Below are 72,089 nucleotides of genomic sequence, written 5' to 3' on the forward strand. Positions count from 1 at the left end.
TTCTGTTGGATCCCCACCGAAACAAGAAAAATAGTCACCCACGCACTGGTCACAAGCTGACTGGATTACGGAAACACCCTTTACGCCGGAACCACAGCCAAACTACAGAAAAGACTCCAACACATCCAAAACGGCTCAGCCAGACTAGACATCCCTCACCAAGATCACATTTCCGGTCACCTGAAAGACCTCCACTGGCTCCCCGTCAATAAGAGAATAACGTTCCGTCTCCTCACCCACGCACACAAAGCCCTCTACGACCTAGGACCCGAATGCCTCAACACGCGCCTGTCCTTTTACACCCCCACCCGACAACTACGGTCATCCAATCAAGCCCTAGCCGCAATTCCGCGCATCCATAGATCCACCATGCGGGGTAGATCCTTCTCCTTCCTAGCGGTCAAGACTTGGAATTCTCTCCCCACCCACCTCCGCCTTACACAGAACTACCTCTCCTTCAGAAAGGAACTAAAAACTTGGATATTCGATAAGTAGAGTACCCCCCTCCCTCAAGCGCCTTGAGACCCTCTGGGTGAGTAGTGCGCTATACACATTTTTGAACTTGAACTTAAACTCAGTAGACTGGCTACGTCTGCGACACCCATGAGCTTGGGCCTAGGTTGGTGGGGTTGGCCCGCTGGTGCTGAGGTGCTGCTCTCAGCTTGGTTCCCAGACAACGCTGCTGCAGGCGTAATTATTTTGGTCCCCAAATAGACATTGGTCGGCACACCAGTCTTGGTTAGTGCCACTTCCTTTTTTTGTTCCTTCTTCTTCTCACCGGCAACTTTCTTGGTACCGGAGGACCTGGTACCTTTCTTTGGGGCCATCTTCTTCAGATGTCAGACAGGACACAGGTGCACAAGTTGCAGAGATATCTGTGGTCACACATGGACGTGATGTGGTGCGCAGCAGGACTTCTGTCTGGCAGATGTGATCGCACCTCCTCCTCTGTCTTTTGTGCACCTAAAAGCAAATAAGCCAGGAGAAAAACATCAGTGAAATGTTGCATTTGTTGTTGTGGTTCAATTACTACTAGTAAAAACAAACAAATAAAAGATATAGTCCAGCCATTTGTGAGACTTTGTCAACAGGGGCTATGGTATACTACTGTGTACACACTACACTCTCAGGAAGAATAGGAAAGAGAATAAGAACAACAACCAAAATACAAATGTAATGGAAGTGGTGTGGACGCTGTTTAGCATTAAATTATTTGACCATCACATCATTCAGGAAGCTGCTGCTGGCAAAAGGGATGGAAGCAATACGCCAATAGGAAAACCATGCAGGCCTAGATGGCAAAAGCAGCACACTAATAACTCCCACCACAAAAGGCCACCAGCCACATGCACACTCACACATCACAAGCAACAAGCAGGAGGCCTGGGAAACACAATGAAATGACAAAAGGCCTATAAAAGCCAGGCAAAGGATGCATGCTAACCCACACTGCTTTGCCTTTTTAATGCAATAAAATGCAAAAACGAAAATACACAGGCCAAAACAAGATCTGCAGGGTGCATGCACACCAACACACCAGACACACACAACAAAGGCATTTCTTTAAGACACCCAAAAACAGAAATACCCCCCCAAAACACATTTTCCAACTCAATCCATGCCCTAAATGATGCTTGAAATACATTCAACACACACCTAAGGAACAGTTGCTTCATCATGCACCCACCCATGACTAGCTCTGGGTCTAATGACTACTACCCACAGCAATAAAAAATAAAAAAGAATGATAAGTACCAACATTGTAGTTGCAGCAACTGCAATGCCCCCAATCAAACTGACACAACACCAACTTACTTGTAAAATGTCAAATTTAAAAGTCCTCAAATCCAATGATAATGATACAGCAGACACAAAGAGTGATCCTTCCAGCGCAAAATCCAAAGGCAGAATGAACAGGGGATGGACAAAGCACTGGGAGGAGCCTGCCGGTCAGGAACAGGAAGTTGGAGATTCTGTGGCACTTCCTCCCTCTCCCCCATTTTAAAAAAGGACTCATTGCACAAAAAAGGACAGCCAAATGTCAATCTGAGGAGGTTTTTTTCATCCAAATCATCATTTACCGAAGGTTTTATGCGGCTAGAGATAATATTCTTCTCCAGATCGAAAATTTTACGTGTTCGAGTTCGCGAGCTTCACAACACTTCCGCTGGATGTCGATGGCACGTCCAAAATGACGTGTTCGCGTTCTCACGCTCTCTGTCGCGTTGGATATTGACGTGTTTGTGACCTCACGCTCTCTCCCGCGGTGGAGAATGACGTGTTCGAGATCTCATACTCTCGCAGGTGTCTGATGGCGAGACAAATTACGTGATCGCGGTCGTGAACTATTGCGAGATAGCGCGACCGGCTACCAACATCTCGTGGAGCACGTGAATGGATCGTAAATGGATCGGATGATCTCAGCCATGCCCCCACGCCTAAAGACTCGGTGAGAAACCTGGGAGTGCGCTGGGATAATCATCTCAGTTTCAACGCCCAGGTTCAAACAGTAGCAGCATCCTGTTTTGCTAAGATCAAGACAATTAGACGGCTCATCAACTATCTGCCGATGGACTGCCGTAAGACTGTGGTACAAGCCCTGATAATATCTCACCTGGACTACGCCAACGCACTATATCTTGGCATCACAGCAGGCCTATGCCACAAGTTACAGACTGTCCAGAATGCTGCTGCTCGGCTGGTGGAGAGAATTCCTGCCAGACATCACATCTCCCCACACCTCCGTAAACTCCACTGGCTCCCCATTTCCAAGAGATGTATTTTTAAGGCCATGACCCTGGCTTTCCGGGCCTCCAAGGGCAAAGGCTCGGCCCATCTGAAAAGCACTCTGAGACCGTATGTCAACACCAGGACATTACGCTCAAATTCCCTACTTCTGCTGGAAACCCCTAGATTTAAACGTACTCGCGCCGGAGGGAAAACATTCGAGGTCTGTGCCACTCGGTGTTGGAATAACCTCCCGGTTGCATTACGAGCCTGTCAATCCGAATTAGCATTCCGAAAGTCCCTGAAAACACATCTCTTCCCCATATAATGCCCCATTGGTGCCTAGCCTCTAAGTTCCATGATTTATCAGCGCCGGGACGCCCCGTTGGGGCAGCTGTTGCGCTTTACAAAATACACAAATAATAAATAAAACTCGTGGGCGAATGCGGGGATCCCGGTAAGGCGATTGCGCACGCGAGAACGTATTTTCAAAGCGCGAACATGAAAAAAATCACCGCTGCGCTGCGGATCGCGGAAATTATGGCATTTCCACGCTCTACGCGGAACGCTAAAATGTCAAAATATCACAATTTCCATGAGCGGAACGGAATTTGATGCCCACCCCTACATGTTAGAAACACGCAACAGACAGTACTGGAAACAGGGGATATAATCCCCATTTTTTATTTATCATCTCTGGATCTAGACATACATAGCATTAATCTTCTCTCTAAAGGTTTATGCTATGTCCCTCATACATATGTGAACACATTTGAATTATATCAGGATATTATTTCATTTTTTAGAAAAATCAGATTAAAATGTTTTTTTCGCTCAGGATGTAGATTCTGATACTCATTTTACGGTTAGAAAACAGTTAGCCCTCACGTCCACTTTCACTCCCTCCTTAGACCAATTAGGACCCGAGGTAGCCGCCTTTGAAATAGTGGTTCTACAACGTTTAGAACAAGCCCTCCATTTTATTCCTAAACCTGTAAACAATTTAAACAGAGATGAATTTGCAGCATTAAACTCTTTAAGTTATCATAAAACTTTGACAATAAAAAGCTGTGATAAAGGAGGTGGTATAGTGGTCATCAATACTGATGACTATGAGCACAAAATTAACTACTATGTTAAATGATAAAACTTTTTATTCTAAGATAACATCAAATCCTTTAGCTAAAGTATCGAGAAAGATTCAGGCATTAACTCATCAGGCTTTAATTGCAGGAGATATCACGACAAAAGAATATGATTTTTTAAACCATAATAAACGAAAAACCGCATGTATTTATGGGATGCCCAAAATAACTAAGAACACAAAAGATCCTCCCTATAGACCAATAGTGTCTACTATTGGTACCATTACTGAACCATTGTCCAAATTTATTGATCATCAACTACGTCCATACATTGTTAGGATCCCTTCCTATATAAAAGATGCAAGGGAAATGATCAATAAAGTTGAGAATATGAAGTTTAATCCTCAGAATGATATTTTAGTGACTCTAGATATAGAGTCACTATATAGTAACATTCCGCAGAAAGAAGCAATGGAAGCAACGGATTGGTTTATTGATGAATTTGATATACCCTGCCCTAAATCATTTATTCTTGCATGTCTTGACATGGTATTAACCAAAGAACATTGTTGAATTTGGACAGCATATGTTTTGTCAAATCAAATGTGTAAGTATGGGGGCGTCAGTCGCACCTTCCATAGCAAATATCTATATGGCAGACTTTGAGAAGAAATCTATAGATAATGAAATCGCTCCTTTTTTTGAGCCGGTCTCCCATTGGTCCAGATATATAGACAGCATCTTTTTTTATCTGGACCAATGGGGAAGATTCACTATCTGAATTCCTCGAGAGGCTTAATGTAACAGACCAAAATGTAAGATTTACAACTCATAAAAGCACCAAGGAGGTGGAATTTCTTGACATCATGATAAGACATCAGCAGGGTATCTTGGAAGTAGATCTTTTCATCAAGCCAACAGCGAGGAACACCTTGTTACATTTTAGTAGTTTTCATCCCGGCTACCAGAAACAAAGCATTCCATTCTCTCAATTTCTGAGAGTACGAAGAAATTGTAGTAATAGAAAGGATTTCGATAAACAAGCTGTAATTATGAGAAAAGATTTTTTACATAGAGGTTATCCCCATGGGCTGGTGAGGGATTCCTATTAACGAGCCAGATTTTTAGATCTTGACCATCTGTTGAGATCTAATGCACAAAATGAAAACACTCAGTTAGTTTGTGTGACTAGACGTTCTACTGTAGATACCAAAGTAAAGCAAATTATAAATGCAAATTGGCATAGTTTAAATAGTAATCCGGAACAAGGACAGAAACTTACAAAACCTTTGTTCGCCCATTGGCGAAATAAGAATATTAAAGTTCTGATTGTCCACTCACGTTTTGAAAACATGTCAAATGGCCAATCCTTTGTCCAGCAATACATTGATGGCAATATGCTGATTAAAGGAACAACCAAATGCTCTTCGTGTAAATCATGTGAGATGATAATAGAGGGCGAAATTTTTGTACATAACTGCTTGACTATTAAAGCGACACAAATGTGAAACTGTTAAACCCAAAATACAGTATATTTTATTCTCTGCCCATGCCAATCAGCTATGTGGGAGAAACTTCTGGAGCCATTCAGACTAGGATCACCGAGCATCGGTCGGCTATTAGGACAGCAAAACTCAATGCACCTTTAGTGAAGCATTTTATTGAAACGAACCATAAGCCGGAAGATATCCGGTGGAGAATTTTAGAGAAAATCAGGACTCCTGAGAATAAGTGTGGCCTTCAAATATGCAAAAAACATGAAGTTTTTTGGATTTTTTCTTTGAATACTTTCAAGAATGGATTGAATAGTGAAATACCCTGGGAGAATGCTATAATTTAACTTTCTGGATTTATCTTATTGACTATTCTCGTTATTGAAGCAGATGTTTTCATCGGTTATGGACCGAGATTATAACAATCGTAAATCTCTATATATAGACATTAATGTATGTCATTAGTCCATTTTAGCCTATATATACTGTTAGTGAGGTTAACACGATGTAATTAATCACCTCATTTGTTTGAGGTATTTGATTAGCGCTATTAGTGATCGTTTAAAAAAAATCTTTTTGAGAACTTATAGTCTAGTCTTTGATAATAATTATCTTCATCATATTGTATAGATAATAATTTACTATATAATATTATAAAATAAGATGTAGTTGTTCTTATGAATAAAGTTTGGTGAAGATCAAAAAAAAATCACGATTGAACAAACTGATATTTTGGAAATAGTTCTCTTTCTACTTCACCTAATTCCCATTGTTGCAGGGATTCGGGAGTGTCAAGAATAGAACTAAATCTCAGTATCTTTGGTAAAATTATTTTTTGACAACTCATGTTTGATCTAGGGATTTCATCAAAGACTGTTAAATATTAAGAAACGCTCCGGCTTGTTTTTATTTTTAATATTACTGCGCTCGTATTTTTGCGTGATGGATCATAGAGTATTTAACGCAGTAGAACGATGAAGATGGTTGATATTTTGCCCCGTGACGCACGACGCCGGTTGCCCTTTTTCAGCCCGGCTTTATCGAGTAGGCATCATCTGCATCAGGTAATCCTGTAAATAATATTACATTATTCCATAGAGAATTAAGTTTGGTTTTTATATTGAGTTTTTATTCATTTCCTTCTATTGAAGCCGCTCATCTGATTACATCCTTCAGTTTAATATACCGTTTTGTAAACGTGAGCTTGGATACACGGATTGCTATCATGTAAATCTTTGGCTATCGTGTGTGTATGTTTTTCCTGCGTTCATGGGCAGCCATTATAATTCTTATCAGACCTCTTCTTCTTTTTTGCTAGATTCTAGAATTTGGTTATTTTTTATGTGAAACCAAAGGAAGGCTTTACCTATATCTGGCCGTATCGTCGGTCATCGCATTATAGCTCTGCACAAATACAAGATTATCAGGTACATACCTAAGTTGTTCATTGTGTTTGTTGTTTATCGCTCTTTTGTATTATTCTAGCGTATGTTACAGATTTATTATTCTAGCGTAACTATCGCTATGTCACCATTTGGACATAACAAGTGTATCTAACATTATATCAAACCACATGACTAACATAGAATACGGTTTCTGTTACAGATCAAGTATTACGTCTAGTCAGATAATTGGTACAGGCCTGCAGTTTAGAGAACCGTCTTTTCTTTAAATCTTAAGAGTAAGTCTGTTCAGATAATAGTTCCATTCACTTTGCATTCTAATAGAATTATTACTGACCATCAATATCAATATATAAGGAGCAATAACAAGATGGCCGCCTGGTAGGAGCTCCTGTGAAGAGCTCCCAGTGCTGTGGATCCCATACCGGGCTTTATCCCTGTTAGCACCCACCAGCTCGTCGGAACGAAAGCAGAAAAAGTAACTGGAGTAAAAGTAACTGGATTGCCCGGGCGGCCAGCTGACCTGATTCATGGAGGTTGGAGCCTGAAGCTGCGGGAGCCTGCTGAGCCGCCACTGGACACTCGCCTTCATGCACCCTCATCGCGCCGCCGAGACCGAGACTGAGCGGTACCACAAGCAACCGATTGCCCAGATTGCCCACAGACCTGATTGAAGGAGGCTGGAGCCTGAGGATCCGGGAGCCTGCTGAGCCGGCACTCTTTGTCGGTGACTGAGCCACGCAACCTGCCACCGGATCCGTGTCTTCAGATACCCCCATCACGGCGCCATGGCTGAGCCGGCACCGCGGATTGTCCTGCGTTCGGCCCGCACCACGGCAGAGGATTCACGGCGGCACCGGGGGCTGAGTGAGGCCCCACCCCCCCCGCCCGCTCCACGGCAGAGACGCGGGCTGCTGCACTGGCTGCTGCGACCAGCGGAGAATAGCAGAGGAGCAGATCCGCCGGCTCCACAGCAGTGAGTCACGGCGGCATCGGAGGGCAGAGAGAGCCCCCCCCGCCCGCTCCACGGCAGAGACGAGTGCTGCTGTTACGGTTGCTGCGACCAGCCCACATCATGCCGCGGCCATGACAACGGACCCCCCCCCTCCCGCTAGCTCTGCAGCAGTTGTGTGGCACCGCTGCTCAGAGGAGTGAGAGCTGAAGCTAACGGGACCGGGAGGGACCAGGAGAGGCGTCGGATCAGTGGAGGCTGGAGGTGACAGCGACATCTGAGGACTGAGAGAGGCCCCCATCCAGACCTGTACACGCTTTGATTAAGGACTACAACTGCAAAACGTTGCTGGCAAACTCAACATGCTCACGCTGCAGCTTACGCATAAGGTATTTATTTCACCCCACCCCCCTGCTCACATTTTCTAAGCTATCTCCTTTGTTCAAAATGGCTGGGGCCATAAAACTGTAGCAATAAATCCCCCTCATGCCTCTGATGTCCACGAGGCTCCCAGCTCAACTCCTCCACACAAGACTACCAGAAGTAGAGATAAGCCTCCTTCCCATCATGCTATGAACAGTGCTTGCTCTAATGGAAAGTGAAACTGCCCTTCCCTGTGCTCAAAGTAATAGCAGCAGACAGAGGACTAATTCCCCTATCTCCCATATCGGTTCGGCCATCTTAGACTGTCTATCCTTGGCGACCATCATGGACTAGTCATTCCTCAGGACTGAGTGCCTGCCTTTCTACAGTGGTATTATATGTTACTATACTATATGTTATTATATTATATGCTTACAGTGGTATTTTATTTACGACCATCATGGACTAGTCATTCCTCAGGACTGAGTGTCTGCCTTTCTACAGCGGTATTACATGTTACTATACTATATGTTATTATATTATATGTTTACAGTGGTATTTTATTTACAGGGGCATTATATTCCTAGTTGGATCTTGCACATCTCACTCTTTCCTCACCTGTAATGCACAGTTACCTCATATATTTACATCATATGTTTATACGCCAGCCGAAGATAGGGTGTCTGCCTTTTACAGTGGTATTATATGTCTATATTCCTAATTGTATCCTGCACATTCCACTTTTTCTTCACCTGTATGCACCGATTGCTACCTCATATTTGGCTGCTCACTAAGGTCACTTTTGGTCTCATATGTCTATATTCCTAATTGTATCCTGCACATTCCACTTTTTCTTCACCTGTATGCACCGACTGCTACCTCATATATTTTTGGCTGCTCACTAGGGGGACTTTATGTCTCATTTAATTTCTGGTTGCAACTGTATTTTGGCTATTGACTCATGTACCTCATTTGTTATTGACTACTCACTATTTGACTACTATTTGACTACTCGGTATTTTGGCTACGGACTCATGTACCTCATTTATTATTGACTACTCACTATGTTATACAACATATAACTTCTGCTGCAGCTCTATTTTGTTACTGATCCATGTACCTCATCGATTTTTGACCACTCTTTTTTGGACTAATCACTATTGTCACTTTTGATTCAGGCATTTTACGGTCTGCATCGGTAATTCATGCTAGTATATCGTCAGTATTATAACTACATTGTACTCTGTACACGTTTACAACCGACACCGACTTCACTTTTTACTCCTGTAACGCACCGACTAATTGCTCACATAGACCCGTTACATTTATGTAACCTGCTCCCATTCCTAGTTTTATTCCTGTATGCACCAACTATTACCTCATATACTTTGGTTGCTCACTAGTGTCATTGTTGTTCCATGCAACTGGTTTTTAGTGTAGGCGCCTGTATTGTGCTCCCATATATCATTATTGTGCACCCTACATCTGTGCAACTCGCACCCACCACACTACAACCGTCGATTACTGGGCGCCCGCCCACACCTACCTATTCTGTCATCCCAACATGGAGCTCATCGGCAAGCACACATCTAGAATCAACTACCCACCCACACTCACCAAAAAAGCCGCTAAACGCTTTAAACACAACTTACTGAGGTCTCACCCTGATACTCCCTTTGCAGACACCTACTTCTCACCGGTCAATGGTGCCGTAAACACTGATATGATCTTTCACACCACACGCAGAGCCCAATGGAGAAAAACGTTCCTCTCTTTGCTCACCGTCTCCAACTCCAGGAAATCCGCTCATGGCCGAACACTCTCCATCACTCCATCCCAACTCTTCTCGGGCAGAACCACCATCACTATCTATAACAACGGGATTGTCCTAATCCAATCCACAGACAGGAACCTGGAACTACTAGACAACCTGTTCCCCACTTTCATACAGCACCTCTCCAATCCGCGGACCCCCATTCATAGCACTCTCAGTCCGATCACCCTTGACTCCACAGCCCACAACAATAACCATTCCATCCTAGCCCAGCCCCAAAACGACATGCACCTCTCCTCCACCCCCGGCACCGTCGTCATCCACCCATCTACCTCAGCCACCTCACACTCATCAATCACAGACTTAGAACACTCCCCCAAACTCACCAGCCGCAACCCCTCCCCCCCACCAACACCCTGACCATACCACTCCCATTCCTTTCACCCTTGACACCACAGCCCCCAACCACAACGCCTCTAACCCAGCTCAGCCACAAAACGAGGCGCACCTCTCCTCTACCACCAGCACCTTAGTCATGCACCCATCTACTGTTGCTACCCCGCACCCCTCAGTCACAGGCATAGATCTGTCCCCCACATACACCAGCCGTACCCCCTCCCCCAGTACACCAGCCCACACTCCCATTCTTTTCACCCATGACACCACAGCTCCCACCCACAATCTGCCTAACCTAGTTCAGCACCAGATCGACACGCACACAGACAAACCCCACCCTTTATCCCCCCCATTCTCAGTCCCCACTTCCACCCATTGAATAAGCACACAGAACAAGCCGCCTCTTTCAACTCAACTCCGCCTCATCAAAAAAGAACCATATACAACATTTCACCCCCCATTCTCACCCCCCACTACCCTACATGCGCCCCCATCACCACTAACACACGCCCATCCTCCACCATGCACCCTCCGCCTACCACCAATACCCTCTTCCATACCACCAACCTCCCCCTAGGTCATCCGCCCCAACCCTCCCACCCCCACCGCCAGCACACATCCCACACCAGACTACGTTATGGCCTCCCTCCTCCAGCTCAAAGAAGACATTCACATCATCAAACAACTACTCTGCACGCATGCCAGTCACTCCTCACCCACCACCCTCCTCAAGCTCAAAGAAGACATTCACATCATTAAACAATTACTCGGCACACACTCCACCAGCACCACCCATCACAACAGGACCTCCACCCGGTCGGCTGTCGCTCCCACTCAACGACCTCAATCCCTGTTCGCAATCGTGAAAACCGTCCCCATCGCTCCTGCAACCCACTATCAGACCTCAACACAGTCACCCTCCTCCGCTCCTACGACCCAGCTCCCCATAGCAACTTACCCACCACCCTCCGCGCCATTCCAACAATCCATCCAAATCCCCTTAGACCCCCCACTCTAAACAATAGAATTTCTATCCTTAGTAATCTGAGAAAAGTCCCCCTCTCCCTAGAACCCCCTTCCACCCTCGACACACCCCGTCTCAAATGCACCCTCATCAACTGCAGATCGGCCTCTAGGCACTCCTCCACAATCGCTGACCTCATCTTAACACTGGACCTTGACCTAATCATCATGACTGAAACCTGGCTAACTGAATCCTCTACACCTATAATGGACATACTGGTTCCCCCCAACTACCACATCACTAGACTAGACAGGGTTGGTCAAAAAGGTGGTGGAATCGCATGTATACACAGGAGTAACCTCTCTGTCCTGAAAGTAACCTCTTCCTCCCTACCCTCCCCAGCCTCCTGTGAATACATCTGCCTCGATATTATCAGGGGGGGCAAACCGATATGCTTTCTTCACGGCATTTACCACCCACCAGGGGACAACCTTACCTTCTCGCAACAAATCATGGATTTGATCACAACCAATTCCGGGCGACAACTCACACAAATATACCTTGGTGACTTCAACCTCTACTGGAATGATCATAATGACGCGGTGGTAAATAGTCTTAAAAATTTCCCCGACGCCCTGGACCTCACCCAAATATGCAACAGCCCGACACACGAGAAAGGCTCTATCCTCGACCTTATCATCTCCAAAGAGGACTCTATCCAACTCGAATCTATCCAACCCTGTGACTGGTCAGATCATCATATTGTCACATTCTTCATCAATGAAAAAGTCAAATTTAACCCGGCTCAATCCATCAAGTCCAAAGTCTGGAAAAGAGACCTGAAAAAACTCGACTCAAATTCTCTACCCCCCAACAGCTGCAACCTTCTACTTCCTCCTACCGGCACTACGGATGTCCAATCCTTGACGGATCACTATCTCAACGCTATGACCTCTATAGTTAATGAAGCTGCACCCTTGCAGCTAAAAAGAGCCTCCACAAAAATGTCCAAACCTTGGTACGACGGGAGTCTCAATGACGATAGACGGGCCATGCGAATGGCAGAGCGCACCTGGAGATCAGCCCCCTCCGCACTGCATTTAAAAACGCTGAAGAAATAGAGAAATGCCTACTTCAGGAAAATAAAACGCTCAAAATCAGACTTTTTCAGCCGTCAGCTCGACCAAGCCAAAAATCGTCCGAGAAAGCTGTTTGAGCTAATCAGAACCCAGTCCAAGGAACAACCTCAACCACTCAGCACTTTGGGCGAAGCACCCACCTGTGAAGACTTCGCCTCTTTCTTTACCCAAAAAACCGACAACATAAGGAACGATCTCCTCATTGACGTAAGTCTTTACCCCAAACTCCACTGCACAGCTCCCACTGAACCAAAAAACAATGCTACATGGTCATCCTTTGTCACCTATTCGGAAGAAGAAATTGGTAGACTGCTCAGCACTGTGAAACCAGCCAATCACCTCTCGGACCCCCTTCCTGCCAACGCTGTCAAAGACCTTACCCCGTCGCTCCTCCCACTCTGGACTAAAATCATCAACAGTTCTCTTCAACAAGGGACCATCCCCGACTCCCTCAAAGTTGGACAAGTCACTCCTCTACTAAAGAAACCTTCAGCCGACCCCTCGGATCTAAATAATTACCGTCCCATTACCAATATTCTGACTCTTGCCAAACTGTTGGAAAAATGCACACAAATACAATTGACTAAACACATCAATCAGTTTGATCTACTCAACCCTCATCAATCAGGCTTCAGAGCAGACCACAGTACAGAAACGGCTATGACTCACATAATTGACGACGCCCTCCAAATCCTAGATCAAAACGATACCTGCCTCCTCATCCTTCTTGATCTCTCTTCTGCATTCGACACCGTCAAACATGAGAATCTACTCGATCTATTAAAGACAAGAATGGGTCTATCTGGAACTGTGCTCAAGTGGTTCACGTCCTTTCTACACAACAGATCGCAGAAATTCAAGAGTAACAACTTGATGTCTTCGCCAATACCTGTATCGCTAGGCGTCCCACAAGGATCCTCCCTATCCCCTACTTTGTTTAACCTAGTTATGGAGCCGCTCACCACCTTGCTACAAGCATCCAATGTTCACTTCCACATGTACGCCGATGACACCCAACTTTATCTCAAACTACAATCACCCAAAGACATTATGCTATTGAATTCAACGATCAGAAGCACCCAATCATGGCTGGCCGCTAATCATCTCAAACTCAATGCCCTTAAAACAGAGTTCCTCCTGATCTCACCTCCCGCGAAAATCACTACCGCTCAAATTTGGCTTAAACACCTAACGGCACTCAATGTTCATCCTACCATCGTGGACTCAGCAAAATCTTTAGGCATAACACTCAACACCAACCTCAACATGCAGGAACACATCAACAAAGCAACTAAGGGTGCGAACTACCAGATCAATACCTTAAGGAAACTCAAACCCTTCCTTCCAGCCAAAGATTTCCATACTGCGGTACAAGCACTAGTCATCCCTCGTATAGACTACGGCAGCATCGCCCTCTGAGGTCTCCCCCTAGCTACTACGGCACCCATAAGAGCTTCTCTAAACGCCGCAGCGAGACTCATCACTGGATCAAAAAACATTCACACATTTCCCCTGATCTGAAATCCCTGAACTGGCTGCCTTTTGAAGCCAGAATACATCTGAAAATCGCCTGCATGACGCACAAGGCTGTCCACCTGAGCTCACCTGGATACCTTGCTCAGAAGCTGACGATTTCTGGAGGCTCCAGAAACACTAGAGGCACAAACAATCTCTTGCTAAAGCCCCAAAGATTTTGCAAGGAAAAAACATATAAGCGCTCCTTCTCAGGAATGGCACCTAGGATCTGGAACTCACTCCCCCCTGAAACCAGGCTCTTCTCCTCCACCATACTTTTTAAGAAAGAAGTAAAAGCTATCCTCATGGCTAAATACACTTGAATTATTACTTGGTATGATATTTACAGTCGCTGTACCATTCAGTTCTGCTGATTTTTTTTCTTTCTTTTTTTGCATTTTTGTATGACTCGTATTATTGACCTTCCTGACTGTTTACACTATTACTTATTTGTACTTGTATCATTATTGATGTATCTGTCTGATCTGACTATGCTGTTGAGTCCGACTATGCTCCCACATGTACCTTCCCCACCCCAATTGTTATGTACTCACATGCTATTACCTTCGTCTGTAAAGTGCTCTGATATCTGCAAAGATCTTGTTCGCGCTATATAAAACTTTCAAAATAAAAAATAAATAAAAATAAAATATCAGATTTAGTGGCCTAGTACAACCTAATTGAATGCCTAACCTAGAGCATGGAATTATGTTACAGATTCAATATCAGGAATTATCAACGAATCAAGTTCAGTCCTTCAACATAGAGAACTGTCCTTTCTGCAAATCTTTTAAGTTAATCTGGGCAGGATAGTAGCAATGCACTATGAAAGAATCATTCACGTTTTCTTAAATATCTATGCTTTCTCTCTATATTTCTCTGAACTATATGAGGTTCTTTATGTGATAACTTAAAGTCAGATATGAGCACTTAGATGATATTGTATATTAATGTATGGCTATGTGGTTCTATATGTATATGGAGATTCATACAAGTTGTTACCAGCACCCACCACTCCTTGTGGGCTGGCGTACACTCACCCCACACACATCCAGCACAGGCGTCACTGTACTAATGACCCTACCAATAAAGGGGCCAGGAGCATGTGCCCGTAGCCAGTTCAACAAACTATCTGTGTGTGTCCATGTGGTCATAAACGGAGAGGTGTGGCGCCGCGGCCAGGGTGACTGACTCCGGAATCTGGGGATCACGGTTCGATCCCGGGGCCAGCGGCAGATTAGCCCAGCACCATGTGACTCTGGGCAATAGCTTGCTTAATCTTCCCGACGCCCCCCAGTGCCTAGAGACCCTAATGGGTGATGGTTCGCACTTTAATAATAATAATAATAATAATAAATCCACATTTGTAAAGCGCACAATCACCCGTAAGGGTCTCCAGGCGCTGGGGGCCTTCGGGAACATTAAGCAAGCTATTGCCCAGAGTCACATGGTGCTGGGCCAACCTGCCGCCGGAGCCGGGGATCGAACGGTGATCTAGCTGCTTACAAATGTGGATTATTATAATGTATGCATGAGGGCCCCGGGCCCTATATTACATTGTGCTGTGTACAACGGACGCAACCATGTCACCGCCAGCAGTGGGTAAGCAGTGGGTAAGACCTTGGACATGTAGCTTTGTCGTCATTCACTCAATACATAAGAAGAGTGGACTGGGCCGTCGTACGGAGGTCCAGCGATGGGTGTGTGAATGATAATTCCGGGGCTCTGGGCGTGGTTCATTACAGGAATTGTGCAAATGCATGTGTCTCTGTTTCAGTGTGAGTCTCCTTTGTGGGGTGCAGGTGGTCCCTGATTGGACTTAGACACCCACTTATGTGATCTAGTTCGGCTTCCGTGAGCTCTGACCACACCCGCACCAGTTCCGGCATCTCCTTTTGGCATTCTGACACCTGGCATTGGAATGCGATGTGTGCCTCAGTGAAGTGTTGGGAGCCAGCCGTGATGGTGGTTGCTTCCTGCTGTGTGGTCTGTTCAGGGGCTGAGGTCTACTCTATGTAGCTTGGCTGCCCTGCTCCTAGGGGTGGATTGCCCAAGATGTCCATGAGCTGTTGTAGGGCGTCGGTGTGGAAGATGTGGTGGTCCTCTCCAGCATCACTGATGTGTTGTTTGGTCTGCTCTGCTGGAGGTGTTGTTGGTCCCTCTGCAATGTGAAAGGGGGGATGCATGTTGACATTGTGTTGACATGTATGTTGGCGCATTGTTCTTGTTTGCATGCAGACTGTATGACAATGTAGATTGTGACTGTTTGGGAGGTGTTGAATATTTGATGCGGGACAGTGGACATTTGGATTACATGACTGATGTGAGATTGTACATGTACATTTCAATCTCACAGTTTCCTGCTATGTTAGATGTGATTGGCCTGTTTCTAAGCATGTGCGGACCCAGTTGTGTCCTCTGTTCTGCAGTGTTGTTGTTGCACTTTGTACCACATTGTCATCGGATGTGCTGTGATTGCTATGTGTGTGTGCTGCAGTGTGCCACGGGGATCAGGGACATGATCCTGGGTCATTGTGGGTGTGCAGTGTGCTACACATCGTGGTGCATGTATGCCATTGTACCCATCTCCCCCCGTCCCTCCAGTCTCTTGTCGTTACTCACCCTGTTGATGTTGTGTCAGGTCCTATCGAGCTGTGTCCATACTCCCAACTCCTTGCACCTTCTCCACACTGATGACTGTGGCCTCCATTTCCTCCAGCTCCTCCTGTGGCGCAGGACTCCAACCTCCAGTCGCCATTGCTGCCTTCCTGTTGTCAGGGGGTTTCTGCTTGGTTTGGCTGTTCACATCATGCCCACGCCTCTTGGCCTACCCCATTGACCTCCTCTACACTCTGACTGCATTCACGTTTGTCAAATTGGCATTCAGTTGATGGTAGTGGTCTGTCACCTACGTGACGCTGATCTGGTTTTCCTGCAGACTGCACCCCGTCTTCCTCTTCCTCTTCTCCTTGCCCTTTCCCGACCCGAGGTCCCTTGCTTGTGGTCTGTGGGGCTTGTGGGGTTCGCATTGGCCTCTGCACTCGGTCCCGGTGCATCCATGGTGCTACGCAGTTAGATTTGGTTTTGGTGTGTTTTATTTGTTGCTTTTATAGTGCCTTTTCCCGCATGACGCGTGTGAATTGCAGGCCTGTCGCTGGTTTTCGCTACTTTTGTATTGCGATTGGCCTCATCACAAGTTTTTTTGCGTTCCTGTTTCGCATTTTTGCAGTGCTGCGTTGACTTTATCGCGGACATTTGACCTGTTATCGTGGCCTATCACATGGTACAGCAGTGTTGTGAATACAACGTTAACACGCCGTTATTTTCTGGTGATAGACTGCGATGTGAACGGTTGTGTTAAACTAATTTTTAGATGTTTATCAAACATTCTTGGGAATATCCCTCTGTGTACCTTAACTTTATTAATTTGAAATGCAGTCAAGTGAAAAGTCGTCAAATAACTTTATTCAGGTGTGAAATCCCCTATGAAAGTACACATCTACACATAAAAATGGCAAATATGAATAAAAATACAGTGAGCACAACTTAAGGCAACATGACGAGTAATCTCACACAGTACAATACAGCACAAAAAGACACATACATATGCGGCCATGTCAGATAAAAGTGATGATATATTACTCAAAGTCCATTGTGCTTTGTGACCACACAACAGCTCTCAAAAAGGGGCCTATATAATAACATGACACGCCATCAATCAATTACTATGAAAAAAGGAAAAGCTTGAGAGGAATTCCAAGATTTCATAACAGGAATTCAAAATTGTTTAGAGTATTTCTTAAAGAAATCACAAAAAAGGTAAAACGCAGCATTGTTTGCCCGGATTTACCATCACAGGTGCAGGGTCTGGTACTAAGATTCTTCTGAAAGCCCAACGGAAAGCACAGTAGGTACTTAACTCTGTCGGCCCTAAAGCAGAACAACAAACAGTGGGCCTCATTTATGAGAAGTGACGCATCGCTGCGTGAAAGCAGCGATGAGTCACTTCTCAGTGCGCCCTCCTTGTGACATGATTGATGCGTCATATTTACTGTATGATGCGTCATGTCGCAAGGAGTTACAGAAACGTCAGTATTTCTGACAAATCTGTATGGCGCAAAAGTGACGCATTGCTGGAGTGTGTCACAAAAGTTAACTAACTCCAGCAATGTGTCCTTTCACATGGGGCAAGCCCCATATGAAATGGCCTGCATCAGTCTGATGCCTGTTGTGAGGCAGGCGTAAGATATTGGCACATTTGCACCCTAGAAGTGGAGCAGTGAAATCTGGTAGATTTCCATGCGTCACTTCTACAAGGCTTACATACGTGGGAAGGCCCACCCTGCATACATTATACCTGATGCAGGTATAATGTAGCGCAGGGGTTTAATAAGTGATGCATCTGCTTAGATGCATCACTTTGTAATTAGGGTGCAACAGAAGGCACCTTTTACGCCGCCAATGTGTCACAAAAAGTGATGCAACGGAAGCACAAAACTGTCACAAGGCCTCATAAATAAGGCCCTGTATTCCCAGCATCCACGTGCACTGAACAGATATTTAGTCAATGGGCTATTTAGGCTCGGGCTCAGGTAGACTGCTAAGTTTTTGCACACTGACTCTGAGGGAGTGGGCTTGGTTATGTAGTAACAATTGCACATACTTTTTATTTACATTAGTACTGCAACCTGCATAAAAAAAAACATGGGATAGCCCAATATTTTAAAAAATATCCTGCACGTATGCCATCCATGGGATGGTAAGGCCTTTATCGCATGCGAGGCAGTCATCAGTGAAATCTCTAGTCTGAGCCTCCCCTGTTTGCCCAATAGAAAACCACGACAGGGGAGGACGTGCTGTTATGCGATCACCCACAGGGCCGTCTTAACAACTTTATAAAACCCCCAGACAAAGCAGTGCACTGGTCCCTGCCAACACAACCATTCACAGGAATAAAAATGTAAATTATCGATAAGATAACCGTATATTTATTGGTACCTAAAACAAAATCAGTGATTTGACATTAAAAAAAGGGGCCCCAGTGCTTGTGGGGCCATCGGGCAACATGCCCATGCATTAAGACTGCACTGGTCACCCACATAATCCAAGCCCAACTCGTCATGACAAATAAAATGAAAAGAGGACATAGGAACAGAAAGGGATTTCTTTGAAAAAATGATTTTGCTCCACCTGAATGGCTTCGGAAGTTGCAATGCCTCATATCTCAGCCCTGTATGTTGCTACGAGGACACACTGAGTTGTATACATCTGCAATAATGGAATAAGCCACCCCACTGGTACTGAGGCAAACTGAAGAGGGAGCCAACTGCCCTGGATAGCTTCAGCCTACGCTGTGTAATATTAGGTGCCCAGGAGCCGCCTGCATCAAATGTAAACCCTAGCTAGGAAAAAGTGATTGTGCTTTACAAGCAATTTTGGCTAACGGTGAGGGTAGAAAACCGAATACGCTTCGGGACATAGGCCATAATATATATTTTTGCTAAATTAGTTTGTAATTTGAGGGGGGCCATGGATTGAACAAATGAGTGCATCATCTAATTAGGCGTGCTGAAGTGCGGACAGGTGGGCATGGCGGCTATGGCTGGTGGTCCCCGTAGTACTGCCCGGATCACTGGCGTACCTGTGTTGCAAGACACAGATGCTGCTTTTAGCGCGAACTAGGCATGCTGAAGTGTGGGGGTGGCAGTTCTTGCCTCTATGGCTGATGGAGGTCGTAGTCCTGCCCGGATCGCTGGTTTCCCCAATAAAATGAAATGTAGTCTTAAGTCTTTAGGAATCTGATACGCCATCCTCACACTATTAAAATGTATTTACTTCAGAAACGAGAAAGATTTATGTAAACGTGGGTACTACTGTTTTCACATTTGCAATTAAAATGTAGTGCACAGCTACATTCATGTTCATGTATTTCAAATTATATTGCATTTACTTAATGTGCAACCTGAGTCTAATTTTGAATTTATGCACTGACATCTTTCATGTGTTTGTAGCTGTATGTGCACATATGAACACGTATTGAATGTGCACCATCAAGTCTTGTTTCACGTTGACTTAAGTTGGCCTGTATTTCTTTCTGTATAAAATGCTGATTTTTCATGTCTGCTTGTGCATCTTTTTCTTGCAGGTACGTTCACATGGTTTGTTAGTTTGAGAATAGCTGGCACACTTTGGGGCATATTACCAACAACTAGCGATAATTTTTGTCTCTAACTTGTTTAGAGACAAAAATTATCGCCGCACATCGGCGATTTTTATCGCACATAAACCTTGGTATTACCAAGGTTTAACGCAAATGCGGTAAAAATCGCCGCAAAGCATGAATATCGCTGAAAAGTCAGCGATATTCATGCATTAGCGAGCTAATGCTCTTAGCCATGTTATCCACCTCCCATTGGATAACATGGCTAAGAACTGCTCAGAGCAGGTGTTAGCTTTTGGAGATATTCCCGCTTAGCGCGAATATCTCCAAAAGTTGGTAATAGGAGATAGCGATGTTAGAGACTGTTTTCAGTCGCTAACATCTTGGCACGCCCACTTTGCATGTCATTAGTGATAAATATCACTGACATGCAAAGTGGGGCCCAAGATGGTCGCTATCTCCTACTAGCTGTCGCTAACTGGTGTTAGTGACAGCTAGGTAATAAGGAGATAATTTTATCTCCGCTTTCTTGGCATTTAAAGCCAAAAAAGCAGAGATAAACCCCCTTGATAATATGCCCCTAGATTAGTGATAGGAAGTCTGAGATGAGGACCTTGACAAGAATATGGAGAGCCAGAGTGTTAACTGACAATCCCTATTCAGTAATGTATCAAGAGTTGGAGGGTACCCAAGGGCGATATGGTTCACAGGTCTGGTCTGGGAGAATTTGCCAATTTTGTAGCTCACAACGTGAGAACGGAAAGGAATATTTGTTCCGTATTAACTGGTGGTATCACAGGTTGATTGTGACTCTATTCCTTTGTACTTTGAGAGGTACAGACCTTTATGCTTCCACTTTGACTCTTTGCTGATTGCGACTTAGGCTAACACTTATTTCCCTATCCTTAGAAGACTCTTGATCAAGCTTCTGCTATGATGACACCTTCCTGCATTTTTCTCTTTTTCTGCATTTTCCCAACATTTGTGACTCTTTTAGACTTAAACAGCCTCGATGGTTCAGACTCTAAATTAGATGACTTTAGAAATTATTATTAATGTTTAAGAAAGAGGATTGGAGACTATTCTCTATGCATCAAATCCTATTGTTAATCGTTATGTGTTGCTGTGACTGAACTTCTTGCTTGTCTCATACTGATGTGCCTGAACTTCTTTAGGAGGTTTGGCTGTTCTACTGTTATCCTGTATCTTTACAGCATGGTCTTGGGATTAATTTACATAAACTTGACTGTTAACCTCTTCGGTGTTTCTGACGTCACGGTGGGCGTGTGCGTCGGATGGCTGGGGGCTGTCCCATTTGAGCACTCGTAGGATTCACCAGCACAGCGGAGAAATGTGCGCTGCAGCGAAGCAGTTAACTTGACTAAGCTAACTCACTCTACCTCTCAGTCGACAAAGAAAGATCCATTGTCAGCCACGGCTCGCACAGGCAAATTCTGTGAGGCGGTGAGGCGGGGCGGGGGCGGGGTGTGGGTAGTGGAGCACTTTCCTTGCGCTCGTCGCATCGCTAAAGTCTGCGATTCAGCGAGTGCAAGGAAAGTGCTTTTATTTATTTACATAGTTAGTTTCCGAAGTGCCATTGTATGTCAGACTCCACTACCCCCCACCCCGCCCGCCCCTACCCCGCCCCACCGCCTGCAGCATTTACTTGTGTGAGCCACGGATGTCCATCGTATAATCAATGGTAAGAGATTGGCCAGGTGCTGGATCAACAGTATGTAAAACACAAGGAGCTTCTTGAAACGTGCAAACATCTGCAAAATGTAATCCAAGCCCCTGTCTGTACATTACACAATGCAAACCATGCTGCATAGTGTGTGTTTGTGTGTTGTTTTGTGTAGTGGTGACATCAGGGTCTTGCCAGACAGCTAAGACTGTAGCAAAACAGCTCACCCTGTCTCTATCCAGACCCTTAAAAACGGTTTCCTTCCATGCAATGTGATGGGTTGCCATCATATGCACCTGATCTCCTTCATCACAGATTCAATAGGTCCATGGTCTTTCTGAGGTATCTTGCTGGAAGGGGAAGAAAATCAATACACGTGCATCCTTGAGTGAGTTAAGGTGATCTCAGATATTCTGACAAGAAAGATAAGGTGCCAATGCAGAATCGGGGACAGTGTTGAACCTCAGGACTAGAAAAGGCAATGTGTCCCTACATGACACCCGACACAAATAAATCCAATAGCATTTCATAATATAAGCTCTCTGGACTCAGGAATAAAATGCAAACCATGAAGGATTATTAAAAATTATTCAAGAGCATTACATAAAGCGAAAATAATAGTTATTAAAAATGTATATCAAACCAATATAGAGAATTAGCCTAAGCTCAATGAAATGCAGCAATAAAAACATGAAGTCAAGGCAAAAATATTCTAAGTTCAAATTATAACAGGGTTCTGATTATAAAGTCGGGGTGTCAGAAGAGTGACTCACCTAAGTGTGTCTCGGCCGCGTAGCTATTGGACAAATTATTCCAGTCACTTTTGTGATGTAACGTCACATGAATCAGAATGACTCTGGTGAATGTAGCTAGAACGAGTACAACTGAGCCAACCCCAAGCTGTGAGCAGCATGGACTGTGTGCTTCCAGCTCTGCTCAGACAGTTAAAATTATTATACTGCAGCTCTCTGGTGCTTGCCAGCTGAAGAGGCGCTCTAATGCATGACTTTGCATTTTAGTGCGGTGATGCGGAACACCAAAGGCGGCTTCTTTATTAGAACTTTGGGGGGGCGTTGCCCTCCTAGTTTTACCCCCCAGATCCGGACTTCAATGTGAATGCAGTTTAATTTTTATTGCTGGCTGCGGGGCTGCACTTTCTTTTTTGCCACAATATGCACAAGGTTTCTTGGTGTTGAGTGGGTGGGGCTTAAAAATACAATATAGGCTCACCTTGACACACTCACACTTCAAAGTGCGCATGTCAGGTTGGCCGACCTTTCTGCGACCAGCCGACATGCACACTAGAGTCTGACCACCATCATTGACTATTTGTTCATAGTGATGGGAGGAGGGTGGGCAGATGCAGTTTACTGCACTCAGAATGAGCTCAGGGTTCACTTGCCCAATTAAATCATGGTGCTGCTCTCAGCAAGGGAGCAGCATCTGGACTGGCCAGGACCTGTAGCACTAAATGGCAATTGGACAAGGAGTCTGCGGCTGCAGCTCTTCGCTCGCTGAGAGTGGGACATAGCTTTTTTTTGTTGCTTTCATTTTATCTGTGCATAAACAGCATGTAAGGAAGCAGAGTGGTCAGTCGGTACAGAGTAGCAGTGGCTTAACAGAGGCAGCACTTGGAGGCAGCTGAGCATCCCTAGAAGCAGAACCAGAGCCAGATAGAGCCCCAGGGACATGGCTGTAAAGGTAAGCACTGACCACAGGCCTTCCTTCCCTTGAAGTCATGATCTCTCTCAGGAAGGAACCCGGGCACACAGACGGAAAGTGTGCTGGACACCAGCCATTGGATCTGTAGGGGAGAATTTAGCCAGTGCCACTGCTGTGAAACGAGCGTGTAAATTAAGTACATGGGTGAGAAAATTTGAGTTGAACATATTATGGGGCAGATTTTGTGGTATGTTGTTATTGTTCGAAGTTGGCATGGGCGCTCTCGCGCACATGTCAACTTGGAATAATATCAGTGGTGTTGTTTTGAATGGGTCGCGTGTGAGTTGAGTGGTTGCTGTATTGCCGCGTGCGGGTTGTATGCATTTGAAGGTGCCGCTTGTGTGTGTGTTGCAAATTATATGTATTCAAATGTACCCCGTGTGTGTGCAGGGAGCGAGCTGGCGGCTGAGAGCAGCCGCAAGCGATGTTGAGTTTTGAATAGGCAGCCGGCAATATAGGGAGCTGGGGAGAACGGTTGATTCATTCGTTTGTTACCTGATCTTCTGCTTGGATGTACAATAAAGGCGTCTTTGAAGCCGCCAACATTTCTTCTTCATTTTTGTATGCATTTATCATAAGAAGGCACTTTTCAACACTGGCGACGATCGGGCAAGCACCCATACGAGAGAAAACATTGTTTTGGACTATTCCTTTTACTATTTCGGCAAGTTTGTTTTCTTAAAGCCTATTGGTCCCTTCCTGAACAACTGTGGATATTATTGGATGAGCAACATCCATTCCTGGAGATTATATTAAATTGAACTCGACTGTAAGTGGCTGGAATTCACTGGTTTCATGAAGGCTTTTCTTCTTTTCATTGGAAAATACTGTGATTGGCTGTTGGAATCAGTTGTACTTGAGGAAGCATTTCACAATGTGGAATGAAAAATTGTCTAGCAAACGCGACAAAGAATTTTCAATTTTATTAAGGACACGGAGGCGAGGATTATGCTTCTCTTCACTTTACTGACAAAAAACAGCAGCCAATAAAAACTTTAAACTGGCATGAACCCAGAAGGACAACCCCCTCCAACAGTCTGCACCAATCACTAACAAGTCCAATATATAACTGTCCATGTTTATCCATACGACCTCCTCTTTCTTTGCGAATACACCATCAGTCCAACGAGACCGGAGGCCAACGTGGCAACTATCGCATCCATCGTCGAGGAAGTCACCTCCTGTACCACGTCCCACAGTTCCAGATCATAGGCTGTTCATCTCATGTCTGCTTGTGCTGATCTCCTGAAACAAGAATATAAGTCGTAATGGCCATTCCCAAACTTGGAAATACAACAAGCCATAACATTCATTCGGGTGGGTACAATATATCACAAAACCATACAATAATGCATGAGAATACAGTTCTGCAAGCCCGGGTGGGATAATCCTCGCCTCCGTGTCCTTAATAGAATTGAAAATTCTTTGTCGCGTTTGCTAGACAATTTTTCATTCTATGTCAGTCCACGGAGGCTCAGATTATGCTAGTTTAAAGTTTCTCCACCACCACCGAGGCCACATCCACAATAGGCTTATGATAAAACACCTTAAAGGTGGAGTCAGATGACCAATCTGCCGCAGTCATGATATCCTGACGCCGAGAACCGGCACCAAAAGATTTTGAGGCCATAGCCCCCCTCACAGAATGAGCCCCAAATTTAGAGGTATCAATACCTGCCAGGTTCAACAACCAGGTAACCCACCTGGCCAGAGTCGCACTGGTGACTGGGCGGAAAGGTCTCTGCAATGAAATCAACAATTGACCAAAACCAGTTCTAAATTCTCTAGTACAATCCTCATATACCTTCAGACATTTGACCACACATAATTTACTATGATGAGGAAATGCAGGATAAGCAATGCATTTTGTATGTGTTTTTGTACGTCTAGAGATTGTAAAAGAAACTCCTGTGGGAGTGAATACTCTACCTGACAAATCCAAGGCCCGAATATCCGACACTCGCCTGCATGAGATCAAACAGAGCAGAAGTGTAAGCTTAGCTGAGAGTTGTTTGCGAGACAGACCCTCATTAGCTGGCCAGGCCGCCAAAAAACGTAAGACCACTGAAACGTCCCAGAGCTCAGTATACCTGGGTTGAGGGAGATTCACTAAGCGGACCCCCCTGACTACTCTACACACCAGGGGGTGTTCCCCAACAGGTTTACCCTCAGCATGCGGGTGTCCCGCAGAGATTGCCGATCGGAAGTTATTCACTGATCGATAAGCCATTCCTGACCGCGCCAATTCAGATAAGAAATTCGCTATCACAGTGATATCGGATCCCATCGGATCTCCCTGCCGTTCGTTACACCAACCAACCCATCGTCTCCAAGCTGACTCATAGCGCTTGTGGGTGGAAGGTGCCCATGCCTGTGATAAGAAAAAGACAGTGTCCTGTGAAACTCCCGGCACTTGCCAACGGCACCGGAAAGTCTCCACGCCATGAGGGACAACTGATTCTGAAGGACCAACGGGTGGTGAAGACCCATCGGGTCCGTAAGAAGATCCGGAAACGATGAAATCCGCACCGTCGCTGCACAGGTGAGACTCATTGCTACCGGGAACCACGCTTGTGCTTTCCAACACGGCCAGATCAAGATCAGCTCCGCCTTCTGCCTCCGAACTTGAGCCAGAACCCTCGGGATCATGAAAAACGGAGGAAACGCATATAGAATGCCCGTCGTCCATGACTGAAGGAAGGCGTCCGAGCTGATCGCCAAGGGGTCCGGGCGCCAGCTGTAAAACTGGGGTAGCTGCCTGTTGAGCCGTGAGGCAAAAAGATCCATCACACACGGACCCCATTTGTGGTTCAATGCCCTGAAGATCCCGGGGTGCAACCTCCAATCGCTCGCATCTCTCAAATACCGAGAGTTCCAATCCGCTGTCACGTTGGCGGACCCCGGTATATACTCCGCCGTCACTGAAATTTGATGGGCTAGGCAATAGTGCCAGAAATCCTTTGCTATCTCCACCAGGAGCCGAGACCAGGTGCCTCCTAGGCGATTTATGTATCGCACCGCGGACACATTGTCCATGCGTAGGAGAATGCAGCATGACACTTTCTGAGGAGACAGAGTGCGAATCGCAAAGGAACCCGCCAGGAGTTCCAGGCAATTGATGTGGAGACTCAGCTCGTCGCTGGACCAACGACCCCCCGTCTCCACCGAGCCGCAATGGGCTCCCCAGCCCCAGCGGCTGGCATCTGACTCTATCACCACCTCCGGGGTGGCCGCGAAAATGGCTCTGCCATTCCACGCATCCATATGCTCTAACCACCAGTTCATCTCCGTACGAGCCTCTGCCGAAAGAGAAACTTGTTGAGCGTAAGTCAGACCCTTGCGCAAGTGCAACGCCTTCAATTGCTGCAGGGCCCTGTAATGTAAAGGGCCCGGAAAAATCGCCTGGATAGACGAAGCTAGAAGCCCGACCAAGCGCGCCAAAGTCCTCAAGGAGATTGTCGGAGAGACAAGCGCTCTCCTCAACTCCTTCCTGATCGCCACTCTCTTCTTGAGGGGCAAGAGTAATTGAGCTTTCACCGAGTCGACCTGGAAACCCAGGAATTCCATCACCTGAGAAGGTCTCAAGATGGACTTCTGTAAATTCAGAAGGAAACCCAAGTCCTGAAGAAGTTGAATCGTCCATGACAGATGGAGTGACACCATCTCCGGCGACCGACCTAAAATTAGTATGTCGTCGAGGTAAATAATGAGGCGAACGCCCCTTTCCCTCAAGCTCTGCACGATGGGTTTCATCAACTTGGTGAAACACCACGGGGCGGACGACAGTCCAAAGGGCATGGCGGAAAACTCGAACCACCGGTTGCGCCACTGAAACTGTAGGAACCACCGGTGTGGGGGGTAAATGGACACTGCCAGGTAGGCGTCTTTTAAGTCCAGGCGTACCATCCAATCTTGTTCCAGGAGGATGTTGCGCAGTAGGTGTATACCTTCCATTTTGAAGTGTCGATACACCACCCAGCCGTTGAACTCCCTGAGGTTCAACACCAGCCGGTACCCTTGGTCCTTTTTGGGAACCACAAAGACGGTGCTTACGAAGCCCAGGTCGTGTGGGGCGGTTTCCACAATCGCGCCTTTCTGGAGTAAGGAGCATATCTCTATGTCGATGAAACTCTGCTCTGTCTGGGAAAAATGCAGGGGATTCGGTCTCCGCCGTTGTATCGGGGAGGCATAGAACTCTATGTGAAATCCCTGTACTGTCTGTAACACCCATGGGTCGTTCGTGAGCATGCGCCACCTGTGGAGAAAAAGAGACAGTCTGCCTCCCACCATATGTTCTGACGGACACAAAAGTCGTACCTGAGTAGGAGTTGTCTCCAGAATTACTCTGTTGTCCACGATAGGTTCCTCTCTGCCCTTTGCCTCGCCCTCCTCTATCGCGGGAGGGGTAGAAGTTGGAGCGTCGGTTGCCTCTGCCTCTTTGATCTGCTCCACGCGAGGTCTGTGCATAACCTCGGCCGGACCCTCGACCTCGTGGGCGTCTGGCCCTATCAAAAACACCAGTGTGGAATACCCTCTTGATGTTTGATTGCGCCCGGTCCAGCGCGGAGAAGGTGGCAACGTACTTGCCCATTTCTCTAACAAATTTGTCCCCAAAAAGCATACCATTAGCAAGGGAGCCAGGTTCGGAAGGGGCCATTTCCGCCAGCTGGGAATCGATTCTCATAAGAAAAGAGCGTCTCCGCTCTGTAGACAGGGCCACATTTGCATTCCCCAAGAAGCACATGGCACGTTGTGCCCATTCTAGGACCTCCGATACATCCAGTGGTACATGTTTATCCTTTGCCTTAACTGCTGCGTCTAGTATCTTCGTGAGGGGTCCAGCGACATCCAACATTTTGTCCTGACACCCCCGCCAGGCCCTATCCAGCCCCTTTTTAGGATCCTTCGCAAACTTCCTCATAAAGGCCGCCATCGTGGGATCCAAGTCCGGCGTATCTGCTACCTTTCCTGTCAAGGATGGTCTGGGGCATTCAGATCTGAGCGTGGCTCTCACACCACTGTCAAAACCCTGTCGCAGGTTGTTACCCACATAATGCGCCACTTCCGGGCACGGCACCCATTCCGTGGATCTAGGGTGCACGATGTTATTTGGATCAAAAAGAAGGTTCTTCGGCGCCTGACTATCATCAGCCTTATAAGCGGTGTGTTTCACCTTCTTCGATTTCTTCCTGGATGTCACCGATTCCACCTCAGAATCAGAGGTGACAGGTGGGGTCGGGGAAGAATCCCCAGACGTATCATTAATCATCGAGCCATGATCCTTCATAACATTCCTGGCCATCTGTGCTAACACCTGGGCCGAGGATTGAGTAGAGGTATCACCCTGGCGGGCTGACTTAAACTTCCTCTTGCCATATTTCTGAAGGGGTTTAGTAAAAGGCTTGAGAGCCTTGATCAGTGCCTTATTAACTGACCCTTGGACATGGGTATCCAGGGCCTCAACCAAATTTTCCTCCAATTGTTCTTCTTGTGGCTCATACTCTTCATACTCGTTGTATTCTACCCATTGGTTATCCTCCTCGGCGTAGTATGCCATAACGCTAAAGCAGGGAGGTGAGGAGGAACTTCTACAGGGGGGGAGCAGCCCAGGGGTGCCTCCAACACACACACACACACTGTAGTTCGTAAGGTTCAACACTCTGTGAGGCCAAGATTGAGGTGGAAGGAGACCCCTGTATACACACAAAACTCCCCTAGAGCCAAGCTCTGATCCGGACACGCTCCGGTAGGCGTTCGTTGAGACCAGGATTTATGCAGTCTTAAAGGCGCGCGATGTGCGAGGAGCCGGTATCACAGAAAACGAAAGTCGGCTACTCGCGCATGCACGTCGCATGTGGGGGGCGAACTCGACTGCCTCCTGAGCGCGAGAGGCTCGCGTCTGTCTCCTCCTGCTCCACCGCCCCCTACCGAGCGAGTCACGCGCACTGCCGACTCGCGCTCACAAAAAAAAAAAAACAAACGTGCGGCAAAATACCGGAACGGGCCAATTAAGCAACGTGAGCAATAAAGGCGAAGGCATAAAACACACATTAGCAACACGAAAGAAGCGTGTGGGGAATAAACAACGCAACGGAAGACATCGCAGTCAATAAACGCGAAGGCATCAAGAACACATTAGACACAACAAGGTCAAGGGCACGATCACGCGCCGTTCACAACCACCGCCCTTAAAACCATTAACCACAATAAAGTAGAAAACGTAAAGGGCACTTAACTCGCTGCTGCAGCAGCAAAGAAAGAGGAGGTCGTATGGATAAACATGGACAGTTATATATTGGACTTGTTAGTGATTGGTGCAGACTGTTGGAGGGGGTTGTCCTTCCGGGGTCATGCCAGTTTAAAGTTTTTATTGGCTGCTGTTTTTTGTCAGTAAAGTGAAGAGAAGCATAATCTGAGCCTCCGTGGACTGACATAGAATTGCCTTGGCTTCATTTCACAAGTTTATGAGCATTAATTATATGCTAACAAGTGGATTCAAGTGTTTTCTATCAAGTAAGTGGCACAAATACTTCTGTGATACGCACACATATATTTTGCGTGTCACAACTTCAGCATAATATTACAACCTTCTGTTATACGCACACATTGTTTCCTTTCAAGTTAATAAATAATTAGCATCTAATGGCAGGCATTCAACCACCACCTTTCTTTCTTTCTCTACCAGGAGAACCTCTGATTGAGTGGGATATATGGGAGGCAATGTTCCTGGCATATGTAGAAGTACTGGAGGGAGAAGAATGTGACCCAGAGAGACAATTAGCTTTACTTAAACATTGTCTTGGTGGCATAGCCCTCAAAAAATATAAGCATTGACAACCTTTAAATGATAGTTCGAATATGAATGTATATCAAATTGCTTCAAAACAACTTTCCATAAGGTATGGGAAGAAAATAAATATGGTCATGGAGAGATTCAAATTTTACTCAAGGAAACAGAAAGATTAAGAATCTATTGATGACTATGTATCTGCTTTAAGAGCACTTGCAGTTACCTGTGATTTTGAACATATTAATTATGACCAGGTTTTAAGATATCAGATCCTCATGCGAACGAACAACAAAAAAATACAGCAAAGGTTATGGACCACATCTGATATGTCTTTAAATGCAGCTATAGAAATAGCGAAATCTATTGAACACTCAGAGAAGTTTGTGGATGAAATAAGGTCTTGTGATAAATCTGGTGTACATATTGTCAATAGGGAAAATGTCAAGCAACAGGATTTTGATAGGCAGAAAAAGTTTCCTATTCAAAGAAGTGAAAACTTTTACATAGGTCACGACAGAAATGGAAATTATAATAGATTTGATAACAAGAATAGATGGCAGAGGCAAGATCCAAGGATGAACACAATGAATTGTTTTAGATGCTGCAGTAATTATCATTTGGGCAACTCGAAATCATGCCCTGCTTTAGACAAAGTATGTACTAGATGCAATAAGAAAGGACATTTACCAAGGGTGTGTAGATCAGCTTCTAGGAAGGTTAATGCTATTCAAGAATGTGAGGAATCGGATGACTATGACTATGCCTATGATGTTAATACCATATTATGTGTAAATAAGGATGTTAAAAACAGGAAATGTCCTTCTTGCCACATTGATATCAATGGGACTTCCATCAAAGTCTTGGTGGACTCATGTTCATGGTATACTATTGCACCTCATGATTTGGTTAAAACCAAATAGCCTAATATGGAATTAATACAGCCTGACATTTCACCTTGTGGGTATACAGGTCATAAATTGCAGCTGATGGGTATTTCATGGCGGATTTGAGCTTTCATGGAAGAAATACACGAGCGAAATTGTATGTTACAAGAGTTGGTGAAGCATTATTAGGTTGGCCTCATCAAGAGAAGCTTGGTATAAGGTTAGATCCTAGCGCAGATCCTCCTGTTTTTTTCCATCACAACAAATGTGACAAATTCTGGATCTGCTAAAACTACTGACTCTTCTTTTGCACGAAGAATTGAGAAGGAATATCCTATGGTATTTTGTGACAACCTTGGTCAATATAAAGGGTTTGAACATCGGATAAAACTACATGCCAATGCCTTACCTGTTAAACATAGAGTTAGAAATGTTCCCCTGTCTTACAGGAACAGGCTAAAGGAAATGCTTGATGATATGTGTAAATATAAAAAATTGAACCCATAGAGTCACCCCCTTGGTTCTCTCCAGTAGTGATTTCAGTTAAATCTGGAAGTGATCTTCGTTTATGCATTGACTTGCGCAGTTTGAATAATGCAATTTGTGTAGATTCCCATCCATTGCCAAATCTACATGAGATGGTATCAACCTTGGCCGATGCACAAGTATTCTATTGTTTGGATCTCGCGAGTGCATTTCATCAAGTGGTTCTTCACGAAGAATCAAGAGACCTGACTGCATTCATAACACCTGAAGGGTTATGCAGGTTTTGTAGAATGCCCTTTGGCCTAGCTAGTGCAGCAGCTGTATTCCAAAGGCTGATGAAGGAAATGTTGAATGGTCTAACGGGAGCAATAGCATTTCAAGATGACATTTTAGTGTTCGGGGAAAATGAAGTGGAATATGATAACAATTTGATGAAAGTACTTAAAGCTCTATCAGACAAAGGTTTGACACTTCGTGCAGACAAATGTAAGTTCAAAAAGAAGGAAGGGGAGTATTTGGGACATAGCATTAGCGCGGATGGTATCAAACCTAAAGCGTCACATTTAGAAAACATTAGCAAGGCTCCGATTCCAGGAAACAAAGAGCAATTAGTGGCTTTTCTGGGCTTAGTTGAATTCTATTCTAAATTTATTCCGAACTATGCTACTGTCATTGAACCGTTTAGAAGTCTTTTGAAAAAAAATGCTAAATATGTTTGGACTGACGAGATGTCCAAAACCTTTGCTATTGTCAAAGAGATGATTATCAAAGCTCCATGTCTTAAACCTTTTGTGATTGGTAAACATTGTGTGGTGATGGTGGATGCAAGTAATTGTGGACCAGGTGCTGTACTTATTCAAAAGGAATGGGGTAAAGAATGGATTGTAGCCTATGCATCAAGGACATTGAGAGAATCGGAACATCACTATTCAGTGATTGAGAGAGAGCTTTTGGCATGCGTTTGGGGTGCTGAGCACTTTAGGCAGTTTTTATGGGGTACAAAATTTACAATAAAATCTGATCATAAACCCCTGGTACACATTTTATCACCTGGTGGAGGACGGACCCTATCTTCCAGGTTGGCAAGACTTTCATCAAGGTTACAGAACTTTCAATATACATTAGAGTATGTTCCTGGGAAATGTACATGCTGATTGCATGTCAAGACTTCAATTGCCGTGTAAAGAATCAGATAGAATTGATACTGATGAGTGTGAAGTTGAACATGTGGTATGTGATGTGAATTTAGTTTTTGGGGAGAAATCTGTGGTTCAAGAACAAATATGGAATGTTGAGATGGATAAAGATTCCGAACTCAAAAGAGTGAAAGAATTTATATTACATGGTTGGCCTAGTGAGGAAGAGCGCATTGGGAGTTTGATGAGTTATCACAAAGTTAAAGATGAGTTATCCATTGAGAATGGTATAATTTTAAGGGGCGACAAATTTGTTCCACCTTTTGGACTTAGGAAATTGTTTCTTGATGTTGCACATGAAAGTCATTTTGGAATTTCTGTGACAAGGAGACGCTTGAAGGAGAGTTTCTGGTGGCCTGGGATTGATTCGTTTGTAGAGCATCAGGTACGTCTTTGCAAATTGTATAAATGTCATGTTAAATGTCGTATACTTGTAAAGCGCACAGCTGCCCCAGCAAAGGGGTGTTCCAGCGTTGTATACTGCTGGGGAATCCATCCTGGCTTTCCCTGTGAGATGGTCCCTCATGGGCATCTCCAAGGTGAAGACAAGCATCCCCAGCGCTGATGGGGCCGTTAGTAGAGATTAAGCAAGCTATTGCCCAGAGTTGCTGAGTGGGACCCATGGTTGGAGTAGGCACCAAGGCGAGAATTATCGAGTCTGCTGACCATGGCCCAAGACCCTGCCGCGTCGGGAATCGAACCCTGGTCCCGGGCCGACCTCTGCCGCCTCTAACCAGTGAGCCACACCATTCCGCCAATAGTGACAAGTCAGCTAAAGCCTTGTCAGCTTCTCCACAACCTGTGGATTTATCTGTTTCACCATGCAACAAATTGGGAATTGATATTATTGGTCCATTTAGCATTTTGCCATGTCAATTTTCATTTGGTATTGTTCTCATAGATTATTTTTCAAAGTGGCCGGAGATAAAGATGGTTAAGGAGGTTACATCTGATGTCATAATACAATTTTTGGATGAGATTTTTTGTAGAGAGGGGATTCCTCAGGGAATTGTCACAGACAATGGGCCACAGTTTGTAAGTAAAAAAATTGAGAATTATTTGGCAAGGTGCGGTATAATTAATAGAATTGCTGTGTTCCATCCGGAAGCGAATGGTCAAATTGAGAGGTTTAACAGGGTTGTTAAGGAGGCCATTCAGTTGCCTGTTAAAGTTGGATTATGTTGGAATAAAGCTCTTCAGTCAATGTTGCTTTCATATAGAACCACCCCCAATGCTGTGACACAATTATCTCCTTTTGAGTTACTCAGGGGGCGCAAGCCAAGTACACAATTGGTACCATGGTGGTTAAAAAAGAAGGATAAAGCATGGTCTGATTTTGCTGAAATTGATTTTAAAGGAATTCGTAGGAAGGTTGAGGCTTACAAAATAAAAATGAAAGATGATTTGTTGAAGAACATGAGTTTAAGTGATATATCTATTCATGTTGGAGACTTAGTAAGGTTGAAAAAGGGTACCTTTGTGCATAAAGGGTTGTCTAAATGGTCTGACCCTGTGGAGGTAATTGAAGTATTTAAGAATGCTGTTCGTGTGGAAGAAGGCAGCCTTTGGAATATTAGCAGGGTGTCTAAATTTAGGGGGAAGAAATTTAGTGAAAATGATGAGTCTTCAAATGTGTTTTTAGATGTTCCAAATGTAGACATGGATACTTTTGGGGATTCCAATTCTAATTCATCTAATGTATCTGGGACTTCTAGTGATGCTGGTTTGGCGAGGAATTCAAGGACTCATAGATTACCTATCAGATTTAAAGATTTTGTGCATGAGTAAAAAAAATATATATATAAAAGGAGGGAGGTGTGTGGTATGTTGTTATTGTTCGAAGTTGGCATGGGTGCTATCGCGCACATGTCAACTTGGAATAATATCAGTGGTGTTGTTTTGAATGGGTCGCGTGTGAGTTGAGTGGTTGCTGTATTGCCACGTGCGGGTTGTACGTATTTGAAGGTGCCGCGTGTGTGTCTGTTGCGAGTTGTATGCATCCAATTGTACCGTATGTGTGTGCAGGGAGCGAGCTGGCGGCTGAGAGCGGCCGCAAGCGATGTTGAGTTTTGAATAGGCAGCCGGCAATATACGGAGCTGGGGAGAACAGTTGATTCATTCGTTTGTTACCTGATCTTCTGCTTGGATGTACAATAAACGCGTCTTTGAAGCAGACAAAGTTTCCTCTTCATTTTTGTATGCATTTATCATAAGAAGACACTTTTCAACAGATTTACTACTTCGGGCGCATCTCTGCTAATCAGCAGGGATGCTCCAGAAGAGTTGCGATGCATCTGCCAACCCGTGCGCCACCACTGATGCGCCGCATTTACAATGCGGGGCACCGTGGCGCACGGATGGGCAGATACATGTCGCATCCCCCATCGGAAAGGCGGCGCATTGCAGGAGTTGCGTCGCAAGCCCAACGCAGCTCCAGCAAGGCTCAGGGGTGCCCTATCCCTAACATGCTGCGTCAAACCTTACGCCTGCTTCAAACAGGCGCAGGGTTTTGACGCAGCATGGCCTAAAAAGTGACTGAGTGAAATCTTGTAGATTTCACTCAGCCACTTTTAGGAGGCGTTCCTGCGCTAGAACACCCCACCCCCATTTTGCAGGAACGCCTACATGTGGCGCAGGGATTTTTACAATGTGATGCATCTCCCAGTTGCGTCACTTTGTAAGTACCCCGTACCGTAGCGCTGGTTTTGCGCCGCCGCTGCGTCACAAAAGTGACTCAACGGCAGCTTAAAAGAGGCTTGTAAATCTGCCCCTCAGTGCCTGAGTGTCGCCACTTGAAAGAGAAGAGTGTGCATCAGCAAGGGCAGGAACAGGGGGATGTCTGGGGTGGTCAGCCTATAAAATGAAACCCCACACTAGTGGGCTGAAGAAGTGAAAACCTGTTTACAAATGGCAACAGGAGCTCATTGAATATCAGTTTATGGGCTTAGAAACGGCTTGTTAAAAAGAGTTCATGTGTGTGGAGAGCACATCAGTCCGATGTTTTGCTGCCTAAATCTGTAGGACTCTATGAACTGGCACGTTTTTGTGTGCCCTCCCAGTGTCTGGCCACAGTCTCCGGCTTGTCTGTGCTGTCTCCTAACATGGCTCACAAATAGGCGCCTTTCGTTTAGTCCTAAACTGTTCACGAAGAATGACACGTTTTGACACCTGTCCTTCTAGCCCTGAATCTGTGGTGCTCATCTGATTATGAACCGAGCACAAATATTGGTGAATAATGTCTACATTGAAAATCAGGTGGCACTCAACAAAATAATTAAACATTGGTTCTCCGCCTGCTTTATAGCGGTGGCGACAGCTGCTTAAGAGCCTGGGCCGGGGAAGGCGAAGCCGGACCCGATGGGGCGCCAGGACAAACGCTGCCCGCAGGCGGGAAGCCCCAGCCCCCATTTCCATAGTCTGTGAAATGGGGCAACCAGGATTGGTCAACCCAGTGGCAATCTGGGGGCGAGCTGCTGAGAGGCAAGGTCGGATACGAAGGGGCACAAGGCCAGATACTTGCACAACCAACCCCCCTTGAGAAAGTAGATAATTGCAAAGACAATAAAATGTGTTAACATGGATCTTATAGATGACCATTTGCTAAATGTATAACCATGTTATGTTTAAATCAACTGCAACCTTTTAAGGCACTGATCCAGCGGCCTTGAAGAAATTCTGTCTCAATAATCATAACTCCACACCATAATACTCACCATGAACATAAATTTAACTCTAGGCCCAAATGAGACAAGAATTAGCCGACTGAATCATGTGACCTAATTAAAGATAAGGATTTACATGTATTTACAACTGCAGTTTGTTTTCAACATATTTATAAAATATACACAATTAATTAAGCCACCTAGGCAATGGATTTAACCATGGTAACTGTTTCAAAAGAACAAGACCAGCTTGTCATTTCAAAATCTATTTTATTAACTTTATTTCCAAATTCAAGCAAAAGCTTGAAATCATTTTATTAGCGATTATTAACTTTTATTAATCATAGCACATTTTAATAAACTGACATTCTTAATGCAAGTCAGGATTCAACGAACTGTTTGCAAACCTAATTTCCCATGTTAATTCTATTTCCCTGTCTAACTCTGTCTCAACCTGAAAAGGAAAATTTTAATAAAGAGATTCAAGTTCTTACGTGCGCCAAAAGTTCTTCAGCACGTCATCAGGGATACGGCAAGCAGCAGCAAGGGCCGCACAAAGGAAACAGTTTTTATACCTTTCTAACTAACTAAGTAACTAAATATTAGATGTCACCAAAAATTCTGCTTCTCAATTGGCTAAAGCATGTCAGTCCACCAACGTGTCACTCATTCCTGACCAAGTCCAGGGCACATCATAAGCCCCTATTGTTCTTGAAAACCATCCTTTAGTTTCCTTAAAAAAGTATCATTCGACAACACAAAATGAACTTCCACTTCCTTTTTTTGGCAAGCAAAACAAACTGTCCGTCCTTGACACTTTCTCCAAGAACGTGCATTACTCGATCCATCAACTGTCCTGCACATTACTCCTTTCTTAGCAGGAAATTCTTTCTTTATCACAGGACGTGAGTGAAGGCTTCACTCTGATCGAGTCATCATTTCAGCTCTGCCATCAAATATAGCTCTGCCTGGCAAAATGGATGCCTGAGGCCCTCACGGAATAACTAATATTCAAACAAACAAAAGACAGTAATTAATTAGAGAATTGAGACTGATTCTGTTACCCTCCCACCTTACTAAGGTTAACCCATTAGTTTATATTATCTAGCAGGTAGCACATATATGCTGCATCATAAAAACCTTCTTCAAATGACATCCTCCACGAACCCATGCCACATTAAAGACACGACATAGACAAAAAGCAAAATAAGCACATGCCATTTAGAATAAACTGCTGCTATTAAAATGACAAATGATAGACATAATTAGTAATTTAATTATCACAAACTTGCAAATGCAACATAAATGCACATTAGTCCCGCGTGTCTGTGATGTTTAAGTGTATGCAAACTTTTAAACTAGGTTGGATTAAAACAAAACATGCATAACACATTAATACTGTTATTTAATATGGGAAAATAACTTCACGAGTCAAAAACAAATTTATTTCTGAAACTCGCTTCATCAACTCCCTCATCTGGTGATTTTTAAATCACCAAACAAAACTAAAAATTTACCAAATTTTAAATTTAGAAACAAACTGTTTTGAACACTCTTTAGGTAAGTATTTCTAAACACCTGTCTCATCAGTTTGTCTGGAACTCTCATATTGAGCTCTACGAAACTCTTCCATTTCAATTTCTTTCTCTTGAGCTTTTCTAAGATTATAAATTCTTTTCTTTTCCCTCACATGCTTCTTCCTCTTGTGAATCATGCAACTAATTTTTAACAAAAGTGTCACAATAACTATGATTATTACAGGATAAAGCACTTTGCCAAATTATTGAACTGCCAATTTGTCTAAACCAATCCCCAATTGCCTCAAACCTTTTGCCCAAATGTTCAGAAAAATGTTCCTCTTCCATGGGTTCTATCTCAGAATAAATTTCAGTGATATTCTTAATAAGCGACTCAATGTTCTGGCTTTTATCTGGAATATATGTGCAGCAATGCTGTACATGCAAAATTCCACAAACTCCTCCTGCTTTTGCTAGCAGAATATCAAGGGCAAGACGATTCTGCAAAACCATACTTCTAGTCGCAACAAGTTCTGTGCTGACTAATTGGAAACCACTTGCTGTGTCTGTGGACAACCTATCAACAATTATGGAAACTTTTCTAATTTTGATTGAATTCAGGGTTATTCCCACCATAGGAATTATCGCACCAAAGATATCACCCATAATTTCTGAAAAACTCTCTCTCTTGTATCTATTCAAATGTTCACCAATTTTAAAAGTACCCTCAGCACTTCTGTCCACATGAAAAATTTTGGGGAAAACCATTCCAAGGTAACATGTCCCATACCAATGGTCTGGAAGGCTAAAATAGGCTTTGTTCCCACAAATAAAATAAATTCCAGGGAAAATTGGGTCCTTACCACCTTTAAATCCCCATCCCCCTACGATACGATAAGTATCTTCACATTGGCTTGCACCCACAAAATAATTATCATACAGTGTGTTATCTCTTCTAATACAAAATTTCCCACTAACAGGATCATCTATATGAATAGCAGCATTAGTATATCCACCATTTAGCTTCTCATCCTCCTGCTGCCAAAACCTTGATTTTGTTTGTTTCAGCATTTCATTTCTCTTATAAATTGCTCTTCTCTCCTCAACTAAATTAAGGAAAGATTTCTCTTCAGGCCTCATTTTGCAAGTTAAATTATTTTTGTAAGCATATTCATAGGTCAATTCATTAGTAACCAAAAAGAATTCCCTCATCTGTTTAGCAGGGTGAACTTTGCTTAAGCTATTTACAACCTTCAGGTTAGCATAAATTTCATCATGGTCTGAGTAATAGTACTCCAGTCGACCAGTTTGATAAAACAAGCTAGCTATCACACTGCATGTTATGCCATAAGTAAGAGGCAACATATTGTACTTAACCCCTTCTGAAACTGAAGCAGGTAGTTTCACACAAACATAACAGTCTTTGACATCCATGACTTTAACATACTCTGGCAGAAGTCTAGAGAAAGAATTAGTAGAAAAATCACCAACAGATCTGTCTTGGTGGATCTCTGGTTTGTGCTCAATAATTCTATTAGTTTTGCCTGCAACATTATGATCAACTTGTTTTAACTCAGCTTTACTAGTCATGTTAAACTTGTAATCCTCTTTCTTAACACCAAAAGGAAAGATGTCTGCCAAAATTAACCAAACTAGGATAATTAAAACTACACAAATAGAAGACATTTTACAACATCTCCTTAATATAGCACACCTAGAATTTTCATGACTAGGCATCTTTTTTTTTACAATTTTTTTTCCAAACAAAAATCAAAAATTTAAAATATTAGTACTATAAAATATTAATACTATACCTCCCCTTTAACATTTTTTTTTAGTAACCCTCTAACAGCTTTTCTTCGACCTTGCGTCCATAAAAAGTGTTTTTTAACTAACACAATTTCTTCGACCTTGTGTCACCTAACACAATTTCTTCAGCCTTATGCCAAAAATATACCTCATCAAGAAAAGAAAACAATTTATTGTAATCGTTGTCACTGTATGTTTCTTCTAAATCCTCCTGACTACTGCTGCTTACTTCTATCACTGGTGGTATAATTATATATGCCCATTCAGGAGACTTATATTTCTGGTTTGGTTTTAATGGTCTTTTGTTCCTACTGCTAATCACTTCAATTTTCTTTCCAGCTTGATTTTTCTTTTCAGCTTCCCAGTTTCAGAATTCTTGTTCCTGCCTTCAGAGCTACTAATTTGCTTTTCAATACTCTCCTGATTTTGATCTTCTCTTGTCTCAGATACTTTTTCTTGATCTACAATCACAATCTCTAGATCTTATTCATTCAATGTTTCATTCACATTGACATCATCATCCAGATGTCGACCATCTTGTCGATCTTCAAGATCTGGATTTTCAGGTCGATATTCAGAATCAGAATTTTCAGGTTCACCTTCAGAATCTGAATCAGTTGTCACTTTCTTCATCAGGTTTTTCTGGAGCTGGTACACGAATGGTATGGCTTGTGTGTATCCACCTTTTCAATCCTTTGCATTTAATGGCATTTGTTGTGACCAAAATCACTTGTCTTGCTTTCTGCAATCTAGGTACTAAACAGTTTCTTCTCCGATGAACCTTTGTTCTCACCCAGTCTCCTGGCAACAGATCATGAGCTTGCTCCTTTTCTTTTGAAATTACATCTGTTCCCACCTGATGGATTACAGTAGTCATGACGTCGGAAAGACTCTTACAATACTCCATGATTGCACTTTCATTGATTTCTAGTATTTTTCCAACAGGAGTAAATGCTTGTCTCATTACTCCTCCCATAAGAAGGTCATGTGGACTCAAACCTGTCTTTTTGTCTAGTGTACTTCTTAATGACATTAAAACAACTGGAAGAGCGTCAGTCCACTTCATTCCAGTAGCTAAACACATTTTTGAAATTCTATTTTTTGATCGTTCCATTAATCTGCTCAACAACTCCTGATGCCTCTGGTCTGTATGCACAATGCAATTTTTGTTCTATTTTGAACGCTTCACAAATTTGTTTGAGCAATCTGTTTTCAAAATCTGTGCCACGATCACTTTCAACAGTAATTGGAAATCCATACCTCGGTATGATCTCCCTTAAGAGCAATTTTGCCACAGTAATTGAATCATTGTGACGAGTTGGGAATGCTTCCACCCATCTTGAAAACAGACAAACAATCACTAAAACATATTTAAGTCTATAGTGTTGTGGCATGTCAATAAAATCCATTTGCAACCTGGTAAAAGGACCTCCCTCCCGTCCTATGGTTCCCATGCTCACAACTGTTTTTCTGTTTGGGTTTATCTGTTGGCAGATCAAACATCTTTGGCAAAGTGATTCTGCAATAAGCCTGAACTTTGGTTTATACCAGATATCTCTAAATGACCTAATCATGGAATCTCTTCCCAAGTGTCCTGGGCCATGGTACATCCGAGCCATGTCAGCTATCATGCAATTTGGCAAAACAGGTCTGTCATCTTTGTAAACGCACACTTCATCTTCATCCCTCTGTCTGCAACCTGACTTTAGCCATGTGTTTTTCTCCTCATCATCTGCCTCATCTTGTAGATCTTTCACTTCCTGCCACGTTTCCACTACAGATATTAGCATAAGGGAGTTCAAAACATGCTCGTTATTCTTTTCATGATTGATTGAAAAATTGTTTTTCACACAATATCGTGCAATTTCATCAGCAAAAGAATTTCCTTTAGTAATATAATCATCACCTTTCTTGTGAGCTGCACATTTTACAACAGCAATTTTCTCTGGTAACTGAATGCCATCAATCAATCTTTTGATCAATTTTGCATTCCTAATTGTAGTTCCCGCAGACGTTAAATAACCTCTTTGGGACCACAACTGGCCATAGTCATGGACTACGCCATATCCATACTGACTATCAGTCACTATGGTAAGCTTTTTTCCCTTTCCTCTTTCACAGGTACGAATTAAAGCAACCAATTCTGCTATTTGTGCTGAACGAATTCCATCAAGAGTTGAACCTTCAATTACTTCAGCAACTGTGCACACTGCATATGCTGCTCTCAGAATGCCCTCATCTGTTCTTAAACAGGAGCCATCAACAAAGTAAACAATGTCTGACTCTGTTAGAGGCACATCTTTTATGTCTTTTCTAGGTTTAGTACAGTATTCCAGGACATCCAAACATTCATGATCAACATCATTTTCATTATTGATTTCAGTAACAACCCCATCCGGCAATAATGTTGACGGATTTAAATTAATGCATCTTGCAATCGAAACATTATCTGATCCATGAATAACTTTTTCATATTTGGTCAACCTGTTACATGATAGATGCTGAGTTTTGCTTCTGGTAAGAAGTGTTTCAACTGAATGTGGCACATACACTTTCACTGGAAACCCCATTATAATTCCTTCACTTTGCTCAAGACTCACACTTGTTGCAGCCACTGCTTTTAAGCAACCTGGCAATGCTTTAGCAACAGGGTCTAGTACAGCTGAAAAGTAAGCAATTGGCTTTCTCATTTTTCCATGTCTCTGAATCAAAACTGATAAAGCACAACCTTCTCTCTCTCTGCAGTACAGTTCAAATTCTTTGTCATAGTCTGGCATCCCCAATGCTGGAGCTTCACACAAACTTTTCTTTAGTTTTTCAAAGGCTTCTAACTCTGTTTTTGTCAGTGTAATTGGATCTTTTATGTCAGATTTTGTCAATCTCTGCAGTGGTTTTGCAATTATTGAAAACCCACTAATCCATTGACGACAATAACCTACCATACCTAAAAACATTCTGACCTGTCTCTGCATTGTTGGAGGTTGTATTGCTTTAATCATTTTGATTCTTTCAACTGTCACTTGTCTGATACCCTTTGCTATTCTGTGACCAAGGTATTTTACTTCTTGCTTGCAAAACTGTAGTTTTGCTGGCGAAACCTTGTGCCCTTCATCTGCCAGACGATTTAAAAGAGTAACAGTATCTGTTACACAATTTTCTCGTATTTTTGCAGCTACAAGGAGATCATCAATGTATTGGACCAATGTTGATCTTCCAGGCAATTCCAAATCTTCCAAGGATTTCTTTAATAATTGATTAAAGATAGATGGACTCTCAGTATACCCTTGAGGGATACGACACCATGCTAAAATACGACCTTGGAACCTGAACACACATTTTTTTTTACTTTCTGGATGCAGTGGAACCGTAAAGTAGGCATTACACAGGTCTATAACCGTGTACCATTCTGCATCATGCGGAATCTGAAAAAGAATTACCGCTGGGTTTGGTACAATTGGGCAGCAAGGGACAACAATTTGATTAACCTTTCTCAGGTCCTGAACTATTCTGTAAGTTCCGTTCGGCTTTTTAATTCCCATAATTGGTGAGTTACAAGGACTACTCTCAATTTCTTTTAAGACACCTTGTTTAATGAATTTTTCAATTACAGGAATGACACCTTGAATTGTTTCAGCTTTCATCTTATACTGGGGAATGTTTGGAAAATCTATTCCTTGCTTTACAGTTATTTTTACTGGATCGACATGTTTCATCAAACCCATTTCATCACCTGTTAAATCCCAAATTTTCGGATTCACAGCCTCTTTTAATTTTTCAGGCAAATTGTTTTTGTCAAAAGCAGGAAATAACTTGTTTTCTTCCTCAACCATTAACATTGTTAATTTGTACAGGCCATCTTCTTCAAGAGTCTGAAGCTCAATACCATCCGGTGAGCAATATATTTTACAATTCATCTTGCAGAGAATATGCCTTCCTAGTAAATTAACTGGACTACTGTTACAGACAACAAATCTATGTTTATCTACAAAGTTTCCGATTTCAACTTTAACTGGTTCAGTTAAATCTGTTTTAATGTATTGATATGCTACTCCAACTACCTGGATAGTCTCACCCAAGAGAGGAAGATTTTCAATTTCCACTGATCTAACAGTAGAACGAGTAGCACCAGTGTCCTCAAGAAAAGTGATTTTTTTATCATTCACTTTACCATTTACAAATGGACCAGACTGATCTACCTCAAGAGTGGCTACAAGCACACACTCTTCCTCCTCTCTCAGGCACTGTCATGAACTATCCTCAGACTCATTTCCTCCATTCATCCAAAACTGTTGAGAAACAATTGGCACATTCACTCTTTGAGAACTATTTACCTGATTACCTCCGCTGAATCCCGTCTCAGGATTAAACCTCTGTGTATTTGCACAATTTGGAAAAGGTGGCTGTGGAATTTGCCTCTGCTGATTCAACTGTCTCTGCTGATTCACTAACTGTCGCTGTAGCTGTTGCTGCTGACTTATTTCATTTAACTGTCGCTGTAGCTGTTGCTGTTGATTTATCTCACACTGCATCTGTGGATTTAACGATGAGTTTTTAAAATTTCTGGGCGGATTCTTACACTCCCGCTTCCAGTGTCCAATTTTGCCGCAATTAAAACAAGGTAACTTTTGTTTCAGCTCTTCAATATTCATATTAAATTTAGGTTTACTTGTAAAATTTCCTTTAAACTTTCTTGGATTCTGCTGAAAATTTTTATTTTCTAAGGTTGCTATCTGCTGCTCAGCTACCTTTACTTGTGCCCACATTGCCTTCTCCTTGAGATTCTTTTGTTTTGCATCTAATTTGTCACTACAATATTTTGCTTTTCTCAGAATGTCATCAATCGATAGTGCCTGCCAGCCCACGATCCCATTTCTAATCATGTTTCCAATTTCAGGTTTCAAACCATAAACAAATCTGTATATAAAATGGCTCATGTCGCTTTCGCTTAATTTCTCATGGCCACTGTATTGTTTGAAAACCAGCAGTAATATTTCATAAAATGAATGTACTGATTCTTCTGGTTCCTGGTTTGTTCTGTCAATTTTTACCCAATCTACTTCTTTTGCAGGAATTTTATTTTTCAGCCAGACAATTACTTTGTCATAGAGATCCATGACATCAGCTGAAGGAGCACCTGTTATTTTATCTCAAGCTGGTTCTTCTTTGGGCCAACTTATAGAAATTTTACATTCTGTCCAAAGATCTGATGGAACAACAATGTCAAAGAATCCATCAAGATCAATCCACAGAACTTTTGACACTTTAATGAATTTATTCACCTGACGATACCATTCCACCGGCTTTTCTCTTAAACGAGGAAAGTCATTTGTGAACAGTAAAATGTCCTGCCTTGACCAAGGAACATGAACATAACCTCCACCAGCTATTTCTCTCATTGGGAATTCACTAGCGACTTCTCCTTTTTCTCTTTTCTCTTCTTCCTTTCTTTTTGTCCATTTGACTCTCCATTTATTTAATTCACCTAATCTTTTCAGGAACACAATTAAGTCTTTTATATGAATAATCCTACCTGTAGTATTCAGGTTTTCTATATCATTTTCTGTGAAATCCACCCGTTTTTTTTTTTTTGTAATGCTTTTGCAATTGTTTATGCCTGGTCAAATCAATATCTAATTCAGCAGCCACTTCTTCAAATTGATCGTATTTGTTTTTTGTTTTCCACTGTTTACTCTTACAGATAAACAACAGTCCATCATCCTGATATTGCTTCAAACAGTCAGTTCCAATTGTGCCAATAATTAATTCCTCTAAATCTGCTTTTAATTTTGCCACATCGAATTCTTTAACTTTAGGAATTTGAGAAATTTGCGATGACCTTATTGAGTCTATTTTACTTGTGCTCTTTTCAGGAGTACTTGAATCAGAACCTGCAACAGATGGTGGTGTCTGAAAACTTGTTAAACTTTGATTAAACGATAAATCTGGCATTCGTTTTTCTTGAAGTAATTCTGACAATTCTGAATAAAATTTCTCAGCTACTTTTTGAATCTCCACATTTAATGGAGTCATAGCTGGATGTTTGTTTTCTTTTCAGTCAAAAACTGGTACAACAGGACCAATAGTTACTGGAACTGTTACTACTTCCATTCCTTTCGTTCATTGCTGAATTAAATCTTCCTTTGATTTGTAATATTCTGAATTTGGCAGATTTTCAAGTCTTTCTGCCCTTTCCTTACTTTTTTGAAATTCATTTCTCTGGTTTGAAAGTTTCGGATAAATTCTATTTTCCTTTGGAGTATTAGATTTACTTTTTGACCTAGCTCCGGGTGAATTTTCGATAGATTCTCTAGGAGGTGCACTAGGAGAAGTTTCTGAAGAAACTCTCGGGGTAGACTGTGAATTTGCCTGATAGGGTGGTGGTTTGCGATTTGACGTATAAATTTCTTCTAAAACTACATCATCTAATTCTTCATCAAGTTGACTAGCTCTATTTCCGGCTCTCTTTTGACCTGGAGTGTCAGTTACCATTACTCTGACTGGAAATAAACCATCAGACATGTCATATTTACGCCAACGACGAACCTTATCTTCATGTCTTTCCCTATTTATGTCTAATTTTGGACGTCTTGGTATACCTCTGTTTTCTCTTTCAAGTTCCATCATCTCAACTTCCCATTCAACAAGAGCCTTGAATTGTGTAGGTCTAGGTTTAGGCACAAGAGCCATAATTTTTCCTCTCAAGTTTCTTAAAACCTTTTCATTAAATGACCCATCTTCTGGCCAAGCTAATACACCGTCATCCTTGGTATATAACATCCAATTGTCAAACCAAAGAACAGTATGATAACCATATTCACCTTCAATATATGCTGCAGGTGTTTTATATTTGTGAAGTAATTTTCCACCTCGCGTTACAATTTTCTTGTCTGAATTGATTAAATTTTTCAATTTCTGAAACCATGAAGGCTTCTTTTCTTGTCCCTCATACCAATAACTCATATTTTTTAAAAAAAATATTCCGCTTAATTCTGAAAAGATCGTATGTATTCTTGCTGTTCCGCTACTCTGACCAATCCGTGCGCGAAACACGCCAACAAGCCAATCAGGTTAAGCCACGTCACCACCTTGCTCAACCAATAGAAATCTTGCTTTCAGAAAGAACCAATAAGCTTACAGCTCGTCACGATCATGTGAACCAACCAGTGCGCTTGCTGTGACATATATTAGCCAATCACAGCGCGAATCCTGTGACGTAGGTTGCCGCTGCAGAGGAGCTGTGCGCCTTTCCTCCGAAAACTCACCCCTCCCTTACAAAATATTTTCACAGCGCCCTTTTAAAAACAATTCTTTCGATGAATTCAATTAGTAACTACAGAAAAACAAACCATTTGCCTGTTTCACTAACAAAGTGATAGTTTTTAGCAGTCATTCAAGAATTTCTTTCACGAGAGATAGACGACGCTATTTTCTCAAAGTCACTTTTACGCATTCAATCAGAAAACCCTAACCATACACACATGAAATCTTGGCAGGACTTTAACCAAGCCAATAGAAATCCAGTTTCGCCAGTAAGAATAGACGACGCTTCCTTACCCTTCACTCAAGCTCAGAAAAATTCTATTACTCTTTTCAATGCGAGTTTTAAAACGGGCACCCAGTCCCTATACTTCAAAGCTACAATTTCATAGACATTCCTTGCTACACAAACAACAAACATTTATATGTAAATCCCTAAACTTGTATTGTACGTCCACAATACTAGTGATATATTCTATACCACCCTTTGAAACAGTACAAATGCACTGTGTAACATTTCTAGTCACACACTACTCTGGCCAGATTCAACTAGGATTTTTCACGCTGCTGGAAAAAACCTTTCGACTACATATAACAAAAATACGAACTTAACAAGTTTTAGTCATATATCCTATGTATGTATACGTAGCGAGTTGTTACCATAGTAACCATTGAAGAAATTCTGTCTCAATAATCATAACTCCACACCATAATAGTCACCATGAACATAAATTTAACTCTAGGCCCAAATTAGACAAGAATTAGCCGACTGAATCATGTGACCTAATTAAAGATAACTATTTACATGTATTTACAACTGCAGTTTATTTTCAACATATTTATAAAATATACACAATTAATTAAGCCACCTAGGCAATGGATTTAACCATGGTAACTGTTTCAAAAGAACAAGACCAGCTTGTCATTTCAAAATCTATTTTATTAACTTTATTCCCAAATTTTAGCAAAAGCTTGAAATCATTTTATTAGCGATTATTAACTTTTATTAATCATAGCACATTTTAATAAACTGACATTCTTAATGCAAGTCAGGATTCAACGAACTGTTTGCAAACCTAATTTCCCATATTAATTCTATTTCCCTGTCTAACTCTGTCTCAACCTGGAAAGGAAAATTTTAATAAAGAGATTCAAGTTCTTACGTGCGCCAAAAGTTCATCAGCACGTCATCAGAGATACGGCAAGCAGCAGCAAGGGCCGCTCAAAGGAAACAGTTTTTATACCTTTCTAACTAACTAAGTAACTAAATATTAGATGTCACCAAAAATTCTGCTTCTCAATTGGCTGAAGCATGTCAGTCCACCAACGTGTCACTCATTCCTGACCAAGTCCAGGGCACATCATAAGCCCCTATTGTTCTTGTAAACCATCCTTTAGTTTCCTTCAAAAAGTATCATTCAACAACACGAAATGAACTTCCACTTCCTTTTCCTGGCAAGCAAAACAAACTGTCCGTCCTTGACACTTTCTCCAAGAACGTGCATTACTTGATCCATCAACTGTCCTGCACATTACTCCTTTCTTAGCAGGAAATTCTTTCTTTATCACAGGACGTGAGTGAAGGCTTCACTCGGATCGAGTCATCATTTCAGCTCTGCCATCAAATATAGCTCTGCCTTGCAAAATGGATGCCTGAGGCCCTCACGGAATAACTAATATTCAAACAAACAAAAGACAGTAATTAATTAGAGAATTGAGACTGATTCTGTTACCCTCCCACCTTACTAAGGTTAACCCATTAGTTTATATTATCTAGCAGGTAGCACATATATGCTGCATCATAAAAACCTTCTTCAAACGACATCCTCCACGAACCTATGCCACATTAAAGACACGACATAGACAAAAAGCAAAATAAGCACATGCCATTTAGAATAAACTGCTGCTATTAAAATGACAAACGATAGACATAATTAGTAATTTAATTATCACAAACTTGCAAATGCAACATAAATGCACATTAGTCCCGCGTGTCTGTGATGTTTAAGTGTATGCAAACTTTTAAACTAGGTTGGATTAAAACAAAACATGCATAACACATTAATACTGTTATTTAATATGGGAGAATAACTTCACGATTCAAAAACAAATTTATTTCTGAAACTCGCTTCATCAACTCCCTCATCTGCTGATTTTTAAATCACCAAACAAAACCAAAAATGTACCAAATTTTTAATTTAGAAACAAACTGTTTTGAACACTCTTTAGGTTAGTATTTCTAAACGCCTGTCTCATCAGTTTGTGTGGAACTCTCATATTGAGCTCTACGAAACTCTTCCATTTCAATTTCTTTCTCTTGAGCTTGTCTAAGATTATAAATTATTTTCTTTTCCCTCACATGCTTCTTCCTCTTGTGAATCATGCAACTAATTTTTAACAAAAGTGTCAAAATAACTATGATTATTACAGGATAAAGCGCTTTGCCAATGATTGAACTGCCAATTTGTCTAAACCAATCCCCAATTGCCTCAAACCTTTTGCCCAAACGTTCAGAAAAAGTTTCATCTTCCATGGGTTCTATCTCAGAATGAATTTCAGTGATATTCTTAATAAGCGACTCAATGTTCTGGCTTTTATCTGGAATATATGTGCAGCAATGCTGTACATGCAAAATTCCACAAACTCCTCCTGCTTTTGCTAGCAGAATATCAAGGGCAAGACGATTCTGCAAAACCATATTTCTAGTCGCAACAAGTTCTGTGCTGACTAATTGGAAACCACTTGCTGTGTCTGTGGACAACCTATCAACAATTGTGAAAACTTTTCTAATTTTGATTGAATTCAGGGTTATTCCCACCATAGGAATTATCGCACCAAAGATATCACCCATAATTTCTGAAAAACTCTCTCTCTTGTATCTATTCAAATGTTCACCAATTTTAAAAGTACCCTCAGCACTTCTGTCCACATGAAAAAATTTGGGGAAATCCATTCCAAGGTAACATGTCCCATACCAATGGTCTGGAAGGCTAAAATAGGCTTTGTTCCCACAAATAAAATAAATTCCAGGGAAAATTGGGTCCTTACCACCTTTAAATCCCCATCCCCCTACGATACGATAAGTATCTTCACATTGGCTTGCACCCACAAAATAATTATCATACAGTGTGTTATCTCTTCTAATACAAAATTTCCCACTAACAAGATCATCTATATGAATAGCAGCATTAGTATATCAACCATTTAGCTTGTCATCCTCCTGCTGCCAAAACCTTGATTTTGTTTGTTTCAGCATTTCATTTCTCTTATAAATTGCTCTTCTCTCCTCAACTAAATTAAGGAAAGATTTCTCTTCAGGCCTCATTTTGCAGGTTAAATTATTTTTGTAGGTATATTCATAGGTCAATTCATTAGTAACCAAAAAGAATTCCCTCATCTGTTTAGCAGGGTGAACTTTGCTTAAGCTATTTACAACCTTCAGGTTAGCAAAAATTTCATCATGGTCTGAGTAATAGTACTCCAGTCGACCAGTTTGATAAAACAAGCTAGCTATCACACTGCATGTTATGCCATAAGTAAGAGGCAACATATTGTAAGTAACCCCTTCTGAAACTGAAGCAGGTAGTTTCACACAAACATAACAGTCTTTGACATCCATGACTTTAACATACTCTGACAGAAGTCTCGAGAAAGAATTAGTAGAAAAATCACCAACAGATCTGTCTTGGTGGATCTCTGGTTTGTGCTCAATAATTCTATTAGTTTTGCCTGCAACATTATGATCAACTTGTTTTAACTCAGCTTTACTAGTCATGTTAAACTTGTAATCCTCTTTATTAACACCAAAAGGAAAGATGACTGCCAAAATTAACAAAACTAGGATAATTAAACCCACACAAATAGAAGACATTTTACAACATCTCCTTAAAAGAGCACACCTAGAATTTTCGTGACTAGGCATCTTTTTTTTTTTTTTTACAAAGTTTTTTCCAAACAAAAATCAAAAATGTAAAATATTAGTACTATAAAATATTAATACTATACCTCCCCTTTAACATTTTTTTTTTAGTAACCCTCTAACAGCTTTTCTTCGACCTTGCGTCCATAAAAAGTGTTTTTTTAACTAACACAATTTCTTCGACCTTGTGTCACCTAACACAATTTCTTCAGCCTTATGCCAAAAATATACCTCATCAAGAAAAGAAAACAATTTATTTTAATCGTTGTCACTGTTTGTTTCTTCTAAATCCTCCTGACTACTGCTGCTTACTTCTATCACTGGTGGTATAATTATATATGCCCATTCAGGAGACTTATATTTCTGGTTTGGTTTTAATGGTCTTTTGCTCCTGCTGCTAATCACTTCAATTTTCTTTCCAGCTTGATTTTTCTTTTCAGAATTATCCTTTTGACTTGAAATTTCATTAACCTGCTCTTTTGCTAATTTAAACGTAAGATTTTCTTTTGGCCAACTATCTCCTTTTCTAAAGAGTTTCTTTTTGGGTTCAGTTTCACTGGTTTCTGTTTTCCAAGTTCTTTTTCTGAACTTTCTTATTTGAGAATCTTCATCACTCTCATTTGTATCCTCTTCAGATTCTGAGTCTTGAAATCTTGTTTCAGGAGAAACTTCTTTACTCAGCAGCTTCACTCTGTTAGGAACTACTTGATCCATATAGCTGGTACTTGGTAATTCATCTTTTTCTTCAGGAATTACTTCTAGCTTCCCAGTTTCAGAATTCTTGTTAATGCCTTCAGAGCTACTAATTTGCTTTTCAATACTCTCCTGATTTTGATCTTCTCTTGTCTCAGATACTTTTTCTTGATCTACAATCACAATCTCTAGATCTTTTTCATTCAATGTTTCATTCACATTGACATCATCATCCAGATGTCGACCATCTTGTCGATCTTCAAGATCTGGATTTTCAGGTCGATATTCAGAATCAGAATTTTCAGGTTCACCTTCAGAATCTGAATCAGTTGTTGTGTCACTTTCTTCATCAGGTTTTTCTGGAGCTGGTACCTGAATGGTATGGCTTGCGTGTATCCACCTTTTCAATCCTTTGCATTTAATGGCATTTGTTGTGACCAAAATCACTTGTCTTGCTTTCTGCCATCTAGGTACTAAACAGTTTCTTCTCCGATGAACCTTTGTTCTCACCCAGTCTCCTGGCAACAGATCATGAGCTTGCTCCTTATCTTTTGAAATTACATCTGTTCCCACCTGATGGATTACAGAAGTCATGACGTCAGAAAGACTCTTAAAATACTCCATGATTGCACTTTCATTGATTTCTAGTATTTTTCCAACAGGAGTAAATGCTTGTCTCATTACTCTTCCCATAAGAATGTCATGTGGACTCAAACCTGTCTTTTTGTCTAGTGTACTTCTTAATGACATTAAAACAACTGGAAGAGCGTCAGTCCACTTCATTCCAGTAGCTAAACACATTTTTGAAATTCTATTTTTGATCGTTCCATTAATCTGCTCAACAACTCCTGATGCCTCTGGTCTGTATGCACAATGCAATTTTTGTTCTATTTTGAACGCTTCACAAATTTGTTTGAGCAATCTGTTTTCAAAATCTGTGCCACGATCACTTTCAACAGTAATTGGAAATCCATACCTCGGTATGATCTCCCTTAAGAGCAATTTTGCCACAGTAATTGAATCATTGTGACGAGTTGGGAATGCTTCCACCCATCTTGAAAACAGACAAACAATCACTAAAACGTATTTAAGTCTATTGTGTTGTGGCATGTCAAAAAAATCTATTTGCAACCTGGTAAAAGGACCTCCCTCCCGTCCTGTGGTTCCCATGCTCACAACTGTTTTTCTGTTTGGGTTTATCTGTTGGCAGATCAAACATCTTTGGCAAAGTGATTCTGCAATAAACCTGAACTTTGGAATATACCAGATATCTCTAAATGACCTAATCATGGAATCTCTTCCCAAGTGTCCTGGGCCATGGTACATCCGAGCCATGTCAGCTATCATGCAATTTGGCAAAACAGGTCTGTCATCTTTGTAAACCCACACTTCATCTTCCTCCCTCTGTCTGCAACCTGACTTTAGCCATGTGTTTTTCTCCTCATCATCTGCCTCATCTTGTAGATCTTTCACTTCCTGCCACGTATCCACTACAGATATTAGCATAAGAGAGTTCAAAACATGCTCGTTATTCTTTTCACGATTGATTGAAAAATTGTTTTTCGCACAATATCGTGCAATTTCATCAGCAAAAGAATTTTCTTTAGTAATATAATCATCACCTTTCTTGTGATCTGCACATTTTACAACAGCAATTTTCTTTGGTAACTGAATGCCATCAATCAATCTTTTGATCAATTTTGCATTCCTAATTGGAGTTCCCGCAGACGTTAAATAACCTCTTTGGGACCACAACTGGCCATAGTCATGGACTACGCCATATCCATAATGACTATGGATATTCCTTGCTTTACAGTTATTTTTACTGGATCGACATGTTTCATCAAACCCATTTCATCACCTGTTAAATCACAAATTTTCGGATTCACAGCCTCTTTTAATTTTTCAGGCAAATTGTTTTTGTCAAAAGCAGGAAATACCTTGTTTTCTTCCTCAACCATTCACATTGTTAATTTGTACAGGCCATCTTCTTCAAGAGTCTGAAGCTCAATACCATCCGGTGAGCAATATATTTTACAATTCATCTTGCAGAGAATGTCCCTTCCTAGTAAATTAACTGGACTACTGTTACAGACAACAAATCTATGTTTATCTACAACGTTTCCAATTTCAACCTCTCTCAGGCACCGTCATGAACTATCCTCAGAATCATTTCCTCCATTCATCCAAAACTGTTGAGAAACATTTGGCACATTCACTCTTTGAGAACTATTTACCTGATTACCTCCGCTGAATCCCGTCTCAGGATTGAACCTCCGTGTATTTGCACAATTTGGAAAAGGTGGCTGTGGAATTTGCCTCTGCTGATTCAACTGGCTCTGCTGATTCACTAACTGTCGCTGTCGCTGTTGCTGCTGACTTATTTCATTTAACTGTCGCTGTAGCTGTTGCTGTTGATTTATCTCACACTGCATCTGTGGATTTAACAATGAATTTTTAAAATTTCTGGGCGGATTCTTGCACTCCCGCTTCCAGTGTCCAATTTCGCCGCAATTAAAACAAGGTAACTTTTGTTTCAGCTCTTCAATATTAATATTGAATTTAGGTTTACTTGTAAAATTTCCTTTAAACTTTCCTGGATTCTGCTGAAAATTTTTATTTTCTAAGGTTGCTATCTGCTGCTCAGCTACCTTTACTTGTGCCCACATTGCCTTCTCCTTGGGATTCTTTTGTTTTGCATCTAATTCGTCACTACAATATTTTGCTTTTCCCAGAATGTCATCAATCGATAGTGCCTGCCAGCCCACGATCCCATTTCTAATCATGTTTCCAATTTCAGGTTTCAAACCATAAACAAATCTATATATAAAATGTCTTATGTCGCTTTCGCTTAATTTCTCATAGCCACTATATTGTTTGAAAACCAGCAGTAATCTTTCATAAAATGAATGTACTGATTCTTTTGGTTCCTGGTTTGTTCTGTCAATTTTAACCCAATCTACTTCTTTTGCAGGAATTTTTGTTTTTCAGCCAGACAATTACTTTGTCATAGAGATCCATGACATCAGCTGAAGGAGCACCTGTTATTTTATCTCGAGCTGGTTCTTCTTTGGGCCAACTTATAGAAATTTTACATTCTGTCCAAAGATCTGATGGAACAACAATGTCAAAGAATCCATCAAGATCAATCCACAGAACTTTTGACACTTTAATGAATCTATCCACCTAACGATACCATTCCACCGGCTTTTCTCTTAAACGAGGAAAGTCATTTGTGAACAGTAAAATGTCCTGCCTTGACCAAGGAACATGAACATAACCTCCACCAGCTATTTCTCTCATTCGGAATTCACTAGCAACTTCTCCTTTTACTCTTTTCTCTTCTTCCTTTCTTTTTGTCCATTTGACTCTCCATTTATTTAATTCACCTAATCTTTTCAGGAACACAATCTTTTATATGAATAATCCTACCTGTAGTATTCAGGTTTTCTATATCATTTTCTGTAAAATCCACCCTGTAATGCTTTTGCAATTGTTTATGCCTGGTCAAATCAATATCTAATTCAGCAGCCACTTCTTCAAATTGATCGTATTTGTTTTTTGTTTTCCACTGTATACTCTTACAGATAAACAACAGTTCATCATCCTGATATTGCTTCAAACAGTCAGTTCCAATTGTGCCAATAATTAATTCCTCTAAATCTGCTTTTAATTTTGCCACATCGAATTCTTTAACTTTAGGAATTTGAGAAATTTGCGATGACCTTATTGAGTCTATTTTACTTGTGCTCTTTTCAGGAGAACTTGAATCCGAACCTGCAACAGATGGTGGTGTCTGAAAACTTGTTAAACTTTGATTAAACGATAAATCTGGCATTAGTTTTTCTTGATGTAATTCTGACAATTCTGAATAAAATTTCTCAGCTACTTTTTGAATCTCCACATTTAATGGTGTCATAGCTGGATGTTTGTTTTCTTTTCAGTCAAAAACTGGTACAACAGGACCAATAGTTACTGGAAGTGTTACTGCTTCCATTCCTTTCGTTAATTGCTGAATTGAATCTTCCTTTGCTTTGTAATATTCTGAATTTGGCAGATTTTCAAGTCTTTCTGCCCTTTCCTTACTTTTTGGAAATTCATTTCTCTGGTTTGAAATTTTCGGATAAATTCTATTTTCCTTTGGAGTATTAGATTTACTTTTTGACCTAGCTCCGGGTGAATTTTCAATAGATTCTCTAGGAGGTGCACTAGGAGAAGTTTCTGAAGAAACTCTCGGGGTAGACTGTGAATTTGCCTGATAGGGTGGTGGTTTGCGATTTGACGTATACATTTCTTCTAAAACTACATCATCTAATTCTTCATCAAGTTGACTTGCTCTATTTCCGGCTCTCTTTTGACCTGGAGTGTCAGTTACCATTACTCTGACTGGAAATAAACCATCAGACATGTCATATTTTCGCCAACGACGAACCTTATCTTCATGTGTTTCCCTATTTATGTCTAATTTTGGGCGTCTTGGTATACCTCTATTTTATCATCTCAACTTCCCATTCAACAAGAGCCTCGAATTGTGTAGGTCTAGGTTTAGGCACAAGAGCCATCATTTTTCCTCTCAGGTTTCTTAAAACCTTTTGATTAAATGACCCATCTTCTGGCCAAGCTAATACACCGTCATCCTGATATATAACATCCAAATGTCAAACCAAAGAACAGTATGATAACCATATTCACCTTCCATATATGCTGCGGGTGTTTTATATTTGTGAAGTAATTTTCCACCTCGCGTTACAATATTCTTGTCTGAATTGAATACATTTTTCAATTTCTGAAACTTTTCTTGTCCCTCGTACCAATAACTCATATTTTAAAAAAAAATATTCCGCTTAATTCTGAAAAGATCGTATGTATCTTGCTGTTCCGCTACTCTGACCAATCCGTGCGCGAAACACGCCAACAAGCCAATCAGGTTAAGCCACGTCACCACCTTGCTCAACCAATAGAAATCTTGCTTTCAGAAAGAACCAATCAGCTTACAGCTCATCACGATCATGTGAACCAACCAGTGCGCTTGCTGTGACGTATATTAGCCAATCACAGCGCGAACCCTGTAACGTAGGTTGCCGCTGCAGAGGAGCTGTGCGCCTTTCCTCCGAAAACTCACCCCTCCCTTACAAAATATTTTCACAGCGCCATTTTAAAACAATTCTTTCGATGAATTCAATTAGTAACTACAGAAAAACAAACCATTTGCCTGTTTCACTAACAAAGTGATAGTTTTTAGCAGTCATTCAAGAATTTCTTTCACGAGAGATAGACAACGCTATTTTCTCAAAGTCACTTTTACGCATTCAATCAGAAAACCCTAAGCATACACACATGAAATCTCGGCAGGACTTTAACCAACCAATAGAAATCCAGTTTCGCCAGTAAGAATAGACGACGCTTCCTTACCCTTCACTCAAGCTCAGAAAAATTCTATTACTCTTTTCACTGCGAGTTTTAAAACGGGCACCCAGTCCCTATACTTCAAAGCTACAATTTCATAGACATTCCTTGCTACACAAACAACAACCGTTTATACGTAAATCCCTAAACTTGTATTGTATGTACACAATACTAGTGATATATTCTATACCACCCTTTGAAACAGTACAAATGCACTGTGTAACTTTTCTAGTCACACACTACTCTGGCCAGATTCAACTAGGATTTTTCACGCTGCTGGAAAAAACCTTTCGACTACATATAACAAAAATACGAACTTAACAAGTTTTAGTCATATATCCTATGTATGTATACGTAGCGAGTTGTTACCATAGTAACCATGAATCTCTGCTACCAAGGAATTGATCCAGCGGCCTTGAAGAAATTCTGTCTCAATAATCATAACTCCACACCATAATACTCACCATGAACATAAATTTAACTCTAGGCCCAAATGAGACAAGAATTAGCCGACTGAATCATGTGACCTAATTAAAGATAACTATTTACATGTATTTACAACTGCAGTTTGTTTTCAACATATTTATAAAATATACACAATTAATTAAGCCACCTAGGCAATAGATTTAACCATGGTAACTGTTTCAAAAGAACAAGACCAGCTTGCCATTTCAAAATCTATTTTATTAACTTTATTCCCAAATTTAAGCAAAAGCTTGAAATCATTTTATTAGCGATTATTAACTTTTATTAATCATAGCACATTTTAATAAACTGACATTCTTAATGCAAGTCAGGATTCAACGAACTGTTTGCAAACCTAATTTCCCATATTAATTCTATTTCCCTGTCTAACTCTGTCTCAACCTGAAAAGGAAAATTTTAATAAAGAGATTCAAGTTCTTACGTGCGCCAAAAGTTCTTCATCACGTCATCAGGGATTCGGCAAGCAGCAGCAAGGGCCGCTCAAAGGAAACAGTTTTTATACCTTTCTAACTAACTAAGTAACTAAATATTAGATGTCACCAAAAATTCTGCTTCTCAATTGGCTGAAGCATGTCGGTCCACCAACGTGTCACTCATTCCTGACCAAGTCCAGGGCACATCATAAGCCCCTATTGTTCTTGAAAACCATCCTTTAGTTTCCTTCAAAAAGTATCATTCGACAACACAAAATGAACTTCCACTTCCTTTTCTTGGCAAGCAAAACAAACTGTCCGTCCTTGACACTTTCTCCAAGAACGTGCATTACTCGATCAATCAACTGTCCTGCACATTACTCCTTTCTTAGCAGGAAATTCTTTCTTTATCACAGGACGTGAGTGAAGGCTTCACTCTGATCGAGTCATCATTTCAGCTCTGCCATCAAATATAGCTCTGCCTGGCAAAATGGATGCCTGAGGCCCTCACGGAATAACTAATTTTCAAACAAACAAAAGACAGTAATTAATTAGAGAATTGAGACTGAATCTGTTACCCTCCCACCTTACTAAGGTTAACCCATTAGTTTATATTATCTAGCAGGTAGCACATATATGCTGCATCATAAAAACCTTCTTCAAAAGACATCCTCCACGACCCTATGCCACATTAAAGACACGACATAGACAAAAAGCAAAATAAGCACATGTCATTTAGAATAAACTGCTGCTATTAAAATGACAAATGATAGACATAATTAATAATTTAATTATCACGAACTTGCAAATGCAACATAAATGCACATTAGTCCCGCGTGTCTGTGATGTTTAAGTGTATGTAAACTTTTAAACTAGGTTGGATTAAAACAAAACATGCATAACACATTAATACTGTTATTTATTATGGGAGAATAACTTCACGAGTCAAAAACAAATTTATTTCTGAAACTCACTTCATCAGCACCAAAGCACGTTGTCAGTAGGTGTATTTTGAAGCGTATGATGGACGCAGTTGAATTAGGGGAGGGGTAGGACGACTGCCCTCCTGAGCGGGCTTTGGTCCAGGAGTTGGTACTTCTTCCAGGGATGTCTAGGCGCAGAACAGCAGCCGCTGCTTAAGTTCTGCAAAGTGAGGTGGCTGGTCTATTTACTGTATTCTTAACCAGCCACCAATTGTTTCCTTTCCCACCCCCATAATGCGTGCACTCTGATAAACTGGCCTTAGCGCAGCAGTAAATATGGATGCCAGATATGCGATCCATTAAGGAGAAAGCGCCTGTTGTGCAGTGGGCGTGGGTGCCAAGATCACCCCATCTTCGGTGTTGGAATTCACCACTTCCACAGTTAAACGTTTCTGCGGGTGCTGCCACCTCTTCAGAGTGGTGTTGGGTAAACTGTTAAATGTTACTGAAGGCGGTGTCACCTTCAAAGACTGGTCTTCTGCATATATTAAACATTTCTGTGGGTGATGCCGTGCCACCTCCCAATAGGCCATGTGTCCTAAAGCTCTTAGCTGGAGAAAAGTCCACTGATCTACCAATAGTCGTCCTCCCTCGCCACAGGGCACTAATCCCTACTTTTACGCTACACCACTTTCAAATGTCCCCACCTCCCACTGAACTTGAGCCCTAAACAGATCTCTTTACATTGTTAGCATCTTGTTCCAATCAGAAAGAAGGTGAAGGAAGGGAGATATTTAAACGAAGAGAATGAAGCCAGAGTTAAAAAATGAAAATGCTTATTTACCTTCTGGGTGTGTTTGCAGGGGCAATAAAGTGTCATTACTTTACCAATAACCTTATAAAATTATTTTGTCAGATTTCCATGACTTCATTGCACTTGTCCATCCTCTACACTTACTTACGTAGAAACTCGTTGTCACTTTTTACAAACTATCTGTAATAAAAACATTTACACATAAAAAGGTTCAAAACCGCCCTGGTGTCTCTGCTGCCTCTGACTTCATGTCCAGACAGGGTAGGCGCAGGGAAGGGAAGGGCAACTCCCAGCATACAAGACAAGGACAACAAGATAGAGCCCAGCAGCCAAACGAATTGACAAAAATCCTCTTTAAACGTCACAAAACTAGATCACAAATGTCGCAAAATATACAGCACATTGTATGGGCCGAGGTGCGGTTTACTGCCAGTTAGGTGTTTTATTTGCACAACGCAAATTGTTAAAGAAGGGCTCTCGAAACGGTCAATATTAAAAATAATATAGGCCCCTATAATATTGTTAGGTCCCTGCACTTATCAAAAGAGGTCTTCTTAATTGAGACCTCAGTACTTTACACTATTACGAATATGGGGCCTTATTTATGAAGGCCTTGCGCCACCGGTGCGTGTCTTTTTCCCATTTTAAAAGTCACGTAAAAGTGGCGCAAGTCCTTCATAAATAAGGCCCATGATTTTTAACCCATGTCCCTGAGGCATATTTCAAACCGGATTGCAAAATCTGAAAGTCAACTCATTTGACTATCTGAGAAATGGGGGTTGTTCTCTGCTGGATTTAAATTTGGAGTGAAAAAAAAAATATTTTATAATAAATATGGTTAATATTTTTTACTGATGTCATTAAAAAAACAGTGAATTTGGAGAAAACAACAATGGAACCCCTCCATTGAAACCTTGGAACACCCCTTCTGATGATGTCTAAGTAAATGAAATCGCCTGACCTTTGATCCTGATGACATCATGGAAAGTGGCCTAAAAAGGACTTGAAATCTGGTGTCATCACAGGAAATCAAATAATATGAAACTATGGGGCATATTATCAAGGGGGTTTATCTCTGCTTTTTTGGCTTTAAACGCCAAGAAAGCGGAGATAAAATTATCTCCTTATTACCTAGCTGTCACTAACACCAGTTAGCGACAGCTAGTAGGAGATAGCGACCATCTTGGGCCCCACTTTGCATGTCAGTGATATTTATCACTAATGAGATGCAAAGTGGGCGTGCCAAGATGTTAGCGACTGAAAACAGTCTCTAACATCGCTATCTCCTATTACCAACTTTTGGAGATATTCGCGCTAAGCGGGAATATCTCCAAAAGCTAACACCTGCCCTGAGCAGTTCTTAGCCATGTTATCCAATGGGAGGTGGATAACATGGCTAAGAGCATTAGCTCGCTAATGCATGAATATCGCTGACTTTTCAGCGATATTCATGCTTTGCGGCGATTTTTACCGCATTTGCGTTAAACCTTGGTAATACCAAGGTTTATGTGCGATAAAAATCGCCGATGTGCGGCGATAATTTTTGTCTCTAAACAAGTTAGAGACAAAAATTATCGCTAGTTGTTGGTAATATGCCCCAAAATACTTTTTGACACTGGTGATCGCACAGCACTGGAAACATAAATTACTTAGTAAACGTAAAAATATCTAAATAGCATCAACATCTAACTCAATCAAATCCATATCACTGCAGAAAATCTCACTTCAATTAGTCAGGATGATCACTGACAAAATATCGGAAACACAAATATCATGTCGAGAGAATATTTTGTCAAAAATATCCAGGACCAAAATAAAAATGTTAACATCATCCTTTCTTTAAATTTACAGCCTCACTCGTACTGTTTTAAAACAAATCATCTCTGTAGGAACAAGCACGAAACACGTCCTGATTTTCTCTTACAACCAACCTCATTTTTAGAGCATTAGCTACTTGGCACTACCTGGCACTACATGGGCAGCCTTGCCATTAATCTCTGCATGTCTAGTGTCTACTTCAACACTTCCACCTCCGCTGCTCGCACACTTTCCTCTCCAGCCAAATTCTCATAGGAAATTCCTCCAAATCTCCACACTGGAACGCATACTAACAGATTCCCTCCAATTCTGCCACCCAGGTACCCACCACCTGCCCAAACGTCTTTAAAAGTAGAAAGATTTTTCTCAAAGACTTTCCTAGAGCAAATCATGAGGACCATACTTTCTGGATTTGGAGAAGAAGGGATAGCTTTAGATGAAACAAACCTCCCAGATTCCTCACCATTGTTACTAGAATGGGATGGTGGAGCATTGAGCAGGAGGCCACCAGAAACCAGCTCAAGCCTTTGAATCCCTTACTATGATTTGTACATTCCTCTTGTCTCTGCTTGTCTTTATAAATTTGCAAGATATCCATTGCAGAATGCCTAGAAGGTGCTCTTTCAGTCCTACAACAGACTTAGAAGAGTGTTGATCATATCCGAGTAGGAACTGAGTATCATTGGGATAATAAAGAATTCTGACAAGAAAAGACCGGATAAAGGCTCAGAGGGGCTGGCTCTACAAATTAAACAAGATGCAACACACTGCGGATCCTTGGGGAGCGCCATAGTCCAGCGAAATCTCTGAAGAACGACATGGAGGAAGCAGCATAATTTGGGAGATTTTTGAAAATAGGTAAAATATGCTAGTGGCCGCCGAGCTAACTTGGTGGATCCTAAAGGGTCCCACAGAATGTCACAGGTATCAGATATTTCTGAAAGGTCTACATGCATTTCCCATCCACAATGTCCCTCACACTGCCAGTCTGCCAGGAAATTAAACTCACCTTGTCTGCATAAAGGCAAGCTTTATCATGCTTCAGGGTGTTTATTTAAACTCTCGAAATCGACCCCTGACATACTTTTTCTCCATTTTACCCCGCTTCATCTTACTTTCAAGGTTTTGGCTCTAAATTCTACAGAAATCCATTTGTTTACTGGTTTCAAGTCATTTATGCATGTAGTTACAATTGGTGCTAGTTTATCCGACATTTGATTAATGACCCAGAAGAGGTCCTCAAAATAAGCATGAGGGACCCCATGTTTAACATATATAGGTCTCAGATGAGATCATAAGCAATGTCATTGTCAATCATTCCCCATCTCCTAAGAGTGCTAGCCTTCCTGGTCCACAGAGCCCTACTTCACTAAGAATTTTAAGGAGAAATTATTCAAAAATTGATCAGCCATACCACTGGCATATCTCTGAGGTCTCGTAAGTAAGATGATGGATTACAAGAAATAATATATAGGGCGTGGCCTAGTGTATTGGTAGACATTTTGGTCATTTGTCTGAAAACTGGCAAACCTAGCTTGACAGAGAGCTGATAATAGGTTGAGTCGCTGTGATTGTCCTCGTTATACTTTAGGTTGCCTTAGATAATAACATTGAATAACTAAGGGATCCCAGTCCACAGAGCTCCAGGATATTTTCCAGGAAGCCCGCATTTGGGCTGGAAAGGGGGTAGTTGAAAACAAATACAAGGGAAAATTAGGGCAAGGGGCGTCAGCTGCTGACTAAAGGCTCAAGAAAGACTTGAGAGAATTCATGGATTAAATTTAAACTCAAACCATCCCTATGAATGCTCAATACGCCACTTCCCAATTTGCCTACTAGATCACATTGCAGGAACTTCAAGCCGGGAAATGACAATGTTCAAGTCTTCATTGGAAAGCTCAGTTAGCCATGTTTCATCCAACTGGTGTCACGAAATCACATGCAGCTGTGGGTAATGCAGTTTCATGTCTTTCTTGTGAGGTCAACAGTAAGAATTAGTCTTATTGGTGTCAATGCTTATTTATTCTTTTATTCAATAACAATAGGAGAGGTAGGGAGAATGAGGCACTCTCTTAGTCCCCGGTTAGTTATACAAAAACAAGAAAAGAGAGGTCAGATCAAACACTTGATCAATCTAAGCGTAAACTATACAGACCACAGTTCAAGGAGTCAACACAAGATTAGATTATCACATCCGATTTGGGTGATAAAGAAAGCCCTCACACACTGACCTAGTCAGTGTCATGCTTCATCATCGGGCCCCACCGACAGAGGCCGAATGCCTCTGCGGTGTGCTACGACGCCAGAAAGACTGCGGAGCAGGTTTTTGTGTATGGAGGGCGTGCTCTTGTTTACAGTGAAATATTAAAAGTGCCTAAAAAAAGGGTATCGAAAAAATATATTTAATAAATGATCCCTGAGGCACAAAATAAAGAGTATTACGTGTCTGTATTTATATGCCAAGGTTCAAGGTTGGTAAAATACAGAATATACTCAATTCCTTCCAGTCAACATGTTTCAGCCATAAGGGTGGTATATTACCGTGGCATTCATCAGGACTATACCCCGGCGGTATGGGCTCTCTAATCACCCACCCTGACCTGGGGACGTGAAAGTGAAAAATAAGAAGTGAAAAAAGTGCATAAAAATTAGTGGAAGAGTAAAATACTCGATTCCAAAAGATACTCCGTAAATTTGGAGTGTCACTGCACTTTCAAAAGGGGCGCTACTGGCACCATGGGTCTCGGGAGGGGGTCGGAGCGACCTGGCACATCGCCCTCAGCGCTCCCGACCCGCTGGTCAACCTAGTTGTGACCTCCAAACCGGACCCCGAAGATAGATATCTTTTTTTAGGCACTTTTAATATTTCACTGTAAACAAGAGCACGCCCTCCATACACAAAAACCTGCTCCGCAGTCTTTCTGGCGTCGTAGCACACCGCAGAGGCATTCGGCCTCTGTCGGTGGGGCCCGATGATGAAGCATGACACTGACTAGGTCAGTGTGTGAGGGCTTTCTTTATCACCCAAATCGGATGTGATAATCTAATCTTGTGTTGACTCCTTGAACTGTGGTCTGTATAGTTTACGCTTAGATTGATCAAGTGTTTGATCTGACCTCTCTTTTCTTGTTTTTGTATATTTATTCTTTTAGCCTGCATCGATCTCCCTTCATGGAATAGCTTTGGACGTTGATCTAATCTAAATAACGTTTCCCGCTGGCACGTGAAAAGCAGCCAACGCCCGGATTCCAGAAGACTATAAAATCCCTGCTAACAAACTCGGAGACTCTTCGCTTCCTGCGCATCGGCGTCTTCACGAGCGTTCCTGTCAGCAGCTCAGCAACCCGTTGGACTTCGGCACCTGATTTTCCCCGTCCTCCTTCGCCAACCCAACCCTGGCGATTCCTCCCAAAAGCTGACCTCCTTACCTGCCCTCGTCTTCTCCGTTCACCTCCTCCTTTGCCTGCATCTTCGGTCCGGTTTCCAGCGTTCTTCCGGACATCGCGTCTTCAGCCTGACTTCCGATCGGACAACAGCTTCCTGAAAATACAGTAAGGTTGCGTCAGAAGCCATCAAACCTTGGCAAAGACAATCCATATCCTTTTTAAAGACTTGTGTTTATTCGAGCATCGGCAATTCATAGAGACTGTGCTACTTTTGGAAACAAGCATTGGCAATACTTAGAGACTGTGTTATTTTTGGAAACAAGCATTGGCAAACCATAAATGACTACGAGTTAACGAACATTGAAAATCTGTATTGTAAAAGGCTGTTCATTTATGCAAGTAGCTACATAAATTGCTCAAAAGAAACTAGTGCAGTATGATTAAACAATATTGCGCTATTGTTGGTGAATAACTGCATGAGAGTTTGTGAATGCAGTTATTGATATCTAGTGGGCAATAATTGATACCATTGTAAACGCACAGCATCAAGAGAGGTTCTGAGAATTAGGAACTATCTGTGTTCTTGTATCTTTTTCTTTTCTCTTGTTTTTAAAACAGAAACCCTTTGGAAGACTCATCATACAATTGCGAGGTAGGCCTATGAGTGGTGTGATGTCCTTTTAACCCATAACTAACCACTAATAGAAGATTAGCGTTTGAAGGCATTTTGTGCATTTAAACCGAGTGTCTTTCTTTTTTCTAAGTATTGTTTTTGCATTTATCTTGAAGGTTGCAAACATCAAGCACCTGACATTGTAGAAGTGTTAACAAGGGCTTCAAGTTAATTTGGTATGTACAAGGAATGTAGAAGAGTAATATATTCCTTTGATAAAAATAGAAAAATCTAGGGCCAGATGTAGGTGGCCGAAAATAGCCATTTACCGACCGGTAACGGCCGAATTCGGCCGTTACCGACCGGTAAATGGCCATTGACATGTAGGGGCCCTTAAATCTGGCATTTTCGGTAATTTTACCGATTAGCTACATATAGCCAATCGGTAAAGTTACCGATTCGGTAAAATTACCGAAAATGCAAGATTGGAATGTGGGTAGCCAATTTTCCATTGGCACATGGCTTTCAGAAATGGTATTTTACCATGGAATACAAATCCATGGTAAAATACCGATTCCTGTGTACATGCACATCTGTGCATGTACACATGTGCCATGTGACAGACAGATGTGCCCTTAGGGCATGTCTGTGTGCCACATTGCACACATGCCCGTTTTGGGGGTGCTAGAGGGTGTCAAAGTGACACCCCCTGCACCCTTGACAAATTCGGTATTTACTGATTCGGAAAATACCGAATCGGTATTTGAATTGAATCCTATGGGCTTCAAGGCCCATAGGATTCAATAGCAAATACCGATTCGGTATTTACCGAATCGGTAAATACCGAATGTTAAGGAATCGTTAAAAAATCCAGATGTTGGTACCTACATCCCATTTACCGATTTTGAAATACCGAATCGGTAAAATTCGGTAATATTCGGTATTTCAAAATCGTTAAATGTGATTTACCTACATCTGGCCCCTATTCCTGATTTTCTTGTTATAACCGTATGTTTATTTAGCAAATGGACAAACAAAGTCTCTTTGAATAAAGAAGCCCTGAACACTTCCAGAGAGAAAACCTCGCTGACATCTCAAGAGGAGATCCAGTGTTTTTTCTTGTTTTCTCTGTCCAATTCCCCTTTCCCTGGGGGGTCAGTCAGTTTGGTCAAGTTAAAACACTCTTGCCAACTGGTTGACTCATTGGGGACTTGGGAGATTGCATCGCCAAGAAGAAACAACAGGAACCTCGTGAGCATCGCCTGACAGAAAGCGAAGCCACATATCACTTGTTTCTTTTTGGTGGTGCAATGGAATTTGATTCATCCAATATGGATGAAACTGGGGTTGCACAATTGTTACAAAAAATGGCTGAAGAGATGGAGGAATTACGCCAAGAAAACCAGGCCCTTAGATTTGAATTAGATAAAACTAAAACCGATTTTACTACTTGGCGAGAGTCTTCTGAAGTTAGGCGTCCAATACTGAGTCCTTCTAAGTTCGGAGTTTCTAATTTTACCTCTCAAAATCCTTCAAGTCAGGGTACGAATCATCCAGTACAGGTTACAGTCTTAACACCTAAATCAATTCCCCTGGCAAATCCAGAGAGATTCACTGGAGATAGTAATCGCTATAATGCCTTCATAAGTCAGTGTCAGCTGCATTTTATGTGCAAGCCTCAAGTTTTTAACTCAGATACATCTAAAGTGGCTTTTATAATTTCTTACCTGGGAGGAGTGGCAGCTAATTGGGCTATGCCCTTAGTAGATAGGAACGACCCCTTGATACATAACTTGAATACCTTTAAAGCAACAATGTCTAGTCTTTTTGCGAAACATGTATTTTTGCAAGCATCCGACAACGAACTCCTGAACCTCCGTCAAGGTTCTAGGGATTTAATAACTTACGTCACTACATTTAACAGATTGTTGGCAGAAACTCGGTGGCCAGAAGAAAAAAGAGTGTCTTTATTTTATAGAGGCCTAAGAGATGATCTTAAAGACTCTCTTGCCCACATAGTCAACCTTCCAGAAGATTTCACAGAATTCCAAGATTTAGTAGTGAAGTTAGACCATAGGCTAATCGAGAGAAAAAGTGAGAGACCAAAGGGTGACATCAGACATTTACATTTTAAAGCTGAACGCAAAGACAATGAGGATAAAAACGCCCAAGTAGAGCCTATGCAGATTGGGGGGGTCAAAGGGCCTCTTTCAAAGGAAGTAAAGGATCGTAGACGTAAAAGTAATTTATGTTTATATTGCGGTAAATCTGGTCATTTTGCCAGAGATTGCCCAGTTAAGCCAGTTAAGAAAAGAGCTGTAGTAGTATCCTCTGAATCCCCTCAGATGCCGGAAAACTAATAATCTCGGGGAACAAGGAGGTCGGTTCTCCGAGAGCTTCAGATCTACAGATCTCACATTACGCTACTACTGTTCCTAATTACATACCTAGATATTTCACCATAAGGATAATTCTGATTCTATCTAACCAACAGAGACACAGTATTCCTATACTTATTGATTCCGGAGCAACAGGTAACTTTTTTGATCTGGAATTAGCCCGGAAACTAAATTTGACACAAGTGCCTAAAAAGGAACCTGAACCTGTAAGGGTGGTTGATGGATCAGCTCTCTCTTCAGGACTGATACGATTCCATACGACACCTTTGATTTTAGTAACTGATAATGGTCACACTGAGCTTACCACCTTTGATTTAATAGATACACCTACCTTTGGAGTCATTTTAGGAATTCCCTGGCTTGAGTTACACAATCCTAAAATTGATTGGATCAAGCGTACTGTAACGTTAGATTCCTCTTACTGTAAGCTTCATTGTTATCAGGAAACTAAGGATCCTGTTATGCCTCTGTATTGTGCTATTTCACATTGCGAATCTCATGCAGTTCCAAAAGAATACCCCAAGATTATGCTGATGTGTTTGATCCGGTTAAAGCCACCAAATTGCCTCCTCACAGAATTTACGACTGTCGAATCGACTTGATTCCTGGAGCAGTGTTGCCTTGTAGTCGTATATATGCTCTAACAGAACCTGAAAATCAATATCTACGTTCTTATCTGGATGAGCTATTAGAATTAGGATTTATTCGTCATTCCACCTCTCCAGTTTCGTCTCCTCTCTTCTTCGTGGCAAAGAAGACAGGGGATTTGAGGGCTTGCATAGACTATCGTGCAGTCAATAAATCTACCATCAAAAATCGTTATCCTTTGCCTTTAATTCCAGTATTGCTTAATCAAGTGCGAGGTTCTAGTATTTACACCAAACTAGACCTACGCGGAGCTTATCATCTGATTCGCGTTAAAGAAGGAGACGAATGGAAGACTGCCTTCAGAACTAAATTTGGCCTTTTCGAGTATACAGTAATGCCTTTTGGCCTTTGTAACGCTCCAGCAGCCTTTCAATACTTCATAAATGAAGTTTTGCACGAATTGCTGGATGTCTGCGTTATTGTATATATCGATGACATCCTGATTTACTCAAAAGATTCAAAGGAACATACAGAACATGTTCGGGCAGTTCTTCAAAAATTGAGAGACAATTCATTGTTTGTGAAACTTGAAAAATGTGTCTTTAACACTCCGAAAGTTGAATTTTTAGGATTTTGGCTTTCACCTGAAGGAATTACCATGGATCCTAAAAAGGTAGAAGCTATTTTGAATTGGCCAGCTCCAACTTCTGTCAAAGAAGTACAAAGAGTTTTGGGGTTCGCAAATTTTTACAGGCGATTCATTTCCAAATTTTCTGATATTGTAGTGCCTATTACTCAACTGTTACAAATAGGAAAAAAGTTTCATTGGAACATGGAAGCTGAAAAAGCCTTCCAAACTCTGAAAAAGGCTTTCACCTCGGTACCTATTCTGGTGCATCCGGACCCAGATAGACCATTCTTTGTAGAAGCAGATGCTTCACAGACAGCCATAGGAGGAGTCTTATTACAAAAAGACGTTAATTCAGGTCGTTTACATCCAGTAGCCTTTTTCTCAAGGAAATTGATACCAGCAGAACAAAATTATACTATTGCTGAACGTGAGTTGTTAGCTATTAGAGCAGTGTTCCAGGAATGGAGACATCATCTCTTGGGGGCCAAACACACGATAACGATCTTCTCAGATCATAAGAATTTACAATTCTATTCGACAGTGAAAGCATTTACTCCTAGACAGATGCGCTGGCTACAGTTTTTTACTGAATTTGATTTTGTAATCACCTATTGTCCTGGAGCAAAGCAATTATTGTCTGACACTCTTTCTCGATTGATCTGTGATAAGAACAAGGACCAACTAGGAGAACTGCAGAGTATAATACCCGCAGAAAAAGTATGTGCAGAAACTACTTCTGATGATTTTTTGACCATATTAAAAGGAGAAACAAAAAAATTAAATCAACAGCAATGGCTTTCTCAAAAGAATGCTACCATTGAAAAAGGGTACTTTTTCTATAAAAATAAACTATTTATTCCAGAAAAATCTTTAAGAGAACAGATCATTAAATGGAATCATGACATTGCCTCCGCAGCCCATCCCGGGATGAATAAAACATTGGAACTGTGTCAAAGACATTTCTGGTGGGAAAACATGAGTAAAGACATCCGCCAGTATGTACACACTTGCCCAGTATGTGCACGGCAAAAATCACTACATTCCTCACCCACTGGCTTATTACAACCTCTGGCAGTTCCACCATATCCTTGGCACACCGTCAGTCTGGATTTTATTACTGATCTACCTAAATCACACGGGAATACCACAATTCTGGTAGTAGTTGACCATGTTTCTAAGATGGGACATTTTGTCCCTCTACCCAAACTCCCTTCTGCAGCCGAGTTGAGTAACATTTTTCTAACTAACATAATTAAGTTACATGGTTGGCCACAAAAGATTATTTCCGACAGAGGGCCTCAATTTGTTTCAAAATTCTGGAAACAACTTAATACACAATTAGGTGTAGAAGTGGCCTTGTCATCTGCGTTTCACCCTCAGACTGACGGTCAAACTGAAAAACTAAATCAATACCTTGAGCAAAGTCTGCGATGTTTGGCCACGACTGTTTCATCCAGTTGGGATGAAGCTCTACCTTTGGCTGAATTTTCTTATAATAACTCAATACACTCAGCTTTAGGATGCTCACCCTTTTATTTCTCCACTTGTCAACATCCTCGAACATTACCAATAATTGTCCCAGACAAGATGCAAAACATGCCAGCAGTTTCAGAAAGACTTACTAGATTACAAACACTTCAGGAACAAGTTCGAAAATCATTGGAGAAAAATAAAGAAAAGATGAAGAGAATAGCAGATCTTCATAGATTACCTTCACCCCATATAAAGTAGGAGATCTAGTTTGGTTAGCAACAAAGAACATCCAGATAGAAGGCCCAAGAAAGCTAAAACCAAGATTTATCGGTCCATTCCCAATAGAAAAAATAGTGAATCCTGTATCCATTAATTTGACTTTGCCACAGGATTATTCAATACACCCTGTCTTTCATGTCTCCCTTTTAAAACCTTACGATCCAAACACCAGATCTGATAATCCACCCCCTCCTGTAGTAGTAGGAGATCATGTTGAATACGAAGTGGAGAAAATTGTGGATGCTAAACGTATTCGAGGTCGCTTGTTTTATTTGATTGCATGGAAGGGTTATGATTCCTCTGAAAGGTCATGGGAACCAGAAACTAATGTACCCGCCCCCAGATTGGTTCGTTTGTTTCATGCTTTACATCCACAAAAACCACGATCTGTACGAAGACCTTTGGGGGGGGGAACTGTCATGAAATCACATGCAGCTGTGGGTAATGCAGTTTCATGTCTTTCTTGTGAGGTCAACAGTAAGAATTAGTCTTGTTGGTGTCAATGCTTGTTTATTCTTTTAGCCTGCATCGATCTCCCTTCATGGAATAGCTTTGCACGTTGATCTAATCTAAATAACGTTTCCCGCTGGCACGTGAAAAGCAGCCAACGCCCCGATTCCAGAAGACTATAAAATCCCTGCTAACAAACTCGGAGACGCTTCGCTTCCTGCGCATCGGCGTCTTCACGAGCGTTCCTGTCAGCAGCTCAGCAACCCGTTGGACTTCGGCACCTGATTTTCCCCGTCCTCCTTCTGCAACCCAACCCTGGCGATTCCTCACAAACGCTGACCTCCTTACCTGCCCTCGTCTTCTCCGTTCACCTCCTCCGTTGCCTGCATCTTCGGTCCGGTTTCCAGCGTTCTTCCGGACATCGCGTCTTCAGCCTGACTTCCGATCGGACAACAGCTTCCTGAAAATACAGTAAGGTTGCGTCAGAAGACATCAAACCTTGGCAAAGACAATCCATATCCTTTTTAAAGACTTGTGTTTATTCGAGCATCGGCAATTCATAGAGACTGTGCTATTTTTGGAAAAAAGCATTGGCAATTCTTAGAGACTGTGTTATTTTTGGAAACAAGCATTGGCAAACCATAAATGACTACGAGTTAACGAACATTGAAAATCTGTATTGTAAAAGGCTGTTAATTTATGCAAGTAGCTACAGAAATTGCTCAAAAGAAACTAGTGCAGTATGATTAAACAATATTGCGCTATTGTTGGTGAATAACTGCATGAGAGTTTGTGAATGCAGTTATTGATATCTAGTGGG

General features: G+C 41.8%; 1 protein-coding gene across 1 annotated transcript; it reads right to left on the minus strand.

Annotated features, from left to right (window-relative positions):
- Positions 1-6,331: 6,331 nt before the first annotated feature.
- On the minus strand, positions 6,332-28,934 carry LOC147747093 (uncharacterized). The gene is made up of 2 exons (XM_086965776.1): positions 27,695-28,934; positions 6,332-6,375 (listed from the first exon to the last, which is right to left on the minus strand). Exons 1-2 carry the CDS (start codon positions 28,932-28,934, stop codon positions 6,332-6,334), a joined length of 1,284 nt encoding a protein of 427 aa, XP_086821902.1.
- Between the last annotated feature and the right edge of the window lie 43,155 nt (positions 28,935-72,089).

Source organism: Lissotriton vulgaris, chromosome 1_1 (genome assembly GCF_964263255.1).
Source record: "Lissotriton vulgaris chromosome 1_1, aLisVul1.2, whole genome shotgun sequence".
Classification (NCBI taxonomy): Eukaryota; Metazoa; Chordata; class Amphibia; order Caudata; family Salamandridae; genus Lissotriton; species Lissotriton vulgaris.

What these genes read in the sequence shown, in the direction of transcription:
- LOC147747093 (XM_086965776.1), bottom strand. Translation starts at nt 28,934, where the DNA reads ATGGCATACTACGCCGAGGAGGATAACCAATGGGTAGAATACAACGAG. An exon ending in TGGAGACAACTCCTACTCAG is followed by an intron (nt 6,376 to 27,694) that starts GTACGACTTTTG and finishes TATTATTTACAG; the next exon opens with GATTACCTGATGCAGATGAT.